The 72,089-nt window shown below is 40.0% G+C and overlaps 3 protein-coding genes and 2 pseudogenes across 3 annotated transcripts; 4 read left to right on the top strand and 1 right to left on the bottom strand.

Moving 5' to 3' along the window:
- Positions 1-21,432: 21,432 nt before the first annotated feature.
- LOC105726270 (zinc finger protein 99) lies at positions 21,433-71,823 on the bottom strand. The gene is given in 12 exon segments (XM_064381554.1): positions 21,433-23,012; positions 23,015-23,191; positions 23,257-23,456; positions 23,458-23,580; positions 23,582-23,646; positions 23,648-23,796; positions 23,799-24,033; positions 24,036-24,349; positions 24,428-26,452; positions 35,460-35,555; positions 36,057-36,183; positions 71,700-71,823. Coding segments are annotated over 12 exon segments (3,633 nt in total). The 5' UTR covers positions 71,703-71,823; the 3' UTR covers positions 21,433-22,893.
- On the top strand, positions 27,572-30,449 carry LOC105726258 (protein SET-like; annotated as a pseudogene).
- On the top strand, positions 40,802-41,600 carry LOC135276655 (small ribosomal subunit protein uS10-like). Its single transcript, XM_064380693.1, has 2 exons — positions 40,802-41,043; positions 41,355-41,600. Exons 1-2 carry the CDS (start codon positions 40,887-40,889, stop codon positions 41,564-41,566), a joined length of 369 nt encoding a protein of 122 aa, XP_064236763.1. The 5' UTR covers positions 40,802-40,886; the 3' UTR covers positions 41,567-41,600.
- On the top strand, positions 42,131-42,503 carry LOC110569458 (non-histone chromosomal protein HMG-14-like; annotated as a pseudogene).
- Positions 67,800-68,382, top strand: LOC105726294 (transcription elongation factor A protein-like 8). The gene is given in 1 exon segment (XM_064380692.1): positions 67,800-68,382. A coding segment is annotated over 1 exon segment (339 nt). The 5' UTR covers positions 67,800-67,915; the 3' UTR covers positions 68,255-68,382.
- Positions 71,824-72,089: the final 266 nt, after the last annotated feature.

Here is a 72,089-nt window from a genome sequence, read left to right as displayed (position 1 = left end):
GATATGCCACAATCTTTACGTGGGCAGGTCCAAGCAGAAACGAACAATTACATTACTTAAGTGATGAGCGCAGCAATATGTAACAATGCCCAATGTGGGCAGGGACCAGGCAAGAGAGCAGAGTCACATCACCTAGTTGCTGGTCCCACAATATGTTGCAATTCCTACTGTTTGCAGGATTTAGCAAAAGAAGTGAGTCACAAAATTTAGGTGCTGGATTAAGGAATAGTTCACAATCCCCACTGTTGGCAAAGATCAGGCAGCAGAGAAGACTCAAATCACTGAGGTGCTGGATCCAGCAGTATGTCACATGTTCTTCTGAAGCTGGGACCCAGGCAAGTGAGAAGAGTCACTTCATCTAGGTGATTGACCACAAAATAAGTCACAATGTTTTATGTGGGGAGAATTAAGGCAGAACAAGCACATCACCTAGGAGCTGGGCCCAGTGATATGTCACAATCTTCTCTGTGCTGAAAGCTTTGGCACAAGAGGAGAGGCACATCACCCAGGTGTTGAATTCAGAAATATGTAACAATCACTTATCTTAATGACAGGTTGAGGAAGATGAGGAGAGTCATATTAGCTTGGTGCTTGATCTTTACATATGTCACAATTTCATCAGTGGAATGGGTCCAGGAAGAAAACTAAAATCACTCATGATACGGGAAAAAGCATATGTCACAATCACACCTCAAGAAAAGTCCAGGGATGAGATAAACAATCCCAAACATGTCCAGTTCTAGGGATGACAGTCAACACCTCCTGTATGCAAATCAGAATCTCAGTATTGGACTAGATTTGTGCCCGAGAGTCTCAATTCAACTTTCAGAATGTGTCCTGGTAGTAGAGTCACAGCCTCAGAGGTGTAATAAATCTTGGTCCGAGAGTCATTATCTTATCTGTGAACCTGATCCATGAATGAGACTCACAATTCCAACTTTTATCTGCCTCCAAGTGTGAGATTCAGAACCTCAACAATGGGCTGTGACTATTTAAGAGGGTGAAAATCCTTACTGTAAACTGGGTTTGCATACGAGGCTCACTATCTCCCCTGTGCACTGGGCCCTCTTATCACACTCTTGGTGCCACCCGAGGGCTTTCTACGGCATGCCTGAAAGTCACAATCCACACTTAGATCTATGTGCTGGTATGAACTCATAATCTAACTCATTGTCCTAAGCCAGGAATGAGAGCTAACGTCTCTCTTATTGGCTAGGTTTAGATATGACAGTTCTGATTGTGCCTGTCCGTTCGGTGCAGAAAGAAGTCACCATTTCACCTGTGGCCAGGTCCACATATGACAGTCACAATTTCATCTGCAGGATGGCATCCACATGTGATACTCAGGACCTCACCAGTGGTCTCTGTCCATGTGTGGGGTTGACAATTCTCATTGTTGTCTGAGTACACCTATGAGAATCACAATTTTTACTTTGTGCTGGGATCTGTTATGACACTCTCTGTATCACTGGAAAGGATCATAAAATAGGCGTGAGTGTTGTAAACTTTTGTGACCTTCACACAAGTAGAAAGCCCAGGACCTTGACCATTGCTTTAAGGCTACCTATGAGAGTCAACATATCTCCTATTGTCTAGGTCCAGGTATGCAACTAATCACTGTGCCTCTGAGCTGGGTCCAGAAATCAGTGACTGTTCAACCTGTTTCTAGATGTAAACATGGCAGTCAGAATTTTAACTGTGGACTGCATCCGCATGTGAGGTTCAGAAGCTCACCAGTGTGCTCCTTTCATATTTGGAAGTGACAATCCTAATTGTTGGCTTATCGTACCTGTGAGAAACACAATCTCGCCTGTGTGCTGAGCCCTATTATTACATTCTCTGTAGCACACAAACTATTTATAGGATTTGTATACATTTTATACATCTCTGTAACCTTTCTAAAAGTAGGAAACCCAGGACTTTACCTACTGCCTAAAGTCTAGCTAAGAGCATCAAAATCATTCCTATTGTCTGGGTTCTCATATGAGTGTAATCGTAATGCCTGTGAGCTAGGGAAACTATATGTCAAAACAGCCTGTGTGAACAAACCAGAAAAGATGATCAGATCACCTGAATGCTGGACCAGAAACATGTCGATATCTACTCTATGGGTAGGGCTGCTACAGAAAAGTCACATAACCTGGGTACTGGACCCAGCAGTATGTCTCAATGCCTTCAGTGGACAGGGTTCATGCAGGAAACACACACTATCTGCATGCAGGGCACAGCAATATGTCACCGTGGGGACAGGGCTCAAGTAAGAGAAAAGGGTCACAATAGGCCCAGTTGATGGGCCTATTGATATGTCACAATGCCTCCTTTTGGAGAAACCAAGGCAGGAGAGTCATATCATTTATGCATAGGGCTCAGTGATATGTCACAACCCACACTGCAGCAAAACCCACACCAAAGAGTAAAGTCATATCACTTAGGTGATTGGCCCAATTATATGTTACAATTATGTCTGTTGGCAGGGCCCAGGCAGAAGAGGATGATTATATAACCTAGGTTATGGGCCCAGTGATATGTCACAATTTTCCCTGAGGACACAGCCTATGCAGGAAAGTAAAATAACAAATCCTTGGCCCAGGTGAAAAAAAAAAAAAAAAGATTTTTTTTTTTTTAATCACAATTTTATTTTTGGGCTTTACCCAGGCAGGATAGCCAAATCACTCAGGTGCTAGGCAAAGGTAGATGTTACAATCACACTAGCAAGAAGGCCGAGAAATGAGATTCAAAATTCCACACTCTTTTTTTCTTTTGAGATGGAGTTTCATTGTTGTTGCCCAGGCTGGAGTGCAATGTCACAATCTTGGCTCACTACAACCTCCCCCTCCTGGGTTCAAGCTATTCTCCTGCCTCAGCCTCCTGAGTAGCTGGGATTATAGGCATGCACCACAATGCCTGGATAATTTCGGATTTTTAGTAGAGATGGGGTTTCTCCAAGTTGGTCAGACTTGTCTTGAACTCTCAACCTCAGGTGATCCACCTGCCTTGGCCCCCCAAAGTGCCATGATTACAGGAGTAAGCCACCGTGCCCAGCCTCCACACATTTTTTGACTTCAGGTATGAGGGTCAAGAGATCTCATTTGAGTTGGGTTCAAGTACGTGGGTCACAACCTTAATGTTGGACTCTATCCCTGCAAGAGAGCCACAATTCCAAATGCAAACAATTTCTGAATTTATCAGTTACAGCCTCATAGGTGTCCTGAATTCTTCTCTTTGAGTCACTATTCTACCTGTTAAGCAGGTCCATGTATGAGTCACAATTCCAACTTTCAACTGCCTCCATGTGTGAGATCCACAGCCTCAACAGTGGACAGTTTCTATGTGTGAGAGTGACAATGTTTACTGTTGGCTGAGTGTGCACAGGAGAGGCACAATTTCACCTGTGTTCTTGGTTTTGTTATGACACCCTCTGTATTACCCATGGGCTTTATATGGTGTAAGTGGCAGTTGCAATCTGCTTTGAGACCTTCATGCTGGTATAAAGCAATGAAGCAATGATTGCACCCATTGCCCTATGCCCACATCTCTCTTACTGGCCAGATATAGGCATGACAATCATCAAATTGTCTAAGTTGGCTCCAAAAATGAGTCAGCATACCAACTGTCCTGGGACCCACATCTGACTGTCACAAATCTAATTGTGGAGAGTGCCTGTGAGATTCAGGACCTCAGCAGTGGACTCTTTTTATGTCTGAGAGTAACAATTCTAATTTTGACCTGGGTGTGCCTATGAGAGTTATAATTTCACCTGTATACTGGATTCTGTTATTATACTCTCAATGTAACACAAAAGCTTTATAGAATAAGCTTGTCATAATCTTATGTCACATTTCCTCACATAAGAGACCCAGTACTTTATCCATTGCCCTAAGTCTAAAATAAAAAGGCAAAATCTCCCCTATTGGAGGGGTCCATATATCAAATTAGCCAGTAAAAGATACTCTGTTCTAGCTAGGCTGAGAGAAACAGGTAAGATTCTAGGTCTTCTCTTTATACAAAGATGATTTAAAAAGTACCACTTCCGGAGGCCGGTCGAGATGGCTCACGTCTGTAATCCCAGCACTTTGGGAGGCCGAGGCAGGTGGATCACGAGGTTAAGAGATCGAGACCATCCTGGTCAACATGGTGAAACCCCGTCTCTACTAAAAATACAAAAAATTAGCTGGGCATGGTGGCACGTGCCTATAATCCCAGCTACTCAAGAGGCTGAGGCAGGAGAATTGCCTGAACCCAGGAGGCGGAGGTTGCGGTGAGCCGAGATCGCGCCATTGCACTCCAGCCTGGGTAACAAGAGCGAAACTCCATCTCAAAAAAAAAAAAAATTTTATTTAAAAAAAAAAAAGTACCACTTCCTCCTATGTTGTATAAAGCCTTTGGGTGATAAAGAGAGTATAAATTCAAGGCCCAGCACACAATAGAAATGTTCCTTATTGTATGCACACTCAGCCAACCATTGTGTCATCCTCACACATAAGCAGAGCCCACTGGTGAGGTCCTGAATCTAATTCATGGATGCAGTTCATAGTTGAAATTGAGACTGCATATGTGAACACCTGGCTATATGTGGAATAGTGACTCATTCATTTTTCTTTTCTTTCCTTTTCAAATTTATTTATTATACTTTAAGTTCTGAAGTACATGTGCAGATCATGCAGGTTTGTTACATAGGTATACAAGTGCCATGATGGTGGTTTGCTGTATCCATCACCCTGTCATCTACATTAGGTATTTCTCCTAATGCTATCCCTCCCCAAGTCCCCTACCCCCTGCTATTCCTCCCCTAACACCCCACCTTCCAGGCCCTGGTGTGTGATGTTCCCTTCCCTGTGTCCATGTGTTCTCATTCTTCAACACCCACTTATGAGCGAGAACATGTGATGTTTGGTTTTCTGTTCTTGTGAATAATGACTAATTTTTAAACCCAACTGATAGGCAGGTGGAGACCCTGCTATCTAAAGCCAGCCATTTTTTATTTTTACTTTAAACTCAACCATTCTTAAAGATGTTCACTCTCATATTTGTGCTTAGAGTCACAGGTAAAATTGTGGGTTCACACAAGCATAAAGGTTTCAGAATAAACTGCACCCCTCATGCATCCTGTATAATGCTCTCAGTAAGACAGAGAGGGTTCCTACAGGGCCACACACACAAATGAGATTGTGACACTCATAATGCACACCCAGCCAACAGTAAAGACTGTCATCCAACCATATGAACACAGCCAGTGTTAAGGTCCTGAATCTCATGCCCAGAGGCAGTCAAAAGCTAGAAAACTGACTTTGATATGTGTAGAGTCACTAACTCAAGTGACCAAGATTCAGCACACCTGTGAGGTTGTGACCCTTTGAAAATAATACAGTGCATAGATTGTGGCTGGCATGCAAAGATTCTGTTCACTGTTGAGATTGTAACTCAAGTACTGAAACCCAACATACAGAATATGTTGACTTTTATACCTAGAACTGGGACATGCACCTGATTGTTAACTTTATCCCTGGACTTTTCTGTAGGTGTGATTGTGACACATTTCTTTGTCCAGTACCTGAGTGATTTGACTCTCTTGCCTGGGACATCTCCTTACAGGGTATTGTGACATATTTCTGAACCCAGAACCTAAGTGATTTGACTTTCTCCTACCACTTGGGATCTGATCAAGAAGGGATTGGGATGTATTACTGGGCCCAGAACCAAGTTGATGTCACTCTTCTCTTTCATTAGGGCACTGCCAAAAAAAAAAAAAAATTGTGACATATCACTGGACCCTAATTCCAGATGATGTAACTAACCTCTTTTTGCTTTGCCCCACATGTGTTGGGTACCGTGACACATCACTAGGCCCAGAACCTAGGGGATGCACCATCCTGAGCCCTGCCTAGAGTGAGCCTGTAACATATGTCTGCATCCATCACCTAAGACTTGTGACTCTCTTTCTCTGCCTGAATTTGCCAACATGAAAAATTATGACGTATTTCTGCACCCAGCAACCAGTTGATGTATCTCTCCTGCCTGGGATTTTCCCACAGAGAGCATCATGATGTATTGCAAGGCCCAGCACCCAGGTAAGGTTCCTGTTGCATTGCTTTCAGGAGGGGATTTTGAAATATTCTTGGCTAAGCATGCTAATGATGTGACTTTCCAGCCTGGTCCTTGCTTTCAGAAAAGACTGTGACATATCCATGGCCTGGTGCCTAGGTGATGTGGCTCTCCTGCTCACTCCCAGGAGGTGTTATTGTGACTTATACCTTGGTTCAGCTCACAGGTGCAATAATGACTAGCATACCTTATGAGTTGAACCAGCCAATAGAAGAGATACTGCCTCTCATATTTAGGCTTAGAAAAATTAGTAAGGCCCCGTGTCTCCTCTTTGTATGAAGGTTATAGAAAGTCACCCCTCTTACATATCACACAAAGTATTTGGGTACTACAATGCCATCACCAATCTTCTCCTGCTTGTGTTGTTTCCACATGGGACATTGTGATATATTTCTGAATCCAACACCAGGGTAATGTTACTCTCTTGCCTGGAATATTGTGACACCTCTCTGCACCCATCACCCAGGTGATTTGACTTCTTTCTCCTGCCTGGTCCCTGCTCATAGAGGGCATTGTGACATATCACTCAGCTCAGCACCTACATCATGTGACTCTCCACTCATGCCTCAACCATGCTCACTAGGGTGATTGTGAAATATGACTTGGTCTATCCCACAGGCTTTGTGACTTTCTTCTTCCTGAGCCCTAACACAGAAAGTATTGGGATATACTTCAGGCTCTCTTGCCTAGGTGAGACTTTCTTTTCTGCCTAGGCCCTCTTCCTAGGGGATATTGTGACATATTGCTGGACCCAACACCTGGATGATGATGTGACTGTCTTATACTGCTTGGACTCTACCCAAGAAGGAATTGTGATGTATCACCGAGCCAAGAGCCTAGGTGTTATTACTCTCCTCTTCTGCCTGGGCCCTGCATACATTCTATGTTGTGACATATGACTGGAATCAAAACCTAGGTGTTGCAGTTCCTCTACCCGGGCTGTGTCAACAGGGTATTATGACATCTTTTTGTTCATCACTTAGGAGTTGTGACTCTTTTCTTCTGCCTGGGTCCTGACAAAAAAAGGGATTGGGCCATGTCCCTTTACCTAGCATTTAGGTGATGTGACTGTCTTATTTGCCTGGGCCTTGCATATTTGGGGTATTGAGACATATGGCTGAGCCCTACATCAATGGGATTTAAGGCTCCTGTCTTGGCCCTGCCAACAGAAAGTCTTTCTACATATCCCTGAATCCATCACCTAGGATATGTGACTTTCCTTTTCTGCCAGCATTCTGCCCACAGGAAAGACTGGGACACAATGCTGGGCCCACCATTGAGATGATGTGTCTTTCCTGCCTGGGTATTGCCCACAGGGAGCATTGTAACATATCGCTATGCATCCTGTGCCCTGCTTTCAGGAAGGGATTGTAAAATATCCCTGACTGAGCACCCAGGTAGTGTGACTTTTCTACATGGTCTTTGTCCTCAGGGAAGATTGTGATGTATGCTTTGCCCAGCTCCCAGCTGATGTGACTCTCCTGCTCACTCTCTACCCATAGGTATGATTATGACATATATTTTGGCCCAGTTTACAGGTAGGATGCTGACCCTCTTTCCTTGAACCAGTCAATATAAAAGATACTTTTGACCAGGTGCGGTGGCTCACGCCGATAAACCCAGCACTCTGGGAGGCCAAGGCAGGTGGATTACGAGGTCAGGATTTTAAGACCACCCTGGCCAACATGGTGAAACCCTGTTTCTACTAAAAATACAAAAAATTAGCCATGAGAGGTGGCAGGCCCCTTTAATCCCAGCTACTCAGGAAGCTAAGGCAGAGAATCACTTGAACCCAGAAAGCAGAGGTTGCAGTGAGCTGAAATTGCACCATTGCACTCCAGCGTGCGTGACAGACAGACTCTGTCTCAAACAAAACAAAACAAAACAAGAAAAACTTTAATAGCTAGGCTTAGTGAAATGGGTAAGATCTTGGGTCTCCTCTTTGTATGAAAGTTGTAGGGAACTGCCACTTTTTTATTTTATATAAAGCCCTCCAGTGGTACACAGGATGTCATCACAGGGCCCAGAACACAAGTGAGATTGTGTTTCTCATATGCATACCCAACCAACTGTTAGGATTGTCACCCTCACACCTAAACAGAGCATTCTGGGGAAATGCTGAATCTCCTATGCAGATGCAGTCTGCAGTTAAAATTCTGACTGTCATATGTGAACACCTGGCCATAGTTTAGATTGTGATTCATTCCTAAACCCAGCTCATAGAGAGGTCAGGCCTCTTCCATCTAGACTCAGCCAATAGGAGAGATGTTGACTCTCATACATGGACTAAGGACCACAGGTCCAATCATGGGTGCATACCGATATGAAGGTCTCAGCAGATGTTGAGTCTTGTACATACCTTGAATGGTAGAGAGACTGTCCTCACAGGGCCCAGCACACAGGTGAAATTGTGACACTGCTTTAGACAGGTGGCCAATAGTAAAGACTGTCATCCTTCCACATGAACACAGCCCACTGTTGAGGTTCTGAATCTCCCACTTGGAGGCAGTGGAAAGTTGGAGAATTAACTCTCATACATAAATCTGGTCCATAGGGGGGTTGATGAATCTCAGACCAAGATTCCCTACAGCTGTGAGGCTGTGCCTGCACTAAGGGGAAACAGTCATCAGAAGGAATTGAGTCTGTTTTGTGCAGATCTAGTTTATTTTTGAGATTGCAACTTGTACTTAGATGAAACCTACAACTGGGACATGTGTGGGATTGTGTCTCATCCCTGGACCTTCTTGTAGGTGTGATTCTGATGTAAGCCTCTGCCCAGAATCTGAATGATTTGACTCTCTTGCCTGGGTCTACCCTCTAGTAGAGATTATGACATGCCACTGTGCCCAGCACTTAGCTGATGTGATCTATTCTCCTGTCTTGGCTCTGCCCATAGAGGACACTGTGATGTATTTACTGGCCCTGCACCCAGATTATGTGACGTCTGCCTATTGCTAGGCCAAATAAGGTGACATTACTCTCTTGATTTGATCCTGCTCTCAAAAGTCATTGTGACATATTGCTGGGCTCAGCACAAAAGTGGTTTGAGTCTCATGCCTGGACTCTGCTTACAGGGGCATTGTGACATGTCTCTGGGCCTATCAACTATTTGATGTAACCCTCCTTTTTCACCTGGGCTTTGCCTATAGAAGACATTGTGACATATCACTCAGTTCTGCACCCAAGTGACTTGACTTCCCTCTTCTGCCTGGGCAATACTTACAGGAAACATTGATACATATCTGTGGCCCCAACATGTAGATGATGTGACTTTTTTTTTCTTGGACCCGTTTACAGTGGGAATTGTGATATATCACTTGCCTTAGCATTTGTGTGATGTGACTCTCCTCTCATGCCTAGGCCCTGCCCAATGGGGTGATTGTGACATGTATCTGGGTGTAGCCCCTGGGTTATATGATACTCCCCTTTTCCATGAGGAAAGAGGATGCATTGTGAAATCTCTGCTTTACTCACCTTGGTTATATGACTTTCTTTGATTTGCCTTTCCATCAGGGGGCATTGTGACATATTGTTGGGTCCATTATTTAGATGATGTGACCCTCCTCACCTGCCTGCATGACACCCAAAGGGGACATTGTGACATATCTCTGAACTAATTTTCTACATAATGTGCCTCTTCTCTGCTGCCCAAGACAAGCCTAAAGAAAAGATTCTGGCCGGGCACGGTGGCTCAAGCCTGTAATCCCAGCACTTTGGGAGGCCGAGGCGGGTGGATCACGAGGTCAAGAGATCGAGACCATCCTGGTCAACATGGTGAAACCCCGTCTCTACTAATACAAAAAAAAAAAAAAATTAGCTGGGCACGGTGGCGCGTGCCTGTAATCCCAGCTACTCAGGAGGCTGAGGCAGGAGAATTGCCTGAACCCAGGAGGCGGAGATTGCGGTGAGCCGAGATCGCGCCATTGCGCTCCAGCCTGGGTATCAAGAGTGAAACTCCGTCTCAAAAAAAAAAAAGAAAAGATTCTTTAGACCCCTGTGATATATCTCAGGGCCCGGCACCCAAATGTCATGACTCTCCTGTCTGGGCTCTGCCTAGAGAAAATATTATGATATGTTACTGGGCCCTGAACACAACTGATGTGTCTCTTCTGCCTGGGCCTTGCCCATAAAGGGGATTGAGACATACTCCAGGTGAAGAATCAAGGTAATGTTACTCTTATTTCTCAGCCTTTCCCAGAGGTAAGATTGTGACATATAACTCAGCCCAGCACACAGATGAGATTTTTACTCTTGTAGGCAAACCCAGCCAAAATTACTATTGTCATTATTACACATTAACAAAGACCACTGTTGAGGTCCTAAATCTCATATGTGAACACAGCCAACAGTTCTAATTGGGACTGTCATGTGTATCTTACCAGAAGTGAGATGGTGACTCACTCTGGATTCAGCTCATGGGAATGGTGATGAGTCTCATACCTGGACCCAGCTAATAAGAGATGTTGACTCTTATAACTAGGCTTTGGGGTCTGGGCTCTTTACTTGTAGGAAGGTTACAGAAGATTATGACACTCTTGTATGCTGTATAAAGCTCTTGGGAAATACAGAGTATCATTACAGGGCCCAGTCCACAGGTGATATTGTGACTCTTCTATGCACACCTAGCCAGTAGTTTGAATTGCCATGCTCATACATAGACCGAGCCTACTGGTAAGGTCCTAAATCTTACACATGAACCTATTCCACCACTGAAATTGTTACTATCATATGTGGATCTAGCCACAGGTTAGATGCTGAGAAATTTCTGAACCCAACTCACTTGTACCATGAACCCAGCTAACAGAAGATATATTGACTCTTGTACCTAGGCTTAGGTCAACAGTAAGGTTTTGGGTTTTCTAGTTGTATAAATGTCACAGAGGATTATCACACTTATTTATACTGTATAATGCCCTCAGGGTTATAAAGAAAGTGTCATTACATAACTCAGCACAAAGTGAAGATTGTTACTTTCAAATGCACACTCAGCCAACAGTAAGAACTGCCATTCACACACATGAATAGAACCCACTGGTGAGGTCCTGAATTTTACTCACAGATGCAATCCACGGTTGTCATTTTTAATGTGATGTGTGTATCTAACCACAGGTGGAATGGTGACTCATATCTGAGCCCAACTAAGAGGCACAGCAATGACTTTTATATCTGGATTCAGCCAATATGAGCGATGTTGACTCTCATAGTTGGGTGTGGGACAACAGTTTATAGAGCACTAATTTCTCACAGGGGATTGTGAGTCTCACCCCAACAATATAAAGCCCTCTGACGGTACATAAGAGGACCCAGAACACAGCTGAGATTGTGATTCTTATATGCACTTCCAGCCCACAGTAAAAATTGTCACCCTTCCACACCTGGACACAGTTGAAAGTTGGAATTACAATCCTTATATGTAGATTTTGTCTACAGGTAGATGGTGATTCTAGAACCAGAATTCATTACATCTGTGAGGTTTTGTCTCTGATACCAGGACACAGTCTACAGGTGAAATTGAGACTCTCATGCATGAGTCTAGCCCATCATTGAGATTGTGACTCACATACTTGAATGCAACTCACAGAAGGTGTTGACTTTCCTACCTGAAGCTGGAACATGTGTGGAATTGTGAATCTTATCCCTGGACCCTCCCACAAGTGTGATTGTGACATATACTTTTGCATAACATCTGAGTGATTTTACTTTCCTGCATGGGCACAGCCCTCAGAGCAGATTGTGACATATACCTGGGTCAAGCACCTAGGTAATGTGACTTGCTTGAGCCCTACACACAGAGGGTATTGTGAAATATCACTGGGCCTAGCACTTGGGTCATCTGACTCTTATCTTTAGCCTGAGCCCTGCCAACAAAGCCATTGTGAAATATCACTGAGCCCAGCACCTCAGTGATGTGACTGTACTGCCTGGGCCCTGCCCAGAGTAGGTATTGTGACATACTCTGAACTCGTTAGCTAAGTGATATAACACTCCTCTCTTGCTTGCATTCTGTGCCTTGAAAATGGAGTGACATACCACAGGTACTTAGGTGATATGATTCTCCTCTTTTGCCTGTGTCATGGCAACAGGAGATTGAATCATTTTAGCAAGCCCAGATTGCAAATGATGTAAACCTGTATCCTAGGCCTTGCCCACAGGAGGTTTTGTGATTTGTCTCTGTGGCCACAATATTAGGTGTTGTGACTCTTCTATTCTCTCTAAGCCATGCCAGCAGAGGGGGATTGTAACATGCCTTTGGGACAGCACAAATGTAATGTAAAATTCCTGCCTGGGCCGTACCCATAGCAGGTATTGTGACATGTCACTGGTAACAGCATGCAGATAATTTAACTCTTCTTTCTGGGCCCTGAACACAGGGGATATTGTAACGTATCTTTAGCCCAGCACTTAAAATGCATGGCTCCCTTGTTTTTTTTCCACAAATGGGATTTTGACATATAAGTGGACCCGGCACACAGATGAGATTGTGATTCTTGTATGCTCATTCAGCCAACAGTTATGAATGTCACCCTCACACATGAACAGAGACATTTGGTGTGATCTTGAGTCTTGTACGTGGACACAATCCACAGTTGCAACTTTGACTGTGATATGTAGATTCAGCCACAGGTGTGATGTTAGCTCACAGGCACAGTGATGACTCTCATAACTGGACCCAGCCAATAAAAACTACATTGACCTTTATAGTAGGCTTAAGAAAACTGGTAGGGTCCTGGGTCTCCTACCTGTATGAAAGTCATGACAGATTATGAAACTTATGCTTATTATATAATGCCCCTGGCAGTACAGAGTTTTATTACAGGGGCCAGCACACAGGTGAGATTATGACTTTGATATGCAGACAAAGCTAACAGTATTGTCACCTTGGTGCTAAGCCCAGCAGTACAACACAATCTTTTTTTTTTAGGCAGAACCCTAATAGCAGAAAAGAGTCACATCGCCTAGGTGGTGGGTCCAGCAATATGTCATCATACCCTCTGAGAAAAGAGCACAGGTAAGATAGTCACATCAACTAGGTGAAAGGCCCAGCAATATTTCACAGTCTTCTCTGGAGTCAGAAACTAGGTAATAGAGGAGTGACATCAGCTTGGTGGTGGGCCCAGTGAAACGTCATATTGGGCATAAGTCCATGAGTCACGATCTCAATGGTGTACTGGATCCATGCACGACAGCATCAATCTGTCCTGTGAACTGCCTTCTTAGTAGAGTGACAGCCTCACAGGTTTGCTGAATGTTGGTTGGCAAGTCAGAAACCCAAATGTAAACCAAAGCTGCATTGAGAGTCAATTTATAACTTTTTACTGGCTTTGGGTGTGAGATTCAGAACCTCAACAGTGGGCTGGGTTAATATGGGATGATTACAGTCTATACTGCTGGCTGGGTGTGCATATTAGTGTCACAATCTCAGCGGTGTGCAGTGCTCAGGCAGAAAAGTAGAGTCAAAGCACCTAGGTGAATAAGAATTTTTTTTCTCTTTTATTAACCTTTTCTATACTTCTATGGGCAAAGCCAATGGAGGAGAGTTGCATCCCTTATGTTTTAGATACAGCTGTATATCACAATGCACAATGTATGCAGGGCCCAGGTAGTAGAGGGAAGTCAAATAACCTAGGTGCTGGACCCAGTGATACATCACAATACCTCCTTGGAGAGAGCCCAAGTAGTAGAGAGTCACATCATCTCAGTGCTGTGTGCAAAAATGTGTCATAATACCCACTGAGTGGATGGCTCACTCATGAAAGTCACACAAGCTAGGTGAGGGACCCAAAAACATGTTGCAATGCCCACTGTGGGTAGGGCTCAGAAGGAAAAGAAAAGTCACATAATTTAGGGGCTGGCCCATCTTCATGTCACAATCACTCCAGTAGAAAGAGATAAAGCATGAGAGGTGTGATGCATCACATAGATGCTGTGCCCAGCAATATGTCATATTCCAGCTGGGCATGTTGGCTCACCCCTGTAATCCCAGCACATTGGGAGACTGAGGCGGGTGGATCACCTGAGGTCAGGAGTTCAAGACCGGCCTAGCCAACGCTGCAACACCCCATCTCTACTAAAAATACAAAAATTAGCCAGGCATGGTGGTATGTGCCTGTAACCTCAGCTACTAGAGGGGCTGAGGCAGGAGTATCACTTGAACCTGGGTGGTGGAGGTTGCAGTGAGCCGAGATTGTGCCACTGCACTCCAGCCTGGGCAACAGAGTGAGACTCTATCTTAAAAAAAAAAATTCACATTTCTCATGTGGACAGGTCCTGTGAAGAAATGAGTCATATCATCCAGGTGATGGGCCCAGAGATATGTCTCCATGACCCCTGTCACCTGTGTGCTGGGCCCAATAATAAGTAACTGCCTTCTGTGAGCATGGCCAGGCAAGAGAGGAGAGTCACATCACCTAAGTGCTGGTCCTAGAGATATGCCACAATCTATTCTATGGGCATAGTTCAGGTAAGAAAAGAGGAAAGTCGCATTATCTAGGTGATTGGCTCAGAGCTATGTTACAATCCCCTACAAGGTAGGATCCAGGCAGGAAACTCAAATCACCTTGGTGCTGAGCCTAGCAATATATCACAATCGTCCCTATAGGCAGAACCTGAGAAAAAGAGTCAAATCAATTAGATGTTGGCCCACTGATAGATCATAATCTTCCATTTGGGCAGAAACTAGGCAGTAGAAAGATTCACATCACCTGTGAGATCCACACATAGATATGTTAAAATTCTCCCTGTAGGCAGACCCCAGGCAGGGGTCAGTCCAAAAAATATGTCACAATGACCCATATGGGCTGGGCACAGGCAGAAGAGACATATAACCTGAGTGCTGAGTACGGGGCCTAGAAACATATGACAATGCTCCATGGAGGCAGGGCCAAGGCAAAAGAATAGAATAGCATCACCTAGGTTCTGGGTCCAGTGATATGTCACAATTTCATCTGTGGGCTGGTCCCAGGTGGGAGACTCAAATCATGCTGCGTGCTGGGCACATGATATGTCACAATCATACCTGCAGAAAGGCCCAGGGACGAGATTAACAATCCTGCACATATCCCAGTTTTAGGTATGAGAGTCAACACATCCTGAATCTTGGGTCCAGCTACATGAGGCACAATCTTATCAGTGAACAGGATCTATGCATCAGAGTCTCAATTCTTATGGCAGATTGTGTTGACTTAGTGGAATCTCAGCCTCCTTGGTGTGCTGAATCCTGCTGTGAGAGTCGCCAACCCACCTGTGGACCACATTTATGTATAAGAGCCTTTTTTTTTTTTTTTTTTAATCTTCTGGGTGTGAGATTCAGAACCTCAACAGTGCACTGTATTGATGTAGGAGGTTGACCATCTTTACTTTCAGCTGGGTGTTCATATGAGTCACAATTCCACTTGTCTGCTGGGCCCTGTAAATACAGGAGTCACAATCTCAATGGTGGACTGGAACCCTGCGTGAGAGCCTTAATCACTTTTGTGGACTGTGTCTCCTTGGTCACAGCCTTACAAGTGTGCTGAGTCATGATGTGAAAGTCACCAGACCTCCTTTTGACTGGATCCATGTGTGAAAATCACTTATCCACCCTTTGACTGCCTCTAGTTGTGAGATTCAATTCCTCAGCTGTGGACTGTGTTCATTTGGAAAGATGACGATCTTGACTGTTGGGTGAGTGTGCATATGAATGTCATATGTATATGAGTGTCATATTCTCATCTGTGTTCTTGGTCCTGTTAGGACACTCTCTGTACCAACTGTGGGCTTTACACATTATGTATGAGCGTCACAATCTGCTCTGACCAATCTGTGCTGATATGGACCCATGATTGTACCTGTGGCCCTAAGTCCAGCTATGAGAGTCAATATCTCTTCTATTGGGAGAGTCGATCTAGATCGGAAAGTTTCTGCCTGTCTACAAGCTGGGTTTATTAAAGGGCCACTAACCCAGCAGTGGCCAGATGTTCACATATGACAGTTACAATTTTAATTTGGATGGTGTTTACTTGTGAAATTAAGGACCTCAAAATTGGACCCTGTCCATGTGTGAGGGTGACAATTTTAATGATTGGCGGGTTGTGCATACAAAAAACACAATCTCATATTTGTGCTGTGTCCTGTATGACAGTTTGTACCACATGATGGTTTTATACTGTATATGAGGAAGTGATAATTCTCTATGACAATTGTATAAAGACCCATAATTTTACCCATTTCCCTAAGCCTAGCTATTTGAGACAGTGTATCTTCTATTAATTTTTTTTTTTTTTTGGTTTAAATTTTATCATTGTATCTGTGATCTGGGCAAATATATATATCAACGTTCCTCCTGTGTGTAGAAAATGAGTAAAAAAGTTACATCACCTTGTTGCTAGCTGAGGGACATGTCACAATCTTTTTGGAGGGCAAAAACCAGGCAGGAGAGTAGCACCACCTTGATGCTTAGCCAGGAACATGTTACAATCCCCTCCTGAAAGCAGAGCACAGTCGGCAGAGTTGCATCACCTGAATGCTGGGCCCAGTGTTATATCTCAATACTTTTTGTGGGCAAGGCCCGGGCAGGAGAGGCATGTCACCTGTTTTCTGGGCCGATTAATAGGTTACAGTCTTCCCAGTAGAAAGAAAAGAGTTACTACTTTTTGCTGATGAATACAAAAATATGTCACAATTTCCTTGTAGGTAGGGTCCAGACATAAGCCTCTAATTCCACTAATCCACACTAATTCCAACTCTGGCTCTGCTAGTTTCTTACGACTTACCATATACTTTGTCTACCTGCTTTAAATAAACATTGCCCTCTTGAATTCAAGGACTGACTGATGTTCTGTTGAGCATATGAAGGCTTCCCATAAGTATTCTTCCTGCTTCCAATCACTTTCTCCTGTAGCCTTCATTTTTCTAATTATGTTCCTGCTCTTCTCAATATGCATCAAGACCTTCAAGGTCATATATGAAAGGAGTGGGGAGCAATTATAGTCTCTTTTTGGCAGTTAGCTGAAAAACGGGTTTCACATCTACTGAAAGAACATGGGAAGTGGAAATCTGAGAAGTGGAAATCTCTTAGTGAGAGTTAGTAGATGTCAATGGAGTTGATGATATAGGCTGGCCTAAGGCCACAGATGCAAAGACCCATAAACAGAGATCAAAAGTTAGGTGTTTATGGTAAGACTTGTTTATTCCAGAATGCTAAGGATGAAGAGGGGCCCCACAGTTCAGTATCTCCTCTGTTCTCAAGTGGGTAACTAGTGGATCACCTACAACTAGGAATCAGCAGCTTCCCAGTAAGATCTCAGGAGTTGGGTGAGTGGGGGAAAGTAATGCAAGACCCTGGAAGCATGGCAACATAAAAAACCCCAAGTCAAAAGGTCACATGGTGCACTTGTCTTTTAAGTCACCCACTTGGCTCTCTTCCAAGTGTACTTTCTTCCTTTTGCTTCTGTTCTACAGCTTCTTACTACACTTTAACTGCTGCTCTAAAACTTGCCTCAGTCTCTCCTGCTTTATGCCCCTCAGTTGAGTTCTTTCTTCTGAGAAGGCAAGAATCGAGGTTCCTGCAGACTAATACCCATATGAATTCACTTCCAGTAACAGGTAGGAGAAAAGAGTAACATCACCTAGGTTCTGGTCCAGAAATATGTCACAATACTGTATTAGGGGACAGTCCAGGAAAAAGAGTCATATTACCTAGGTAAAGTGCTTAGAGGTATGTCACAATGCCCCCTGAGGTAGGACTCAGGAAGAAGAGAAGAGTTAAATAACCTAGAAGTTGTACCCAGCTATATGTCATAATCAGCTCAGTAAGAAAAGCCAAGGCATAAGATGAGAGGCACAACATGTAGGTGCTGGGTCAAGTGATATGTCACAATCTCCTCTGTGGACAGGTACCAGGAAGAAAAGGAGACACATTATCTAGCAGAAGAGCCCAAAAGTATGTAATGATTACTGTGTGCAAGAATCAAGACAGTAGAATCATTATCACCTGTGTGCTGGGTCCAGTGATAAATCACTCTTTCTTCTGTAGGCATAGCCCAGGGAGGAGGGCAGAGTTACATCACCTAGGTGCTGGGCCCAGAGACATGTCATGTTCTCTCCTATGAGCAAAGAGCAGGTATAACAAGATAAACACTTCAAACAGCTTAGCTTCCAGAGATATGTCACGACAGTCTCTATGGTCAGGGCACATGCAGGAGACTCACATCAAGTTGACTGTGGGTCCAACAATACATCACAATGTTTTCTGAGAAGGTGGTCAAGGTAAAAAAAAAAATGTCACTTTGGTATTGGGCCCAGTGATATGTCAGTGTCTCTCATGTGAGCAAGAGAAGAGAATCACACCAACTTAGTTATGAGCACAGACATATGTCACAAGGCCCCAATTCAGTAGTGCCACAGCAGGAGAATAGTATCACATCACCTAGGTGCTGAGTCCAGTGATACGCCACAATCCCATCTGTCAGCTGAGCCCTGACAAGAAAGTCAAATAACTCAGGTACTGGGAGAGACATATGTCACAATAACATCTGCAGGAAGGTCCAGGGGTGAGATTAACAATTTCATAAATGTCCCAGTTTTAGGTATAAGTGTAAAAACCTCCTGAATGTTGAGTCTAAGTATATGAGTCACAATCTCAACAGTGGACTGCATGAGAACCTTTATTCCTCCTGTAAACTTTATCTTCTTAGTAAAATCACCATTTCATGGGTGTGCTGAATCATGGTGTGGGAGTTACCAATCTACCTACGGACCAGATCTATGTGTGCAAGTCAATTTTCCAACTTTCGACTGCCTTTGGGTGTAGGATTCAGAAATTCCACAGTGGGCTGTGTGATGTCACCAGTTGAAGGGCTATTCATGCACAGAAGGGTTGTTATTGTAACCATCATGGTTTCTGTTGTTTTTGCCTTGCTAAGAATACATGTGTAGCTTATAATTGTGCTAGAAAACCATAAGGGTTTTGGTTAAATCACCTGCTGTTGTATGTTATAAAGTAGACAGAAAATTGGCCAAAATAAATTAAAATTCTACAAACTTGGAGTCAAGTTTTTCTTGGAGGCTTAGGAAAGACAAACCTGGAAATAACCCAATAAAAGGCAATTAGAAACTCAGAGAAATTTTAACTATTTGTCCTTTATCTACCTATAACCTGGAAGCTCCCATCTCACTTTGCATTGTCTTACCTTTCTGGACAATGTATATCTTGCATATAGTGATGAATGTCACCTGTCTCCCTAAAATGCATAAAAGAAACTTGTGCCCCAACAACCTTGGGCACACACTGTCACAACCTCCTGAGACTCTGTTGCAGATGTGTCCTTAGCCTTGGCGAAACAAACTTTCCAAATTGAGCCCTGTCTCAGATACTTTTGGGTTTAAATTAGTAATTTCTGGTAGAAATTAAAATTCTTCTTAAAATAGAAATAAACAAAAGAACTAGTTAAACAGAAAAATGAATAAAAGTCTGCTCAAGGCCATGCACAGTGGCTTACATCTGTAATCCCAGAGACACAAAAATTAGCCAGGCATGGTTGCACACACCTGTAATCCCAGCTACTCAGTAGGCTGAGGCAGGAGAATCACTTGAACCCATGAGGCGGAGGGTGCAGTGAGCTGAGATTGCACAATTGCACTCCAGCCTGGTGACAAGAGCAAAACTCGGTCTCAAAAAAAGAAAATAAAAAGTCTAAAATTTATTTGGTATGACAAAAGATCCTGAACAGCAAAAGCATTCAAGCAAAAACAGAAACAAAAAAATGTCTGAAGGTATCATCCTATCTGACTTTGAAATATACTGCAAAGCTATAGTGACAAAAATAGTGTGGTACTTGAACAAAAACAGTCATATAGGCCAATGGAGCAGAAAAGAGAAACAAAAAATATATTTATGTATTTACAACTAATGTATTTTTGATATAGGTGACAGTTTCTGAGGAAAAGGACAGTATCTTCAATAAATGATGTTGAGAAAACTTTATAGCCACATGCAGAGCAATAAGTCCCTCATCTTACTCCATATATAAAAATCAACTCAAAATATATTAAATACTTACATGTAAGGCCTGAAACTCTGAAACTACTATGAAAAATATAGACTGAAGGCCCTATAAGATTGGTTTGGGCAGTAAATTTTTTTTTGATTTAACCTCAAAAATCCCAGGAAACTAAAGAAAAAATAGATGAGTCAGATTACTTCAAATTAAAAAGTTGCTGCACGGAATCTGATACAATCAACAGGACAACCAATAAATCGGAGAACATTTTGCAAATCATACATGTGACAAGGGGTGAATATCAAGATTATGTAAGAAACTGACTATATAATAAAAAACAACTACTAAAAATGAGCAAAAAACTTAAATATTTTTTCACAAAGACATATATATGACCATAGATATTTTAAAATGCTCAGTGTCACTTATCAGAAAAAGGTAAGCCAAAAATATATGAGACATAAAATCACTCACATTGGAATGACTCTTATTAAAAAGAAAAAAAGTGTTGGTAAAAATGTGAAGAAAAGGGAATGCCTGCACACTCCTGGTTTGAGTGTAAATAAGGACAGCCATTATAAAAACTGAAACAAATGTCTCCATAAATCTAAAATCAAACTACCATATACCACAGCAATTTCACTATTGGATATATATATACACACACACACGCAAATTAGAATAAAAAAATTTGCACTTCTATGTTGTTTGCAATACTCTTCACAACAGCAAAAATACAAAATCAACATCTAATGAGTAAATACAGACAATGTAGTATATATAACCAATGAGATACTATTTATCTTTCAGAAAGAAAATTCTATTGGCCGGGCACGGTGGCTCACGCCTGTAATCCCAGCACTTTGGGAGACAGAGGCGGGCAGATTACGAGGTCAAGAGATCAAGCCCATCCTGGCCAACATGGTAAAACTCAGTCTCTACTAAAAATGCAAAAATTAGCCGGGCGTGGCAGCGTGCGCCTGTAGTCCCAGCTACTCGGGAGGCTGAGGCAGGAGAATTGCTTGAACCCGGGAGGTGGAGGTTGCAGTGAGCCAAGGTCGTGCCACTGCACTCCAGCCTGGTGACAGAGCAAGACTCCGTCTCAAAAAAAAAAAAAAAAAGAAAGAAAATTCTATTATGTTCAATCACATGGATTAACCTGGAAGACATTATATTAGTTTAAATAAACCAGGCACAGTAAGATTAAAATTTTATGATTTTACCTACACATGAATTATATAAAATTTAAACTCACTGAAGTAGAGAGTAAAATTGTGATCACCAGATGCCAAGGTATTTAGAAGGGGGCTCCAGAAAGATGTCTGTCAAAGAATACATAATTAGAGTTGCATAGAAGTAATACAGGCAAAAGATTTATTGTACAGCATGGTGTCTATAGTTAATATGTATTTTTGAAAAATGCTGGGACAATGTAATGTGCTGTCACCACAAAAATGTTAACTGTGAGGTAAAGCATTAATTACCTAAAATTAAGCATTTGACAATGCATATATATATACTTTAAAACATCATGTTTTACAGAACATGTTTTATCTGTCAAGTTGAAAATATATATTTAAAACATTATAGAAGGATACTAATTTTTTCAAATACTCTCATGTATTTGTCATTAACTTGGCTAAATAGTATCAAAAATAGTTCTATGCTGGTTTTGTCATTTAATTTTTTAGTCATAACCATAGGAGCTCTGACATTTAACATCATGTTCTGAACCCAATACCATGCATGGGAGGAGCCAATGTACATTAGAGTTTTATTTTAAGCTTGAGAAAGCAGGAGTTTCTGGTGCTGATTGCAATGGTATGAAAGACATTAACAGGGCAGGTGTTGCTTATGGTCTCAAGATTGGCCACTGTTTGAACATAGTAAGCAAGTTTGCATGCAAAATAACAGGAAATGTTTTAATACAAAAGCTGTTATAATTTCTTCTCCAAAATTTTTCCAGAGAAAGTGACCAAAGAGTTGCCTACAGTGAGGTGACTAAAAACAAAACAAAACAAAAAAACTGTAGACTGAACTTCACCCACTACAAAAATTATGAGTGAAAAATTTCTCCAAATTGTAATATGAAAAATGAAAAATTTCTCCAAATTGTAATATGAAAAATAAACATTATTTAAAATTTTTAATCCAAAGAGTATATTCTATTATTTTGCAACATTTAACATTTACACTTAAAAATAGTAGTCTGTATGAAAATGTAAGTTGTACTATATCATAGAAAATTAAATTTAGAATTATTTACCTACCATTAACTCTCATAAATTTAATTTCTAAGATATATTTTGTAACATATTTTATACTTGCCACACTTCGTGTAAGAATCCAGTAAGATTCTTCTTTTACAAATAAACAACAACAAAAAAAAATGCAAACATTTAATTCTTTCACATGTGGACAGTGTATGCCTCATATTTTAGTTAACTAATCTGGAAGTCATATTGGTAAGAAAATTCTCCACTTAAAACCAAATTTTTAGCACATTAAAAATGCCAAATTTCAGCTGAGCATGGTGGCTCATGCCTGTAATCCCAGCACTTTGGGATGCTGAGCTAGGTAGATCTTGGCTCACTGCAACCTCTGTCTCCCTGGTTCAAGTGATTATCCTGCCTCAGCCTCCCAAGTAGCTGGCACTACAGGCATGCGCCACCATGACCTGCTATTTTTTATTTTTTTATTTTTAGTAGAGATGGGGTATCACCATGTTGGCCAGGATGGTCTTGATCTCTTGACCTCATGATCTGCCCACCTTGGACTCCCAAAGTTCTGGAATTCAGGTGAGCAACAGTTTTCAAACCTTTGTGACAATGTTCATATTTGTAAGATTTATCTTCTGTATCAATTTTCTTATGTTTAGTAAGAGCTGAAGACCAGTTAAAGACTTTGTTACATTCTTCACATTTGTAGGATATGAATTATCTTATGTGTGATAAGGTGTGAGAAATGGTTACAGGCTTTGCCACATTCTTCACATTTGTAGGGCTAGTTTCCATTATGAATTATCTTATGTTCAGTAAGGTTTAAGAACCAGTTAAAAGCTTTGCAACATTCTTCACGTTTGCAAGGTTTCTCTCCAGTATAAATTGTTTATTAAGAATTGAAGAATGGTTATGACATTATTCACATTTCCAGTGTTTCTCTACCATTGAATTATCTTGTTTAGTAAGAGTTGAGGACTGGCTAAAAGTTTTGCCACGGTCTTCATATTTGTAAGGTTTTTCTCCAATATGAATTTTCTTATGTCTAGTAAGGTTTCAGAATTGGTTGAAAACATTGCCACATTCTTCACATTTCTAAAGTTTGTCTTCAGTATAAACTATCTTACGTTGAGTAAGGTCTGAAAATCGTTAAAAGCTTTGCCGTATTTTTATATTTGTTGGGCTTCTCTCCAGTATGAATAATGTTACGTTCAATAAGGTTTGAGGACCAGTTAAAAGCTTTGCCACATTCTTCACATTTGTAGAATTTGTCTCTAATATATCTTACATTCAGTAAGATTTGAGAACCCGTTAGAAGCTTTGCCACATTTTTCATATTTGTAAAGTTATCTCTCCAGTATGAATTATCTTATGTTCAGTAACTTTTGAGAAGTACTTAAAAGTTTTGCCAAATTCTTTGCATTTGTAGCATTTCTCTACAGTATAAATTATTTTATGTTGATTAAGGTTTGAGGACTGGTTAAAAGCTTTGCCCATTCTTCACATTTGTAGTGTTTGTCTCTAGTATGAATTATCTTACGTTTAGTAAAATTTGAAGAGTGATTAAAAGTTCTGCCACATTCCTCACATTTGTAGGGTTTCTCTTTAGTATGAATTATCTTACGTTCAGTAAGATATAAGAACTGGTTAAAAGTTTTGCCATATTATTCACATTTGTGGAGTTTATCTTTTTTGAGAATTCTCTCATTTTGTGTAAGGGCTGAGCAATGGCAATGGTTAGAAACTTTACACATTTATTACATTTGTAGGGTTTTTCTCCAGTATCAATTATTTTATGTGTATTAAGGTGTGAGGACTGGTTAAAGGCTTTGCCACGTTCTTCACATTTGTAAAGTTTCTCTCCAGTATGAATTATCTTATGTTTAGTAAGATTTGAGAAATGGTTAAAAGCTTTGTCACATTCTTTACATTTGTAGGGTTTCTCTCCAGTATGGATTGTTTTCTGTCTAGTAAGGTTTGAGGACTGGTTAAAAGTTTTGCCACATTTGTCACATATATAGGGTCTGTCTCTAGTATAAATTATCTTATGTGTATAAAGGTTTGTAAAATGGTTGAAAGCTATGCTACATTTTCAAATTTTTAGGTGTTCTCTGCAGTATGAATTATGCTTAGTAAGAGCTGAAGGATGGTTAAAAGCTTTGCCACATTCTTCACATTTGTAGAGATTTGTTCCAGTATGAATTGCTTTATGTCTAGTAAGGTGCGAGGATTGCTTAAAAGTTTTGCCACATTCTTCACATTTGTAAGGTTTCTCTCCAGTATGGATTGTTTTATGTGTAGTAAGGTGTGAGGACTGAATAAAAGCTTTGCCACATTCTTCACATTTGTAGGGTTTCTCTCCAGTATGAATTGCTTTATGTGTAGTAAGGTGTGAGGATTGCTTAAAAGCTTTGCCACATTCTTTACATTCGTAGGGTTTTTGTCCAGTATGAATTATCTCATGTGTTCTAAGGGTTGGGGCCTGGCTAAAAGCTTTGCCACATTCTTCACATTTGTAGGGTTTCTCTCCAGTATGAATTCTCTTGTGTTTCATAAAGGTTGAGAGATTGTTAAAAGCTTTGCCACATTCTTCACATTTATAGGGTTTCTCTCCAGTATGAATTATCTTATGTTTTCTAAGGGTTGGGGACTGTCTAAAAGCTTTGCCACATTCTTCACATTTGTAGGGTTTCTTTCCAGTATGAATTATCTTATGTTTTCTAACGCCTGAGAAATGATTAAAGGCTTTGCCACATTCTTCACATTTGTAGGGCTTCTCTCCGGTATGAATTACCTTATGTGCAGTAAATTTTGAGCACCACTTAAAAGCTCTGCCACATTCTTCACATTTGTAGGGTTTCTCTCCAGTATGAATTCTTTTATGTGTAGTAAGATTTGAGGACCGGCTAAAAGTTTTGCCACATTTTTCACATTTGTAGGGTTTCTCTCTAGTATGAATTATCTTATGTTTTCTAAGGGTTGAGGACAGGCTAAAAGCTTTGCCACATTCTTCACATTTGTAGGGTTTCTCTCCAGTATGAATTCTTATATGTCTAGTAAGGTGTGAGGACTGCTTAAAAGCTCTGTCACATTCTTTACATTTGTAGGGTTTCTCCCCAGTATGAATTCTCTTATGTTTTGTAAGGGTTGAGACATTGTTAAAAGCTTTGCCACATTCTTCACATTTGTAGGGTTTCTCTCCAGTATGAATTATCTTATGTTTTCTAACACCTGAGAAATGATTAAAAGCTTTACCACATTCTTCACATTTGTAGGGCTTCTCTCCGGTATGTATTACCTTATGTGCAGTAAGTTTTGAGCACCACTTAAAAGCTTTGCCACATTCTTCACATTTGTAGGGCTCCTTTCCAGTATGAATTCTCTTATGGTCAGTAAGATTTGAGGACTGGTTAAAAGCTTTGCCACATTCTTTACATTTGTAGGGTTTCTCTCCACTATGAATTATTTCATGTTTTCTAAGGGTTGAGGACTGGCTAAAAGCTTTGCCACATTCTTCACATTTGTAGGGTTTCTTTCCAGTATGAATTATCTTATGTTTTCTAATGCCTGAGAAATGGTTAAAAGCTTTGCCACATTCTTCACATTTGTAGGGTTTCTCTCCAGTATGAATTACCTTATGTGTAGTAAGTTTTGAGCACCACTTAAAAGCTTTGCCACACTCTTCACATTTGTAGGGTTTGCCTTCAGTATGAATTATCTTATGTTTAGTAAAGGTTGAGAACCATTTGAAGGCTTTGCCACATTCTTCACATTTGTAGAAATTCTCTCTAGTATGAATTGTCTTATGTTGAATTAAGTGTGAAAGCATGAAAAATAATTTGCCACATTTTATACATTTGAAAGTTTTCTTTTTAGTGTGTCTAATCTTATTTCTACTTGAATTTGAATACTTATGAAAAACTTTCATATGTTTATTACACTGAAATATTTTTCTTTGGGTAGTTGATGAACACTGGTTAAGTTTATTATAACCTCCTTTGGGCATCTTACCCTCATTCACACTTTTATAGTCTCTTCTTAACTGTAAATTCTTACGTCCACATCTCGCATATGTTCTCAGTATTACTTCTTGGAAAGAATCTTTAATGCTCTTCTCTGGCCAAACATCTTGTGTAAAATGAGAACACATAGCTGAAAGAAATGAAAATAAATTATTCCACTTGCTAGACTCAGATAAATATACTTGACAAATCTAACCTATAAAATTATACAAACCACATAAGCAAGATGGCGCAGCAAAATAAGAGGCCCTAATTTCTTCACAGACATATAAATGCAACAAAAGCATACTGACCAAAATACATTTGAGGAAAATTTATAAATGAGTTAAGTGTGTGCAGTACCCCAAGTAAGCACAATGCAAAGAACCACATAGAATGAAAGAGAAGTCTATTATAGTTTCCCAACCCAGCTGTTCCTGCTTCCCAAAATAACAGTGTCTTTCAAAGTAAATTGCTGGCTGGAAATGGCAGCGTACACCTGTAATCTCAGCACTTTTGGAGGCCAAGGCAAGTGGATTTAAACCTGGAGGCTGAAACAATGAATTTAAACTATACCTTAGAACAAATGGACTTTTTTATTTTAACCTGAGTTCAAGAGTCCAAGACCACTTGACTTCTTTCTTTTTTTTTAATACCTGAGATCAAGAGTTCAAGACCAGTCTGGTCAAAATGGAAAAATTTCATCTCCACTAAACATTCAAAAATTAGCCATGTGTGGTGGCACATGTCTATAGTCCCAGCTACTCAGGAGGCTGAGACAATCACTTGAATTTGGGATCTAGAGATTACAGTGAGATGAGATCTTGCTACTGCACTCCAGCCTGAGTGACAGAGCAAGACTCTGTCTCAAAAAAAAGAAAATAATAATAAATTGTCAACTCCTGGATAATGGTACATACATATTTATTTCTAGCTTCTATGGGCTTTTGCAGAAACTGGCTTTTGTCTCTCATGACATAAAGTGCTGGAAAAAATGATGGCATACTTAAAAATGACAACTTTAGTCTGCTGAGACCAAAGTTAAATGTTACAGCAGCAGAGACTGCAGTACCACAGGAAAAAAAAAAAAAAATAGATGTAGCAAGTGATTATTGAGAAGAAACATGAATAATGTTCTTTAGCTAAAATAAATAAATAAAAATAAAAACAAAATTTCAGATAAGATGCATTCTAAGAACACTTTTGAGAGACTCTCAGAATCTCTAGCCAAGACAGTTGGTTTCAGACTATCCCAGGACAAGGCTACGTTATGAAGACTGTAACAGGTAGCTTTCTTGATGTAAAAATTTTAATCAACGATTACAATGTGTATAAAATACTAGGGCAACATGGCCCAATAAAAAAATATATAAAAATTTTAGAAAGCAATCATAAAAATACGAAGGTAAAAAATTTAAAGATTTACAAATAAATTGAATAATAATTAATGAGAGAAATAGGAACTCAGACCATTATTAAAAAATTAGAAAATGTGGATACTTTTTCTCCTAATGGCCTGATGTAATTCATGAAAATGGCTTGCCACTCACCTAAGCCAGAGAACACCACAATATTATGCTAAACAAGAGGTTTATAAGAGCTATTCTTACATCAGACAAAATAAACTTTAAAGCAACAGCAGTTAAAAAAGACAAAGAAGAACATTGTACAATGGTAAAAGGCCTTGTTCAGCAGAAAGCTATCACAATCCTAAACAAATATGCACCTAACAGAAGATCCCAAATTTATAAAACAATTACTATAAGACCTAATAAATGAGATAGACAGCAACACAATAATAGTGGGGACTTCAATTCTCCATTGACAGCACTAGACAGGTCATCAAGACAGAAAGTCAACAAACAATGGATTTAAACTATACCTTGGAACAAACAGACTTAACAGATATATACAGAACATACCAGTCAACAACTGCAGAATACACATTCTATTCAACAGTGCATGAAACTTTCTCCAAATAGACCATATAATGGGCCATAAAACAAGCCTCGATAAATTTAAGAAAATTGAAATTACATCAAGCACTCTCTCAGACGACAGTGGAATAAAGTGGAATTCAGCTCCAAAAGGAAACTTCAAAATCGTGCAAATACATGTAAATTTAAAAACCTGCTCCTGAATAATTATTGCATCAAATACAAAATCAAGATGAAAGTTTAGAAATTCTTCAAACTCAACAACAAAAGTGACACAACCTATCGAAACCTCTGGGATAGAGCAAAGGTGGTGCTAAAAAGAAAATTCATAGCCCTAAACACCTACATCAAAAAAACGGAAAGAGCACACACTGACACTCTAAGGTCACACCTCAAGGAACTACAGAAACAAGAACAAACCAAACCCAAACCCAGAAGAAAAAAAAACAAAACAAAATCAGAGCAGAGTAAAATAAATTGAAACAAGCAAACAAAAAACCAAAAGATAAATAAAACAAAAATCTGGCTCTTTAAAAAGATAAATACTGTTGATGGACAATTAGCAAGATTAAACAAGAAAAAATGAGAAAATCCAAATAACCACAATAAGAAATGAAATGGGAGATATTACAACTGACACCACAGAAATACAAAAGATCATTCAAGGCTACTATGAACATCTTTAAGTACACCAACTAGAAAACCTAAAAGAAATGAATAAATTTCTAGAAAAATAAAACCCATTCAGCTTAAATCAGAAATAATTAACTACACTGAACAGACTAGTAACAAGTAGCAAGATTGAAATGGTAATTTAAAAATTACCAACAAGTGTTCTGCCTGCTTCCGGATGAGAAAAAGACTCGTGGTCTAGTTCTTGGACTTCCCTAGCAGCATGGCTTCCCAAATACCAGAAAGCACTCCCTCCTCAAAAGAAGAAATCAAGACCACCTCCTGCTCTGGGACTGGAGGAGACATTAGCCTCTGCAAGCTTGCCTAAGAAGGGAGAAAAAAAACTAGCAAGAAGCAATCGAACACATTGATGAAGTACAAAATAAAATAGACAGACTTAATGAACAAATCAGTGAGGAGATTTTGAAAGTAGAACAGAAATATAAGAAATTCTGGGGCCGGGCGCGGTGGCTCAAGCCTGTAATCCCAGCACTTTGGGAGGCCGAGGCGGGTGGATCACGAGGTCAAGAGATCGAGACCATCCTGGTCAACACGGTGAAACCCCGTCTCTACTAAAAATACGAAAAAAATTAGCTGGGCATGGTGGCGCGTGCCTGTAATCCCAGCTACTCAGGAGGCTGAGGCAGGAGAATTGCCTGAACCCAGGAGGCGGAGGTTGCGGTGAGCCGAGATCGCGCCATTGCACTCCAGCCTGGGTAACAAGAGTGAAACTCCGTCTCCATTTAAAAAAAAAAAAAGAAAGAAATTCTGCCAACCATTTTTCTCAGAATAAGTCAGGATTGATCACCATATCAGATCATCAGAATTCATAGCCCTAAACACCTACATCAAAAAAAACCTGAAAGAGCATGTGCATCAAGGAACTAGAGAAACAAGAACAAACCAAACCCAAACCCAGAAGAAGAAAAAAAATCAAATCCCAAAGTTTTGGGTAACAACATTTGCCAACCATCCACAAGTGTCTGCACTGCTTGGGGAGGAGGATGAAGAGGGACTGTGTTATTTGACCAGAGCTGAAGTGACAGAATTTGAAGATATTAAAACAGGATACAGAATAAATTTTTATTTTGATGGAAATCCTTACTTTGAAAATAAAGTTCTCTTCAAAGAATTTCATCTGAATGAGAGTGGTGACCCATCTTCAAAGCACCAAAATTAAATGGAAATTTGGAAAGGATTTGATGAAATGTTCATGTCAAATGCAGAATAAAGCCAGTACGAAGTGGTAGCATGAGGAACCAGAGAGCTTCTTTACCTGGTTTACTGACCATTCTGATCCAAGTGATGATGAGTTAGGAGAGGTCATCAAAGTTGCTATTTAGCCAAACCCATCACAGTACTACTCTTCTTTCTCGATATGGATGATGAAGAAGGAGGAGAAAAAGATGTTGATAATAGTAGACGAGGAAGGATTAGAAAATATTGATGAGAAAGGGGATGAGGGATGAGGATGAAAGTGAAAAAGAAGATAATGATGAAGAGGAAGAAGGAGAGAAGGATAAAAAAGATGATGACTAATAGAACACTGACAGATACCAACCTTCTCTACACCATGGTTCTCAACTTATTTTGGGTGAAATACCTTGAACAGAGTACAATGGGAAAAGAGTCTCTACCCCTTTCTGTTCAAAATTCATTTTAATCCCTGTCTGATCAAAATCTGTAGGGAATCATCACCACCAAGCTCTGTGGGAAAATAAGAACAGTTAGCATTTACCAACATGTATCTGTCTACTTTCTCTTGTTTAAAAAAAAACAAAAAACAAAAAACAAAAAAACCCTTCAAAAAATGGAGTTATAGAAGGTCAGCAAAGGGTGGTTTTGAGATGTTTGAGTAGGTTAAGTGGATATTCTGACAACATGGCTTCTCCTTTGGCATGTTTAATTGTGATATTTGACAGATCTTGTGGTGTTTAAGAGGACTTTTTTTTTTTTTCTTTGAGATGCAGTCTTGCTCTGACACCAGGCTGGAGTGCAGTGGCACAATCTTGGATCACTGCAACCTCTGCCTCCTGTTTCTAGTGATTCTTCTATCTCAGCCTCCCAAGTAGCTGGGACTACAGGTGTACGCCACCACCCCTGGCTAAATTTTGTATTTTTTTTTTTTTTTAGTAGAGATGGGGTTGCACCATGTTGGTCAGGATGGTCTCAATCTCTTGACCTCATGATCTGCCCACCTTGGCCTCCCAAAGTGTCAGAATTACAGGCATGAGCCACCGTGCCTGGCATAAGATGACATTCTTAAAATAAATTCTCTCCACATGATGACTTAAGCTCTGCCACTCAATGGGAGAAGCAGCAGAAACTGTAGAATCTTATTTGGAATTGGCATTCTCTATTGTAATTGTATTTCTGTTTATTTTTAAATTTTCTTTTTGTTTCACCAAAAGGAAAGATGATGCTCTGTTTTAAATGTTACAACTATACAAGCTGCTTTCTTACAATAAGGGTAAATGTGTACAAAAAAATTACCAACCAAAAACAGTCTAGGGCCAGAGAGATTTATAGCAGAATTCTACCAGACACTGAAAAAAGAATTTGTACCAATTCTATTGACACTATTCCAAAAGATAGAGAAAGAGGGGCCCTTTGTAATTCATTCTATGAAGCCAGCATCACCCTAATACCAAAACCACAAAAGGGCATTAACCAAAAAAAGAAAACCACAGACTGATGTCCCTGATGAAAATAGACGCTAAAATACTTAAGAAGATACTGGCTAACTGAATCCAAAAACATATCAAAAAGAGAATCCACCATTATCAGGTGGGTTTCATACCAGTGATGCAGGGATGGTTTAACATATGCAAGTCAGTAAACGTGATACACCACATAAAAAGAAATAAAAACAAAAATCACATGGTCATCTCAATAGATGCAGAAAAAGCATTCAACAAAATTCAGGATTCCATATAATAAAAGCCATCTATAACAAACCCAAAGCCAAAATAATATTGAATGAGGATAAGTTGAAAGCATTCCCTCTGAGAACTGGAACAAACAAGGATGCCCATTCTCACCGTGCCTCTTCAACACAGTATGGGAAGTCCTACACAGAGCAAGCAGAAAATAGAAATAAACAGCATTACTTTCAAAACCCTAGACTTTTCAATAAAGCTCCTAGAGGCAATGAAATAATTCAGCAAAGTTTTCAGATACAAAATTGATGTATGCAAATCAATATCACTTCTAGACACCAACAGTGACAAAGCAGACAGTCAAATCAAGAACTCAACCCCTTTTACAATAGCTGTGAAAACAAAACGCAAAACAAAAATAATCTTAGGAATATACCTAACCAAGGAGGTAAAAGACAAGGAAAACTACAATACACTGTTGAAAGAAATTATAGATAACACAAACAAATGGAAACACATTCCATGCTTATGGATGGGTAGAATCAATATTGTGAAAATGGCCATAGTGCCAAAAGCAATCTACAAATTCAATGCAATTCCCATCAAAATACTATAGCCAAAGCAAGACTAAGCAAAAAGAACAAATCTAAAGACATCACACTACCTGATATAAAAATATACTATAAAGCTATAGTCACAAAAACAGCATGGTACTGGTACAAAAATGGGAACATAAACCAATGAAACAGAATAGAGAACTCAGAAATAAATCCAAATACTTACAGCCAACTGAACTTTGACAAAGCAAACACATAAAGTGGAGAAAAGACGCTCTTTTCAACAAATGGTGCTGGTATAATTGACAAGCCACATTTAGAAGAATAAACCTGGATTCTCATCTTTTACCTTATACGAAAATCAACTAAAGATAGATTAAGGACCTAAATCTAAGACCTGAAGCTATAAAAATTCTAGAAGATAACATTGGAAAAACCCTTCTAGACATTGGCTTAGACAAGGATTTTATGATCAAGAACCAAAAAGCAAATGCAATGAAAACAAAGATAAATTAGGAAGAGTTCTCTATCTAGTGGAATAGTGTCAAAACTGAGACTTAATTAAATAAAAGAGCTTTTACATGGCAAAAAGAACAGCAGAGTGAAGAGAAGATCCACAAAATAGGAGAAAATCTTCACAATTTATACATCTGATGAAAGACAAATATACAGAATCAACAATGCACTCAAACAAATCAGCAAGAAAAAAACAAACAATCTCATCAAAACTGAGCTAAGGACACAAATAGACAATTTTCAACAGAAGATATACAAATGGCCAACAAACACATAAAAAAATACTCGACATCGTTAATGATCAGGAAAATGCAAATCAAAATCACAATACAATACCACCTTACCCCTGCAAGAATGGCCATAATAAAAAACAAACAAACCAACCAACAAACAAACAAATCCCATAGATGTTGGTGTGGTTGCAGTGATCAGAGAATACTTCTACACTGCTGGTGGGAATGTTAACTAGTACAAACACTATAGAAAAGAGTGTGGAGATTTCTAAAGACTAAAATTGTACTACCACTTGACTGAGCAATCCCACCACTGGGTATTTAACCAGAGGAAAACAACTAATTACACAAAAAAAGATACTTGCACACACATTTACAGCAGCAGAATTCACAATAGAAAAATCTGCAACCGGCCGGGCGCGGTGGCTCATGCCTGTAATCCCAGCACTTTGGGAGGCCGAGGCGGGTGGATCACGAGGTCAAGAGATCGAGACCATCCTGGTCAACATGGTGAAACCCCGTCTCTACTAAAGATACAAAAAATTAGCTGGGCGTGGTGGCGCATGCCTGTAATCCCAGCTACTCAGGAGGCTGAGGCAGGAGAATTGCCTGAACCCAGGAGGCGGAGGTTCCAGTGAGCCGAGATCGCGCCATTGCCCTCCAACCTGGGTAACAAGAGCGAAACTTCGTATCAAATAAAAAGAAAAAAGAAATAACTAACTGGAAGATATAGAAATATAGTTTTTGTATTCAATTAAAATTGTTATGAGATAAAAACATATTAATTTAATCTTAAGATGTTTTGCATAATGTCCATTTTTCAAGATAACTAAAAAATTTTGTAGAAACTATGCAAAATAAACTGAAAGAATAAGCAAAGCATGCCACTACGAAATTTTAAAAGTCAGTTAAACAAGAAAGCAAGGAAAAAAAAAAAAAACCATGTACAAAAAACACATAAAACATAACAATGAAGTGGTATGTAACTTTAAGAAATAAATTTAAATATAAATTGATTAAACTACTTAACAAAAGGAAATGTAATTCCAGGACTTTGGGAGGCCAAGGGGGGCTAATTATTTGATTCCAGGAGTTTGAGATCAGCCTGGGAACACAGCAAAACCCTGTTTCTACCAAAAAAAAAAAAAAAAAAAAAAAAAACCTAGTTGGGTTTTTAATGGCATGTGCCTGTAACCCAGCTAGTTGAGAGGCTGAAATGAGAGGATTATCTGAGTTTGAGAGGCTGAGGCTGCAGCTCACTGCCATAATCACACCATTGTAAATCAGCCTGGTTGACAGAGTGAGACCCTATTTTATTAATTTATTAATTAATTCAAAAGAAAAGAAATAAGTTGCCTGAGTGGCTTAAGAAAAGAAGCATACAATCTGTTCTCTACAAGAGAACAATTTTAGCAGTAAGTCAAATAGGCTGTAAGTAATAGAATTTAAAAAAAAATCTATATTTCATGCAAATAGCCACAACTGGGTGAGGTAATCATAATTATATTGGACATAATATGCTTTAAGTCAAGTACTAGTATGAGGCAAAGACTGCTATTATGTAATAGTAAAATGGGTTAATTTACCAAGATCTATAACTACTATATTTATATGTACAGGTATGTATAAAAACAGGGCTCCAAAATATATAAATATGGACAAAGGTGAAGCAAGAAATACATAGCAATATAATAGTTGTAGACACTGAGATCTCATTTTCAATAATATATAATAATAAACAGAAAATTCATATAAAAGAATAAGAAAATAGAAAATATAGATAACATAGACTGCATGATTTTGCATATAGAGAAATATCTGAGTAGATAATTCATAAAAAAATAATTTATATATAAAAAAGATTTATTTAGCTCACAGTTTGGCAGACTGTAGAAGAAGTATGTGCCAGCATCTGTTTTTGGTTACGGTCTCGGGAAGCTTACAATCATAGTAGAAGACAAAGAGTAACTAGACATATCACATGGTAAGAGACAAAGCAAATATAAAGTAAAAGAGCCAGGTTCTTTTAACATGGTTTTTCAGAACTATACAGATATTTGTCTGTCCCCAATGACAATGAAAAAGTAGTCAGATTGTGCAGTCCCTTATATGGCATGAACACAACTTTGGCTCTCATTGTAAACTTGAAAGGAGATCACCAAAAAGAAAATAGAATCCTTAGAGAATTTTAAAGCATAAAACAGAAGATGCCCCTATGTGAGAGTCAAATTTAAAAAAATCTCAGTCTTCCCAGAAACTACTTCCTTTGGAGCACAACTTCCCAGGTCACATTTTGAGAACTGGCTATTTTCTTGACTTCTGGACCTCTCATCTATGTTGTCTGTTGTATTTGCTCTCACATACCTGGAGGTTTAGTTACCATCTCATGTCTCCTCATATTCCAAGGCTCTTTTCCTTGCTTCAGACAAGCTATCAAGTCTGGCTTAGAGACAGCAATACCTGTTTTATTAAAAATAAACAACATAAATATTGCTCACATTACTCAAATAATGTGCTCATTAAAGAGAATATAATATTCTAATAAATTAATTCCCCAATACTAATTTACAACAAATTTCTAAATATTTAGAAAATATTTTAAATTTGTACAGGTCCTTAATTTTACTACCTAACACTACTGAATCAAAAATTGGTGGTGGCAATGAGATTTTAAGGTGTGGGCAACTATTTTTTGCACCACTAAACTTCTGGAATTTCCAATAATCTAGAGTGAAAAATACAGATCTGAAAAACACAGATCTACTCAGAAATGTGGAAAGTTCAGGTAAAAATAAAATATCTTTAAAAAAATTGTTTCTATACTTACAAATCCCTGTTTTCAGAAAAAAAGGATCTACAACTCATTTATCCTAAACATAAATCACCAAAACACATTCTACAGAAAAGAGAAATGAAACCTATAGAATATAATAGAAATTGTTTAAATAAAATTATCCTCACCCAGGAAGACCAGGTTTCTGTAGTTCTCTAACATAACATCTCTATATAAATTCCGCTGAGTCTTGTCCAGGCGTTGCCACTCCTCCAGAGAGAATTCTATGATCACATCATTAAATGTCAATTGTCCCTGAAAAACACAACAAAAGACACACATATTTCCTAAGTGGCCATGGGCAGAATTTTTAATTTGACTCAATTTAAAATGAGAGAGTAAAGAGAACAGTTTCTATTTTATAGAGATGACTGAATGTATCCAATAAAATAATTTTCAACACAGAAATATTCTCTAATGTATTCCCAAACTCAGAAAAAAGAATGGCATAAGAGCCACATTTTTATTTCTTCTGCTTCTCTGTCACTGATTTTTAAAAATGTATAGAATAAAAGCTAAATATAGGCAGATGAGAGGAATACAGAAGAGTTTAATACAATTTTTTTAAAAACCTCCGCCTCCCAGGTTCAAGCAATTCTCCTGCCTCAGCCTCCCATGTAGCTGGGACTACAGGTATGCACCACCACACCCAGCTAATTTTTGTATTTTGGACATGTTGGCCAGTATGGTCTCAGTTTCTTGACCTTGTGATCTGCCCACCTCAGCCTCCCAAAGTACTGGGATTACAGGCGTGAGCCACTGCATCCAGCCAATTTTTTTTTTTAATTCTAATTTTGTTTATATTTACTTGTTTGTGACTTGTGGAGAAACTATTGGATCTGCAGGGATAGGAAAAAAGTTGCTAAATGGAATGTCTCTGCAAGCACTGGTTTTAAAAAAATTAGAATCCTAAAAAACATACTTTATTTTTTTCATTTACCTGTTTTTTAGTTTCAAAAAATTGTGAGCACCAGCTCTAGAAATACAGCAGGATTCAGCAGCCAAAACTCTGATCTCTTTTAATCAGTTCTGTGAGGCAAGACTCCAGGGTGGGACCTGACCTAAATAAGGCCTCCAGAAATGATGGATCCAAACAGAACTGAGTCAGGGAGTGGACCCTATGTAGAATTTTGTTCTCAGTGCTACTGGATGTACTTCCAGTTCTGTTTTTTCTAAGTTTATTTAAGAGAAATTTAAATCTCAGAGTTTGTGTAATTTTAATATTTTTCTAGACACCTCCCTGTCAATTTTATGATATGTACTAATAAGCAATTTAAACAAGTTTTTTAAGGTTCCTAGGATAATTTTATTGAAATATATGTATATATTTGACCAAGGTAAAAGAAATAGAAATAACAATCCTTCTGTCCATAAACATTCCTTCAGGTAATGACATCAGAAGTCACAAGATTATAAAGAAAGTAGTCCAAATAAAGCCCAAGTGCTTCTGGACACATCTGTTTATTGTACCAACCATATGATGATGTTTAATTCCAAGCATTTATCCAGTTGCTTGTCTAGACTATAAGTTTCTGGGTGGTAGAGACCATGACTGCTTCATCTATTTTTTTTAATGGCCATATGAAATGGAAGCTATTAATTTATCTGTTTGAGTCTCAGGACCTCCCCCTTGTTTTTCAGTCAAGTACCAAGAAACTGGAGAAACTCTCTTCTGGGTACCAATCAAAGATATCTCTTGTATGAGGGGAGGAACACAGGATGACTCATTTCTCTTATATTGAGATAGAAGCAGAATGAACCACTCTTATCAGCCTGACACAATTCTGCTCTGGACATCCTGAAATGTCTCAAGGATGCCTAGGTGATTGCGAGAGGGTTTCCAGTGACTCTGGGCTAATGGCCCAATAATAAGCCAGGCAGAAGAGACTCAGGCTGATTCTAAATAGAAAATAAAACTGCCCTGGTGAAGCTCTAGAACCTAATTCACTGGTCCTGATTAATTAGCTCTTGAGTAAGAGAAATAAGAAGAATACTCTACACCAGTATCACACTTTACAGGTAGGTATAGTTGTGGTAATGGCTCTGGATACTTTGTGGCCTTGATGTCTCACTCCTAAGATGGCTGTTTATACTTACAGATTCTATCATCAGATTTTATTTATACCTGGAGTCTCTCACATACATGCAACAGGTTCACTGGAGAAGATCTGAAAAGCTCAAATAGCTATACTCTCAAAGGAAAGATTTAAGATGTCTATGTTGACATTTCGCAATACAGAAAATGTCTTCTGTTGCTTATCTGTACATTCTCAATTCAAAATCTGGCCCTGTCCTGTAAATCTTAGGCAGAGGCCAGACTTTACATGCAGATTCCAGGTGGGATCAACCTGGCTCTGCATCCTTGGGTGTTACAGCAAGCAGAGTACAATCAAAGGAGAGATACCCTCATAGAGGCTGCTCTGGCACATTCTAAATAATATGTCTATCTAAAAGGAAAAAGCTGAGGAAACATAGATATAAGTTGACAGTTTATTTGGGCCAAGCTTGAGGACTGTAACCGGGGAGAAAATATTCAAGTTGCCTGAAACACACTTGATTAGCAGTGTGATTACAAGTTGATCTGTAAAGGAGAAAAAAGATGGATAGAGAGTGGGTTGATTCAAAGTTGTTTGTTAGGAAGTTTTATTTATTTACAGGAATAACTGATTGTTAATTGGATATATATCAAGGTATAGATTATGAGTTATAGTGTCCAGTGTGGCATTATTGATATATAGCTACTTGTGGCAATAGCAAACAGCTTTGAAAGGTAAATACATAGTTCAAAAAACAAAAAGAGAAACAGAATTCTGCTCTCATTTTAATGTCTCTTTAAGTTTGACAACTAAAAGGACTTGCATCTCTCAGAAAAAAAGGTTTTCTTTTTTTCTCAAATCTGAAGACCTGGATTCAGAATTTGAAGTTGCAGATTTAGGTCTTGAATAGGTGGAGTAGCAGCAGGTGTTCCCTGCATATTTGTGGACATTTTAGCAAGAAGAAAAAGAAAGTAGATATGCCCATGTGTACATGTCTACACAATGCATGCATGTTACTGTGATTGGGTTTCTGGGCCCATAGTCTGTGAATTAGTTTCAGGTCTGAAGATAGAGTCATTGAAAAATGCAAAATCGTTGTTTGTTCCTCTGTGAAGTTTGTAGAATTCTGATCTAGCCTCTCTAAAAGTTACTGTGGAGGACTATAAATACCAAATTGGCAGAGAGACAATTCTGTCTGCAAAGTTAGGGGACAATATGCACTTTGCAGCACAATTGTGAGTTGACTGATAGCCTGAGAGGGAAAGTTTCCTCTAGAGTAAAGCTTGGTTAGTACCTAATATTTTAATATCATGTCTGGTACTTCTAGACAGTTTTTGTGAAACATGATTAAATGACAAATTTTCTTCAGCCCCAGAGAAACTCTACAATAGAACAGACATTTAATTGTGTTATATTACACAATTAAACCTGACTATGACATGCAACACGGTCAATCTGCTTAAGAGACTGCAAAGACAGTAATACAGTAACCATAATTAGAAAAATTTATAGAAAGTCAAAAAATTAGAGACAGTAGAAATACGGTCATGTAAGCTAATCAGTTATGTTTAATGACAAGATAAACTTTTCACATCTTCATGAAAGGAGGTAATTTTGCAACTTAAAGCCAGGTGCCCCCTAAAAGTAGGCTCTGAATCCTCTACAAAAATGGTTGAATAGGGTGATATCTTTTTGGCTATTTAGATTTTAAAGCAATGGCTCTCTACTCCCTGAGCACTGGTCTACAGCTCTCCTGCTTGCCCTCTCCTGTTAGCTGGTGTCCTCTCTTGACCCCTACCATCTGCCATTGAGACAGAGCCTACAGCACAGGGCTCACAGCTGAAAGCTCACATCTTACATAAACCACAACTGCCATGGCAGCACTTCAGTGTCACCTCAGAGGGTGAACCCTAAGCTGAAAGAAGACAGCCTGCAGGCCTTCAGGGGAGAACTACAGCTTCACAATAATGGAAATTGGAACAGTAATTCAGTCTCAGTTTTTATTTACAATGGTGACAGGGAAAAACTACTGCTGGGTTTCCAACATGAGTCCAGATAGAGACAGCTCCAAAAGTTTTCACTGAGACAGCCTGCCTCATTCATAGACACCATGGAATACTTATAGTGCAGACACCCAAAGTACTGGACAGAAAAAGAGCTCTCACTCAGAGTAAGATTATGCTCAGAGGAAAAAATAAGTTAAAAGCATCTTAAGTAAAAACTCAGTTTAAAGATTTATCAAGTCAGCCACAAAACATTGTCTTAAAAGGAATTTCTCTCTCAACAATCTAAGTACATAGCTACTCTCAGCACGAGAAACATTAGCATTATAAAGAAAAGGGGTGGGGGGTGTGAAGCAATCAAGCCTGGAGTGCCGGGGCATATTCTCAGCAAAATTTTATAAGGTTTATCTTCTATCTCTGCTGCTCTCTCATCTTCTAGCCATTGAATGGTGGTTCTATATTGAAATACATCTCACAATTTCCACCAGCACTTTTTGATGAAGATTTATAATCTGATTTTGTTTATATAGTGGAGTATATTTAAGCTTGCCACATAGCTAACTGAAGAGCTATTGTGGTTTTTGGCTGGCCACATCATCTGTGTTTATTGGTCCTGTAATAGCAACATTCCAATTTAGTGAAATAAAAGACACTATAAATAGGCCAGGCATGGTGGCTCAAGCCTGTAATCCCAGCACTTTGGAAGGCTGAGGTGGGTGGATCTCCTGAGGTCAGGAGTTCGAGACCAGCCTGGCAAACATGGTGAAACCCCGTCTCTAATAAAAATACAAAAATTAGTCTTTTTGAGGAAGACGCGGTCGTAGCTGTTGTGGATCGTTAGTCCGCACGCTCCTGCTCCTGACTCACCGCTGTTCGCTCTTGCCAAGGAACAAGTCTGTCAGGAAGCCGTGCAGCAGCCATGGCTTTTAAGGATACTGGAAAAACACCTGTGGAGCCAGAGGTGGCAATTCACCGAATTCGAATCACTCTAACAAGCCGCAACGTAAAATCGCTGGAGAAGGTATGTGCTGACTTGATCAGAGGAGCAAAGGAAAAGAATCTGAAAGCGAGGCCGGGCACGGTGGCTCACGCCTGTAATCCCAGCACTTTCGGAGGCAGAGGCGGGTGGATCACGAGGTCAAGAGAGTGAGACCATCCTGGTCAACATGGTGAAACCCCGTCTCTACTAAAAATACAAAAAATTAGCTGGGCGTGGTGGTGCGTGCCTATAATCACAGGTACTCAGGAGGCTGAGGCAGGAGAATTGCCTGAACCCAGGAGGCAGAGGTTGTGGTTAGCCGAGATCGCGCCATTGCACTCCAGCCTGGGTAACGAGTGAAACTCCATCTCAAAAAAAATAATAATAAAATAATAATGAATCTGAAAGTGAAAGGACCAGTTCGAATGCCTACGAAGACTTTGAGAATCACTATAAGAAAAACACCTTGTGGTGAAGGTTCTAAAACATGGGATCGTTTCCAGATGAGAATCCACAAGCGACTCATTGACTTTCACAGTCCTTCTGAGATTGTTAAGCAGATTACTTTCATCAGTATTGAGCCAGGAGTTGAGGTGGAAGTCACCATTGCAGATGCTTAAGTCAGTTATTTTAATAAATTGATTACCAGTTGTTAAAAAAAAAAAAATACAAAAATTAGCTGAGTGTGGTGATGGGTGCCTGTAATCCCAGCTACTTGGGAGACTGAGGCTGGAGAATTGCTTGAGCCCAGGAGGTGGAGGTTTCAGTGAGCCAAGACTACACCATTGCACTTCAGCCTGGGTGACAAAAGCAAAACTCCATTAAAAAAAATATATATAATTATGCTTACCTATAGTTATCCTACTGGATAAGTTAATAAACATGTCAGACTAGTATCTACTTTAACAATTTGGTAGTAAATTTTATTTGGATATTAGAAATAAATAACTATAAATAATTTTAATGTACTAGTCACAAGGCATGTAAGAATTTTTAAAATTGTAACCATAATTTAGTTAAAACACTATATTTCAAAAGTATGAATAGCAATATTAAAATGTCTATTTAGGTCTCGGCAGCTCGGGCGGCGGGAGGAGTGGCAGCGGCCAGGCAGCCCAGCTTCGCAAAGGCTTTCGGCGCGCCGCGGCCCGCAGGCACCAGGCACGCGCCTCCCAGTCGCCGGGATGCCCAAAAGGAAGGTCAGGTCCGCCAAACGGGTCGCCAAGGAAGAGCGCAAGAGGAGATCTGCGCGGTTGTCGGCGAACCCTCCTGCAAAAATGGAAGCAAAGCCGAAAAAGGCAGCAGCGAAGGATAAATCTTCAGACAAAAAAGTGCAAACAAAAGGGAAAAGGGGAGCAAAGGGAAAAAAGGCTGAAGTGGCTAACCAAGAAAAGATGATTTACCTGCAGAAAACGGGGAAACGAAAACTGAGGAGAGTCCAGCCTCTGATGAAGCAGGAGAGAAAGAAGCCAAGTCTGATTAATACCGTATACCATGTCTTATCAGTGGTCCCTGTCTCCCTTCTTGTACAATCCAGAGGAATATTTTTATCAACTATTTTGTAAATGCAAGTTTTTTAGTAGCTCTAGAAACATTTTTAAGAAGGAGGGAATCTCACCTCATCCCATTTTTTAAGTGTAAATGCTTTTTTTTAAGAAGTGAAATCATTTTCTGGTTGTTTATTTTTTGGTACAACCAGAAAATAGTGTGGGATATTGAATTATGGGAGGCTTTGACTGTCTCGGGTGTCAGCTTAACATTCCATAGATGGGGGGTTAGTTTTTATATCCTATAATACAAAGCATATTAAATGGCAATATGGAGTCAGTCCTGCATTTAATGTCTTGAACATTTTAAATTACTTCTATTCCCATGTTGTTTTCTAGTAGAATTGTTTCCTAAAGAAAACCACTCTGATCGTGGCTCTCCCTGTCAGAATTGTATGCACTCTGTAACATCTTTGGTGTGGTAGTCCTGTTTTCCTAATAACTTTGTTACTGTGCTGTGAACGATTAAAAATTTGAATATGTAGTATACATGCTATTCAGTTGTGAATTGTTGGGACATATGTAACAGCTTATCGACATGTGAAGATACAGGTACTTGATAGCCTCTTAAGGAAAATTTGCATCTAAATTTTAAGCTGGAAAGTCACTGGAATAACTTTAAAAAAGAATTACAATACATGGCTTTTTAGATTTTTGTTACGTATGTTAAGAATTGTGTACAAATTGAAATGTCTGTACTGATCCTCAAACAATAAAATCTCAACTATGAAACAAAAAAAAAATAAAAATGTCTATTTAATGAGTATTCAATCAAATTAAATATTTTGGCCTTATATTCACACTATTGAAAAAAATGCTGTTTAATTTATATAAATGCAGGTTGTCTACAAACACTACATGTACCTATGCTTGCTAGTTGTTCTAAAGTAAATTAAAATCAAAGTACAACTACGGAATCTACTGTTGAGTTTATACATTGAACTGTTCTTGCTTTTGCAGGGTAAATACTTCAGCCTGCAAATATTAGATAATTACCTTGGATAATCAGTTTTCTGTCAAAGAAATGTACTTAGTATCTTTTAGCCTTTATCATTCTGTATTGCTAAATTTCATCCGATCTTTGTGCTCAACTTTTTGTGTGTTCTTAATATGAGCTTTAATCTAAAGAAATCTATCTACTTTAAAAGACTAAATATATTTTAAAAACCTATATCAAAGCAAAAACAAAGCAATGAATCTAAATAAAAATAATCCCGAGTCACAAAGAATGAAAAGAGGTTCATTTTGCTTTCAATATTATACATACATACATATATATATGTATATACATCAAAAAAAGTAGAGAAATTATGTATAATCTAAATGCTTTAAAAAAAGACAGATAAGGAAAATATGTTTTCTTATTTTCAGGTAGGAGAATAAAGTCTCTTATTTCTAATTTATATTTTCTCCTTCAAAAGCCAGGTCTCATCATATTCTTAAACTCTTGGACATCTGAATTTCAGTAGACACTGGAAATCTAAGATGTATCCTTGGGCACACTGTGTGCACATGAAAAAATGCTATGGACCAAAAAAAAAAGCAGAAGAGAATGAGGTGTTATAAAAATTTTACTGGTGCATATAAATAACAAAAAGTTATTGGAGACCTATGAAGAGATGTAGATTCTGACACAATAACAGTGGGAGGCTATGAGACCTCACAGACATTCTTAGACAGACAATTGAGACAGAAAATAAACAAAAATGTTAAAACCCAAATTCAAGCCAGGTGCGGTGGCTCACACCTGTAATCCCACCACTTTGGGAGGCTGAGGCAGGTGGATCACCTGAGGTCGGGGGTTGGAGAACAACCTTACCAACATGGAGAAACCCTGTCTCTACTAAGAATACCAAAATTAGTTGGATGTCATGGTGCATGCCTGTAATACCAGCTACTCAGGAGGCTGAGGCAGAAAAATTGCTTGAACCTGGGAGGCTGAGGTTGTGGCAAACCAAGATCGCGCCACTGCACTCCAGCCTGGGCAACAAGAGTGAAACACTGTATCATAACAAAACAAAACAAAACAAAAACCTAAATTCAACACTTGACCAAAGAGTAATCTACCGAACTCTCCATCTAGATACATTATAATATACACTCTTCTCATTACCATGTGGCACATACTCTAAAACTGACCACACAATCAGAAATAAAACATTTCTCAGCAAATTAAAAAAATCCCCAAATCATACCAACCACAAAAAAAGACCAAAGCTTGATAAAAATACAATTCAATACAAAGAAAACCACTTGAAACCATATAATCACATGGAAATTAAATAACCTGCACTTGAATGACTTTTAGGTAAATAATAAAATTAAAGCAGAAATTTAAACATCTTTTTAAACAAAGATACAACATACCAGAATCTCTGCAATACAGCTAACGTGATGTTAACAGTGAAATTAATAGCATTAAATGATCACATCAAAAACATCTCAATTTAACAACCTAACATCATAAATAAAAGAATGAGAGAAGCAATAGTAAAACAACTTCTAAGCTAGCAACAGACAAATAAAATAACCAAAATAAGATCTGAACCAAAGGAGATTTAGACATGAAAAACACATACAAAAGAACAAGAAATCCAAGAGATAAATCTTTGAAAGAAATTAATAATGTAAATAACTAGCTAGATTAATGAAGAATAAAGAGAAGATTCAAATAAACACAGTTAATGACAAAAGAGAAATTACCACTGACCCCACAAAAATACAAATAACTACTGAAGTCTACCATGAACACCTATCTGCACAAAAACTAGAAAATCTAAAAGAAATAGACAAATATCTGGACAAATACATTCTCCAAAGACTGAACAAAAAAGAAATTCCTGAATAGACCACTAACAAGTTCCAAAATTGAGTAAGTAATAAATAGCCTACCGACCAAGACAAAGCCCAGGATTAGACAAATTCACAGGTGAATTCTACCAGATGTAAAAACGAGAGACAGTATCATTCCTACTAAAACTATTCCAAACATTGAGAAGAAGGCACTCCTCCTCAGCTCAAACAGCAACATTCTGGTACTAAAACCCGGCAGAGATAAAACAAGAAATAGAAAACTTCAGTCAAATATTCTTGATAAACATTGATGAAAAAATCCTCAAAAAAATGCTGGCAAACCAAATCCAGCAGCATATCAAGAAGCTACTCCACTATGATCAAGTAGGTTTTATCCCTGGGATGCAAGGTTGGTTGAACATGCAATAATTAATAAATGTTATTTATCACATAAAGAGAACTAAAGACAAAAATGAAAATATTATCTCAATAGATGCAGAAAAAGATTTTAATAAAATTTATCATGCTTTATGTTTAAAATCTTCAAAAAAAGTAGGCATTCAAGGTACAAACTTGAAAATAATGAGTTATCTATGACAAACTCAAAGCAAACATACTGAATGGAAACAAGCTGAAAGCATTTCTCCTTGAAAACTGGCATACCTTCTCTCACTACTTCTATTTAACATAAAATTGATAGTCCTGACCAGAGCAAATCAGACAAGAGATAAAATAACAGGCATTCAAACAGGAAGAAAGGAAGTCAAACCATTTCTGTTTGCAGATGGCATAATTCTGTATCTAGAAAACCCTACAGTTGGCCAGGTGCTGTGGCTCAGACCTGTAATCTCAGCACTTTGGGAGGCCTAGGTGGGTGGATCATGAGGTCAGGAGATCTAGACCAGCCTGACCAAGATGGTGAAACCCCAACTCTACTAAAATGAAGTAAAATTAAAAATTTGCAGGGCATGATGGCACGCGTCTGTAATCCCAGCTACTCAGGAAGCTGAGGCCGGAGAATCACTCAAACCCAGTAGGCAGAGGTTGCAATGAGTCGAGATTGCACCACTGCACTTCCAGCCTGGGCGACAGAGCAGACTCCATCTCAAAAAAAAAAAAAAAACAAAGGAAAAAAAAAGAAAACCCTATAGTCTCTGCAGGAAAGCTCTTTAAACTGAGAAATGACTTCAACAAAATTTCAGATTACAAAGTATATAAAATTGGTAGAATCTCTGTATATTAACATCAAGCCAAAACCAAATAAAAAACACAATCCCCTTCACAATTGACAGACACACAGAAACATACAAATATTTAGGAGTACAGCTAACCAGAGAGGTGAAAGATCTCTATGACAAGAATCATGAAATACTGCTTCAAGAAGTCAGAGATGGCTGGGTGTGGTGAGTTATGCCTGTAATCCTGGCACTTTGGGAGGCTGAGGCAGGTGGATCATGAAGTCAAGAGTTCGAGAGCAGCCTGTCCAATATGGTGAAATCCCATCTTTACACAAATACAACAATTAGCTGGGCATGGTGGTGGGTGCCTGTTATCTCAGCTATTCAGGAGGCTGAGGCAAGAGAATCACTTGAACCCAGGAGGCAGAGGTTGTGGTGATCTGAGATTGTGCCATTACACTCCAGCCTGGGTTACAGAGCAAGACTCTGACTCAAAAAAGAAAAAAAAAAATGTCAGAGATAACACAAATAAATGGAAAACCATTTTATGTTCACAGGTAGAAAAGATCGATATCATTAAAATGGACACATTGCACAAAAAAAGAACAGATTTAATGCTAGTCTTATCAAACTAACAAAAACATTCTTAAGAGAACTATAAAAAACTATTTTAAAATTCACATGGAACAAAAAAAGAACATGAGTAGCCAAGACAATCCTAAGCAAAAAGAACAAAGCTGGAGGCATTACATTACCTGACTGCAAACTATACAACAGGGCTACAGTAACCAAAGCCGCATAATACTGGTACAAGAAAGAGACTCATAGATCAGTGCAACAGAACACAGAGCCCAGAAATAATGCCACACACCTACAACCATCCAATCTTTGACAATACTAACAAGAGGAATGTGGGATGAATTCCCTATTTAATAAATGGTGCTGGGATAACCACCTAGCACTACGTAGAAAATTGAAACTTGACCCCTTCGTTACATCATATACAAAAATCAACTCAAGATAAATTAAAGCCTTAAATGTAAAACGTAAAATTATAAAAATCCCTTGAAGGTATCCTAGAAAATACCATTCTAGACATGGGAACTAACAAAGATTTTGTGATGAAAATACCAAAAGCAATTGTAACAACAGCAAAAATTGACAAATGGGACCCAATTAAACTAAATATCTTCTTCACAGCAAAGAAAACCGTCAACAAAGTAAACACACAACCTACAGAATAAAAGAAAATATTCACAAATCATACTTTTGTCAAAGGTCTAACATCCAGAATCCATTAAAAAAAACTTAAGTTCACAAAAAACAAATGACCTTCTTAGACACGGATCCAAGATGGCCAATTAGGAGCAGCTCAGGATTGCAGCTTCCAGTGAAAGGAGGGTGTGTTGATGCTGCATTTCCAGACAGATTTTTATTGCCCACAGACCAGGAGATTCCCAGGCGGAGGAGCCCCACGGGTCACCAGTGTGGCTGTTCTGGTCGGTGTGGCTGTTTTGGCCAGCGTGGCGGTTCTCCGCACAAAATACACAGGTCTGGGTGCTGTTTTAGCTGGCGATTGGAGCTCCTGGGAGACAGAGTCGCCTATTCAACTGATAAAAAAGGGGACTGAAACACAGAGCCAGGCCAGGAGATTCCCAGGCAAAAAAAGTGCCACGAATCTCAGCATGGCTATTTCAGCCAGCACAGTGGGTTGCTGCATGGGAAATCACACAGATCCCAGTGCTTTTTCAACAGGCGACTGGAACACCTGGGAAACACAGTCGCCCGTTCAACTGAAAAAAAAAAAAAAAAAAAAAAGGGCTCTGAGGCAGGGAGCAAGGTGATCAGGCTCGGCTGGTCCCACCCCCACAAAAAAACAGCAATCTGAAACGCTCTGGATTGAGAGTTTCACAGCAAGCACAGCTGAACCCGGGACAGTCCAGCTCTGTGGGGGAGGGGCGTCCACCATTACCAAGGCAGTCCACCACTACAGAGGTAGTCCACCATTGCCGAGGCAACCCACCATTGCCGAGGCAGTCCGCCATTACTGAGGCAGCCCGCCATTACCAAAGCAGCCCACCATTACAGAGAGAGTCCGCCATTACAGAGGTGGGCCGCCATTGCTGAGGCAGTTCTAACTATACCCGTATAAACAAGACTGCAGAGAAGTTCACACGGCAGCTGGGCGGAGCCCACAGCAGCTCAGCAAAGCCTCTGCAGGCAGACAGTGACTAGGTTGCCTCCTTGCTGGGCAGGGCAGACCTGAAAAAAGGTAGTAGCACAACAGAAACTCATAAATAAAGCCCTAACTCCCCGGGACAGAGCACCTGGGGAAAAAAAGGGGGGCGTTTATGAGTTCTGCTGCAGCAGACTTAAATGTACCTGCCCAGCAGCTCTGAATTAACAATGGAGCTCACAGCTCAGCACTTGAGCTCCTATAAAGGACAGACTGTCTCCTCAAGCAGCTCCCTGACCCCTGTATATCCAAAGAGTCACCTCATAAAGGAGAGCTCAGACTGACATCTGGTGGGTGTCCTTCTGGGACAAAGATAGCAGAAGAAGGAACTGGCAGCACTGTTCTGCAGCTGCTGCAGATGATCCCAAAGGCAAGCAGGGCCTGGAGTGGACCTCAGCAGTCCTACAGCAGAGGGGCCTGAATATTAGAATGAAAACTAAGAAACAGAAAGAAATAACTTCATCATCAACAAACTGGACATCCACTCAGAGACCCAATCTGAAAGTCAACAACTACAAAGACGACAGGTGGATAAATCCACAAAGATGGGAAGAAACCAGTGCAAAAAGGATGAAAACACCCAAAACTAGAGCACCTCTCCTCCTACAAGGGATCACAACTCCTCACCAGCAAGGGAACAAGGCTGGATGGAGAATGAGTGTGATGAATTGACAGAAGCTGGGTAATAAGAAACTTCTCTGAGCTAAAAGAACATGTTCTAACCCAATGCAAAGAAACTAAGAACTTTGAAAAAAGATTTGATGAAATGCTAACAAGAATACACAACTTAGAGAGAGGAATATAAGTGAATTGATGGAGCTGAAAAACGTAACACAAGAACTTCGTGAAGCATACACAAGTTTCAACAGCCGAACTGACCAAGCAGAAGAAAGGATATAAGAGGTCGAAGATCAACTCAATGAAATAAAATGAGAAGGCAAGATTAGAGAAAAAAGGATAAAAAGAAATGAACAAAGTCTCCAAGAAATATGGGACTATGTGAAAAGACCTAATCTACATTTGATAGGTGTATCTGAATGTGACGGAGAATGAATCCAAGCTGGAAAATACTCTTCAGGATACTATCCAGGAAAACTTCCCCAACCTAGCAAGGCAGGCCAATATTCAAGTCCAGAAAATACAGAGAACACCACAAAGATATTCTTCAAGAAGAGCAACCCCAAGGCACATAATCGTCAGATTCACCAGGGTTGAAATGAAGGAGAAAATGCTAAGGGCAACCAGAGAGAAAGGTCGGGTTACCCACAAAGGGAAGCCCATCAGACTCACAGCAGACCTCTCAGCAGAAACCCTACAAACCCTACAAGCCAGAAGAGAGTGGGGGCCGATATTCAACATCCTTAAAGAAAATAACTTTCAACCCAGAATTTCATATCCAGCCAAACAAGCAAGTACTCAGAGATTTCATCACCACCAGGCCTGCTTTATAAGAGTTCCTGAAGGAAGCAGTAAACATAGAAAGGAACAACCAGTACCAGTCACTCCAAAAACATACCAAATGGTAAAGAGCATCAACACAATGAAGAAACTGCATCAACTAATGGGCAAAAACAGCCAGCTAGCATCAAAATGGCAGGATCAAATTCACACATAACAATATTAACCCTAAATGTAAATGGGCTAAACGCTCCAATCAAAAGACACAGCCTGGCAAATTGGATAAAAAGCCAAAACCCATAGGTGTGCTGTATCTAGAAAACCCATCTCACATGCAAGGATACACAAAGGCTCAAAATAAAGGGATGGAGGAAGATTTACCAAGCAAATGGAAAGCAAAAAAAAGCAGGAGTTGCAATTCTTGTCTCTGATAAAATAGACTTTAAACCAATAAAGATCAAAAGAGACAAAAAAGGACATTACATAATGGTAAAAGGATCAATACAACAAGAAGAGCTAACGATCCTAAATATATACTCACCCAATACAGGAGCACCCAGATACATAAAGCAAGTTCTTAATGACTTACAAAGAGACTTAGACTCCCACACAATAATAGTGGGAGACTTTTAACACCCCATTGTCAATATTAGACAGATCAATGAGACAGAATATTAACAAGGATATCCAGGACTTGAACCTTGATATCTGACCTGGACCAAGCAAACCTAATAGACATTTACAGAACTCTTCACCCCAAATCCACAGAATATACATTCTTCTCAGTACCATATCACACCTACTCTAAAATTGACCACATAATTGGAAGTCAATCACTCCTCAGGAAATGCAAAAGAACGGAAATCATAACAAACAGTCTCTCAGACCACAGTGCAATCAAGTTAGAACTCAGAATTTGGAAACTAACTCAGAACTGCACAGCTTCATGGAAACTGAACAACTGGCTCTTGAATGTTGACTGGATAAACAATGAAACAAAGGCAGAAATAAAGATGTTCTTCAAAACCAATGAATCTCTGGACACATTTAAAGCAGGGTCTAGAGGAAAATATATAGCAATAAATGCTGACATGAGAAGGAAGGAAAGATCTAATATCAACACCCTATCATCAAAATTGAAAGAGCTAGAGGAGCAAGATCAAAAAAACTCAAAACCTAGCAGAAGACAAGAAATAACTAAGATCAGAGCAGAACTGAAAGAGATAGAGACACAAAAAACCCTTCAAAAAAATCAATAAGTCCAGGAGCTGGTTTTTCAAAAAGATCAACAAAATAGACAGACCACTAGCCAGATTAATAAAAAAGAAAAAAGAATAATCAAATAGATGCAATAAAAAATGATAAAGGGGATATCACCACAGATTCCAAGAAATATAAACCATAATCAGAGATTATTACAAACAACTCTATGCACATAAACTAGGAAACCTGGAAGAAATGGGTAAATTCCAGGACACCTCCATCCTCCCAAGCCTAAACCAGGAAGAAGTCGAAACCTTGAATAGACCAATAACAAGGTCTGAAGCTGAGGCAGCAATTAAGAGCTTACCACCCAAAAAAAGTTCAGGTCCAGATGGGTTCACAGCCGAATTCTACCAGACATACAAAGAGAAGCTGGTACCATTCCTTCTGAAACTATTCCAAAAAATCCAAAAAGAGGGAATCCTTCCCAGATCGTTTTATGAGACCAACATCATCCTTATACCAAAACCCAGCAGAGACTCAGCAAGAAAAGAAAACTTCAGCCGGGCGCGGTGGCTCAAGCCTGTAATCCCAGCACTTTGGGAGGCCGAGGCGGGTGGATCACGAGGTCAAGAGATCGAGACCATCCTGGTCAACATGGTGAAACCCCGTCTCTACTAATATAAAAAAAAAATAGCTGGGCATGGTGGCGTGTGCCTGTAATCCCAGCTACTCAGGAGGCTGAGGCAGGAGAATTGCCTGAACCCAGGAGGCGGAGATTGCGGTGAGCCGAGATCGCGCCATTGCGCTCCAGCCTGGGTATCAAGAGCGAAACTCCGTCTCAAAAAAAAAAAAAAAAAAGAAAACTTCAGGCCAATATCCATGATGAACATAGATGCAAAAATCTTCAATAAAATACTGGCAAACCGATTGCAACAGCACATCAAAAAGCTTATCCACCATGATCAAGTAGGCTTCATCCCAGGGATGCAAGGCCGGTTCAACATATGCAAGTCTATAAATGTAATTCACCACATGAACAGAACCAAAGACAAAAACCATATGATTATCTCAATTGATGCAGAAAAGGCCTTTGACAAAATTCAACAGCCCTTTATGCTAAAAACCCTCAATAAACTAGGTATTGACGGGACGTACCTCAAAATAATAAAAGCTATTTACGACAAACCAACAGCCAACTTCATACTGAATGGGCAAAAACTGGAAGCATTCCCTTTGAAATCTGGCACTAGACAAGGATGCCCTCTTTCACTACTCTTATTCAATATAGTATTGGAAGTTCTAGCCAGAGCAATCAGGCAAGAAAAAGAAATAAAGGGTATTCAAATAGAAAAGGAGGAAGTAAAATTGTCTCTATTCTCAGGTCACATGACTGTACATCTAGAAGACCCCATCGTCTCAGCCCAAAATCTCCTGAAACTGATGAGCAACTTCAGTAAAGTCTCAGGATACAAAATCAATGTGCAAAAATCACAAGCATTCCTATACACCAATAACAGACTTAAAGAGAGCCAAATCAAGAATGAACTGTCATTCACAATTGCTACAAAGAGAATAAAATACCTAGGAATACAACTAACAAGGAGTGTAAAGGACCTCTTCAAAGAAAACTACAAACCACTGCTCAAAGAAATAAGAGAGGACACAAACAGATGGAGAAACATTCCATGTTCATGGTTAGGAAGAATCAATATTGTGAAAATGGCCATACTGCCCAAAGTAATTTACAGATTCAATGCTATCCATATCAAGTTACCAATGACCTTCCTCACAGAACTGGAAAAAAACATCTTAAACTTCATATGGAACCAAAAGAGAGCCCGAATAGCCAAGTCAATTCTAAGCAAAAAAAGAACAAAGCAGGAGGCATCACACGACCAGACATCAAACTATACTACAAGGCTACTGTAATCAAAACAGTATGGTACTGTACCAAAACAGAGATATAGACTAAGGGAACAGAACAGAGGCCTCAGAGGCAACACCACACATCTACAACCATCCAATCTTTGACACACCTGACAAAAACAAGCAATGGGGAAAGGAGTCCCTGTTTAATAGTTGGTGTTGGGAAAACTGTCTAGCCATGTGCAGAAAGCAGAAACTGGACCCCTTCCTGATACCTTACACTAAAATTAACTCCAGATGGATTAAAGACTTAAACATAAGACCTAACACCATAAAAACCCTAGAAGATAAACCTAGGCAAAACCATTCAGGACACAGGCGTGGGCAAGGACTTCATGACCAAAACACCAAAAGCACTGGCAACAAAAGCCAAAATAGACAAACGGGACCTAATCAAACTCCAGAGCTTCTGCACAGCAAAAGAAACAGTCATTAGAATGAATCGGCAACCAAGAAAATGGGAAAAAATTTTTGCAATCTACCCATCTGACAAATGGCTAATATCCAGAATCTACAAAGAACTAAAACAGATTTACAAGAAAAAATACAAATAAGCCCATTCAAAAGTAGGTGAAGGATATGAAGAGACACTTTACAAAAGAAGATATACATGAGGCCAACAAACATATGAAAAAATGCTCATCATCACTGGTCATTAGAGAAATGCAAATCAGTCCGGGCGCGGTGGCTCAAGCCTGTAATCCCAGCACTTTGGGATTACCCGCCGAGGCGGGTGGATCACGAGGTCACGAGATCAAGACCATCCTGGTCAACATGGTGACACCCCGTCTCTACTAATACAAAAAAAAAAAAAAAATAGCTGGGCATGGTGGCACGTGCCTGTAATCCCAGCTACTCAGGAGGCTGAGGCAGGAGAATTGCCTGAACCCAGGAGGCGGAGGTTGCGGTGAGCCGAGATCGCGCCATTGCACTCCAGCCTGGGTAACGAGCGACACTCCGTCTCAAAAAAAAAAAAAAAGAGAAATGCAAATCAAAACTACTTGAGACACTATCTCATGCCAGTTAGAGTGGTGATCATTAAAAAATCGGGAAACACCATCCTGGCCAACATAGTGAAACCCTGTCTCTACTAAAATATAAAAATTAGCTGGGCGTGGTGGCATGCGCCTGTAGTCCCAGCTACTTGGGAGGCTGAGGCAGGAGAATTGCTTGAACCTGGGATGCGGAGGTTGCAGTGAGCCAAGATCATGCCACTGCACTCCAGCCTGGCGCCTGGCGACAGAGCGAGACTCTGTCTCAAAAAAAAAAAAAAAAAATCAGGAGACAACATATGCTGGAGAGGATGTGGAGAAATAGGAACACTTTTACACTGTTGGTGGGACTGTAAATTAGTTAAACCATTGTGTAAGACAGTGTGGCGATTCCTCAAGGACCTAGAAATAGAAATTCCATTTGACCCAGCAATCCCATTACTGGGTATATATCCAAAGGATTATAAATCATTCTAAGGACACATGCACACAAATGTTCACTGCAGCACTGTTTACAATAGCAAAGACCTGGAACCAACCCAAATGCCCATTGATGATAGACTGGACAGAGAAAATGTGGCACATATACACCATGGAATATTATACAGCCATAAAAAATGATGAGTTCGTGTCCTTTGTAGGGACATGGATGAACCTGGAAACCATCATTCTCAGCAAACTGACACAAGAACAGAAAATCAAACACTGCATGTTCTCACTCATAAGTGGGTGTTGAACAATGAGAACACATGGACACAGGGAGCGGAGCATCACACACTGGGGTCTGTCGGGGGGAAACAGGGGAGGAACAGTGGGTGTGGGGAGTTGCGGAGAGATAGGATGAGGAGAAATGCCAGATATAGGTGATGGGGAGGAAGACAGCAAATCACACTGCCATGTGTGTACCTATGCAACAATCTTGCATGTTCTTCACAAGTACCCCAAAACCTAAAATGCAATTAAAAAAAAAAAAAAGACCTCCTTACAAAGTATAGACAAGCCGGGTGCAGTGGCTCATGCTTGTAATCCCAGCATTTTGGAAGGCTGAGGCAGGTGGCACATGAGGTCAAGCGTTCAAGACCAGCCTGTCCAATATGGCGAAACCCCATTTCTACTAAAATATAAAAATTAGTCAGGCATGGTAGAGCACACCTGCAGGCCCAGCTACTCGGACGGCTGAGGCAGGAGAATTGCTTGTACCCAGGAGGCGGAGGTCACAGTGAGCCGAGATTGTGCCACTGCATTCCAGCCTGGGTGAAAGAGTGAGATTCCATCTCAAGATGGATTAACTCCAGATGGATTAAAGATTTAAACATAAGACCTAACACCGGAGAGAGATCCAAGATGGCTGATCACTAGCAGCTCGGGCTAGTAGCTCCCAGTGAAGGCGCAGAGAACGAGAGTACGCCACACTTTTAGATGAATTTTTGTTGCTCACAGACTAAGAGATTCCCAGCGGAGGAGCCCAACGGGTCACCAGGGCGACTCTTGTGGCTGGCGTGGCGGTTTTGCTGGCGCCTCAGGGCGGCAGTTCTTGGTGCAGAGTCCGGAGATTCCCAGGCAGAAAAGCACCATCAAACTTAACACCACTGTTTTGGCCGGCGCAATGGATTGCTCAGATTTTGGCACTGGGAATTAACAAGTTGGACGTCCACTCAGAGACCTACTTAGAAAGTTGGTAATTACAAAGAGGACAGAGGGATAAATATATAATGAAGGGAAGAAACCAGCCTAAAAAGGCAGAGAATACTCAAAATCAGAATGCCTCTCCCTCTACAGGGGATCGCAGTTCTTCATCAGCAACAGAACAAGGCTTAATGGAGAGCGAGTGTGTTCCATTATCAGAAGCAGGTTTTAAAAGGTGGGTGATAAGAAACTTCTGGGAATGAAAAGAACTTGTTCTAACCCAATGCAAAGAAACTAAGAACCTTGAAAAAAGGTTTGACAAAATGCTAACGAGAATGGACAATTTAGAGAGGAATATAAGTCAATTGATGGAGCTGAAAAACACAACACAAGAACTTCGCAAAGTATGCACAAGTTTAAATAGTCGAATTGATCAAGCAGAAGAAAGGATATCAGATCTCGAGGAACAGCTTAGTGAAATGAAACGAGAAGACAAGATTGGAGAAAAAAGGATGAAAAGGAATGAGGAAAGTCTCCAGGAAATATGGGACTATGTGAAAAGACCTAATTTACCTTTGATAGGTGTACCTGAATGTGACGAAGAGAATGAATCCAAGTTGGAAACTACTCTTCAGGATATCATTCAGGAAAACTTTCCCAACCTAGCAAGGCAGGGTAATATTCAACTCAAGGTAATACAGAGAACACCACAAAGATATTCTTCAAGAAGACCAACCCCAAGGCACATAATCACCAGATTTATTAGGGTTGAAATGAAGGAGAAAATACTAAGGGCAACCAGAGAGAAAGTTCAGGTTACCCATAAAGGGAAACCTATCAGACTTACAGCAGATCTCTCAGCAGAAACCCTACAAGCTAGAAAAGAGTGGGGACCAATATTTAACATACTTAAAGAAAAGAACTTTCAACCCAGAATTTCCTATCCAGCCAAACTAAGCTTTATGAGCGAAGGAAAAATTAAATCTTTTGCGAACAAACAAGTACTTAGAGACTTCACCACCACCAGGCCTGCTTTACAAGAGCTTCTGAAAGAAGCACTATACATATAAAGGAACAACCAATATCAGCCTTTCCAAAAATATATCAAAAAGCAAAGAGCATCAACACAATGAAAAATTTACACCAACTAATGGACAAAACAGCTAGCTAGCATCAAATGGCAGTATTAAACTCATATATATTCAAATTGGATAAAAAGCCAAAACCCATTGGTATGCTGCATCCAGATCCATCTCACATGCAACGATACACAAAGACTCAAAACAAAGAGAAGGAGGAAGATTTACCCACCAAACAGAGAGTAAAAATAAACAAATAAATAAAGAGCAGGAGATGCAATTCTCGCTTCTGATAAAATAGACTTTAAAGCAACAAAGATCAAAAGAGGCAAAGAAGGACATTGCATAATGGCGAGGGGATCAATGTAACAAGAAGAGTTAACGATTCTATAGATCAACGAAACAGAAAATTAACAGGGACATCCAGGACTTGAATTCAGACCTGGAACAAGTAAACTTAATGGACATTTATAGAACTCTCCACTTACATTACCACCTCATACCTATTCCAAAAGTGACTACATAATTGGAAGTAAATCACTCCTCAATAATCGCATAGCATTTCATAGGTTTAAATGAAATATTGGTTGGCTGCTTGTTTGTTATTTTCTTCCCTTATTCTTTCCTGTCGACATTAAGTATGATTATTGGTATAAAAGAGGTTTTCAATAGCCATTACTAAACTGCATTCTAGCCTGGGCAAGAAAGCAATACCCCCATTCTCTCTCTCTTTTTCTCTTCCTTTTTCTTCCTCTTCTTCATCCTTTCTTTTTCTTTCTTTCTTTCTTCCTTTAAAAAAAAAAAAAAGAAAAAAAAGGCAAGGAAGGAAGGAGAGAGGGAGGGAGGCAGGGAGGGGAGCTGGTCTATAAAAAAAAAAAAAAAAAGACCTAACACCACAAAATCCCTAGAAGAAAACCTAGACAATACCATGCAGGATACAGGCATAGGTAAGGACTTCACTACTAAAACCAATGGTGACAAAAGCCAAAATAGACAAATGAGATCTAATTAAACTTAAGAGCTTCTACACAGCAAAAGAAACAATCATTTGAGTGAACCGGCAACCGACAGAATGGGAAAAAAATTTTACAAGCTACCCATCAGACAAAGGGCTAATATCCACAATCTACAAAGAACTAAAATTTACAAGAAAAAAACAGACAACCCCATCAAAAAGTGGGTGAAAGATATGAACCGACACATTTCAAAAGAAGACATTTATGTAGCCAACAAACATGAAAAAAATGCTCATCATCACTGGTCATTAGAGAAATGCAAATCAAAACCACATTGAGATACCATTTCACACCAGTTAGAATGGTGAGCATTAAAAAAATCTGGAGACAACAGATGCTGGAAAGGATGTGGAGAAATAGGAACGCTTTTACACTGTTGGTGGGAGTGTAAATTAGTTCAACCATTGTGGTGATTCCTCAAGGATCTAGAAATAGAAACACCATTTGACCCACCAATCCCATTACTGGGTGTATACCCAAAAGATTATAAATTAATCTATTATAAAGACACATGCACACGTATGTTTATTGTGGCGCTGTTTATGATAGCAAAGACCTGGAACCAACCTAAATGCCCATCAAAGATAGACTGGATAAAGAAAATATGGCAGGCATACTCCATGGAATAGTACACAGCCATAAAAAAGGATAAGTTTATGTCTTTTCCAGGCAAATGGATGAATCTGAAAACCATCATTCTCAACAAACTGACACAAGATCAGAAAAACAAACATCGCAGGTTCTCACTGATAAGTGGGTGTTGAACAATGAGAACACATGGACACAGTGAGGGGAACATCACATACTGGGGTCTGTTGGGGGATGGGGGGCTAGGAGAGGGATAGCAGGGAGTGGGGAGATTGGGGAGGGATAACATTAGGAGAAATACCTAATGTAGGTGACGGGGGGATGGAGGCAGCAAACCACCAAACCACCATGGCATGTGTATACCTATGTAACAATCCTGCAAGATTTGCACATGTACCCCAGAACTTAAAGTAAAATAATAAATAAATAAATACATAAACTTGATAAACTTAAAAAAAAAGTATAGACAAAAGGCAGCTGGGTATGGTGGCTCACGCCTGTAATCCCAGCACTCTGGGAGGCTGAGGTAGGTGGCTCATCTGAGGTCAGGAGTTCAAGGTCAGCCTGGCCAACATAATGAAACCCCATTTCTACTAAAAATACAAAAAAAAAAAAAAATTAGTGGTTGTGGTGGTGGATGCCTGTATTTCCAGCTACTTGGGAGGCTGAGGCAGGATAATCTTTTGAACCCATGAGGCAGAGGTTGCAGTGAGCTGAGATCATGCCATTGCACTTCAGCATAGGCAACAAGAGCAAAACTCCATTGCACTCCAGCATGGGCAACAAAGTAAAACTCTGTCTCAAAAAAAAAAAAAAAAAAAAAGTAGACAAAATACTAGGCGTGGTGGCTCACACCTGTAATTCCAGCACTTTGAGAGTCCAAGGAGGGAAGATTACTTGAGGTCAGGAGTTTGAGACTAGCCTGGCCAACATGGTTAAACCTTGTCTTTACTAAAAATACAAAAATTAGCTGAGCTTGGTGGATCAAATCACAGGATGAAACCTGTAATTTCATCCACTCAGGAGGCTGAGGCAGAAGAATTACTTGAACCCAGGAGGCAAAGGTTCCAGTGTGCTGAGATTATGCCACTGCACTCCAGCCTGGGTGACAGAGTGAGACTTCATCTCAAATTAAAAAAAAAAAAAAAAAAGTAAACCAAAACATAAATGTTTTTAAAAATAATATATGTGCTGTTTTTCAAAATAAGACACATATGTGGTTAAAAAGCATATAAAAAATACTCATCACTAGAGAAATGCAAAGAAAAATTGCAATGAGATACCACCTCACACCAGAAAAAAATGACTATTATTACAAAGTCAAAAAATAACAAAATGCTGGCAAAGTTGCAGGAAAAAAGGGTATGTGCTGCTGGCAGGAGTGTAAATTAGTTCAACCATTGTGAAAAGCAGTGTGGAGATTCTTCACAGAACTAAAAATAGATTTACCATTTGACCCAGCAACCTCATAATTGTGTATATACCCAGTGAAATGTAAATTATTTTATTATAAGGACACATGCACATGCATGTTCACTGCAGCACTATTCACAATAGCAAAGGCATGAAATCAACCTAAATGCCTATCAATGGTACACTGGATAAAGAAAATATGGTATGGTAAGGTGGAGTGGCTCATGCCTGTAGTTCCGGCACTCTGGGAGACTGAGGCAGGTGAATTGCCTGAGCTCAGGAGTTCAAGACCAGCCTAAACAACATGGCAAAACCACATCTTGAACAAAAAATACAAGAAAAAAAATTAGCTGGGCTTGGCGGCACACACCTGTAGTACCAGCTACTTGGAAGGCTGAGGTAGAATTTCTTGAGCCTGGGAGGTTGAGGCTGCAGTTAAGCCGAGATCATGCCACTGTACTCCAGCCTGGGTGACAGAGTGAAACCCAGTCTCTTCAAATAAAAAAGAAATGAAATAAAAGATTTAATAAAAACAAAATATGGAACATAAACATCATGAAATACTGTGTTGCCATAAAAAGCAAACAAGATTATGTCATTTGCAAGCAACATGGATGGAAGCAGAGACCATTATCCTTAGAAAACTAATGCAGAAAGAGAAAAGCAAATGCATGTTATCATGTTAGTAAGAGCTAAATAATAACACATGGACACAAAGAAAGGAACAACAGACACTGAGGCCTAGTTAAGGATGGAGGGTGGGAGGACAAAAAGGATCAGAAAAATAATACCTGTGTGGTGCTGTGCTTAATACCTCAGTGACAAAATAATCTACACACCAACCCCGACACAATTGTACCTATATTACAAACTTGCACATGTACTCCTAAATCAAAATTAAAAATTAAAACAAAAAAATCTATGGGTTAAAGAGAGTGCAATGCAGGTGGAAGGACTGGTTTGTGAGACAGATAGTGGTCCAGGTGTGACTACTCTGATTAATTTCTGGGTCCATTCAGGCAGATGAGATTATGAACAGGTTGTCCAGAATCCCAGGCTGGTGGAGAAAACGTTGCTGCTGCAGATTCAGTGTCTGGGGATGGGGATATGCCAGGAGACTTGTAGACACTTTGTGAGTTTTTGGCACAAAACACTAGAATCAAAAATGCTGTGGTGAAATTCCTGAAGGTGGTACCTAGTCCCAAGAGGAGTGTTGACAAGTAAATATCTACAGGTTATATTTTCAAGAAGGTAGAAATCCTGTGATGGCTGCAGTGAAAAAAGGGAGTCTGTTATCAGAACTTTTATCCTCTTTTACCCTGGGAGGAAACCTGAAATCACAGGGTAATGGGCAGTTTAACAGCCTGTGTACAGAAAAGCAGAGCCTCCCATTCCCAGACACCCATAGATCCATTCCAGACCAGGCCTCTGTTATATCTCTCATCTGAAACCAAATTTGTAGAGTTCGCTAAACACCAAGCAATTCTCCAACACCAACTTATTGTCTAACATTTGAATTCTGACACCACCCAGAGTCAGCAGAAACTCTGATTCAGGGCTCAGTCTCACGACTTTGTTCTTACTACAGATGCCAATCACAAACCCCACAGGCCCATCTCTGCTTCTGAGCTACCGTGTCAAAACTGGGGACTCCCGTAATCTTCCTCAAGTTCAATAATTTTATAGAGCTACTCACAGAACTCAGAAAAACACTGTAGTTACATTTATCAGTTTATTAGAAAAGATACAATCCAAGAAAAGTCAAGTGGAAGAAATGTACAGAAGAAAAAAAGAGGTGGGGAAAGATAAAGCACAAAGATAATTCTGGTAAATAGCTGTGATTAATAAAATTCTCCATCCTTTGTGCGCTTCAGGAACAGTTTCTGGAAAGAAGCACCCTTCCCATTATGACTTAGATAGTGCTCTCTTTTCTTATCTATCACACAGCCAGACATAGACTCTGCACTTTGTCTCCTTTTACTCAAAAACAAAAACAAACAAAACAAAAAAACTCAGCTGAATTTGTTTTCAGTGACCAACCTAAAATATTTCTTAATCAAATATTACTTAAGTTTATTTTCTTTCAATAGGCTTCTAAACTTTGAGATACCCCCAGTCTGAGTCAACATACAACCCCATTTTATGTAGTTTCTAAGAACATGTTGACTTCAGGCTAAAACATTCTCTGATCTAAAATCTGATTCTTTCAGCCTCCATTTGCCATCCCCTCCCACCTCCTCTCTTAATACTGTTTGCTCTTTCATACGAAACACGGCCCTTGTCTGCCTGAAGTTTGCAATCCTTAAAGATCTTATAGTTGGTACTTCCTCCTGTTGCAATACTCTTTGGAAATTCAATTTTTTTCAACATAAATCTAACTTTGTTTTATTTTACAAAGTCTAAAAATTACCTCAAAACAATAACAATTTCATCTTCAGTAAGACCCTCCCAATCACCTTCCAGCTTAACCTTAACTGCATCTGCCTTTGGGTCCCCAGCTTTCCAGGGCTCTGTAGCTTCTCTCAGGATAAAGGCTTCTTTCATGACTGGGGTGAGCAGGCTGGGATATCTGCAGAGAAGGCTCCCCAGAAAAAAATTAGTGATCCTTTAATAACCTCCTTTTGCAGGCTCAGTATTAGCCTTAGCTTAGAGTCACTGGGCTGAGGCTTTAAGTTTCATGTCAGAATTATTTACTTGGTTTTTGATAGTAAGTATTTGAAAAATTCAGCAAAATTACTCTAACACAGTGTTTATATAAGAGAAGGAAATTTTAAGGTGCTTACATTTTATATCTCAATAAGAGAAGCAAAAATAGCTATTCTCTTCAGAGAGTAAATGTATTATTTTACTATTTCCATTAAAAATCATGTAGAAAACAATTAGTCATATGGGAACATTTCTAGAAGGTACAAAGTTTCAGTTCATACAGCTTAACATAAACTCAAAAAGCAATATATAGGATACAGAATAGAGATACTCATTATCACAAATTTACCCTGCAAAAAGAGGAACTGATGTTTTCATGAATCCACATAACTCACCAATTATCTACCACATTTTCTTGTGGAAATGTGAGCATTTTCTACAGTCAAAATGGAAGAAAGATTTTTCCTATTTTTTTCCTTGGTAGCATTCTAAAAGTTAAGCCTTGAAATTCTGTTTAAAATCACTGATTGGGCATGGTGGCTCAGCCTGTAATCCCAGAACTTTTGGAGGCGGAGGTGGGTGAATTACCTGAGATCAGGAGTTTGCATGGTGAAACCCCATCTCTACTAAAAATATAAAAACTTAGCCAGGCATCATGGCACATGCCTGTGATCCCAGCTACTCAGGAGGCTGAGGCAGAAAAACCACTTGAACCCTGGAGGTGGAGGTTGCAGTGAGCAAAGATTATGCCATCGCACTCCAGCCTGGATGACAGAGTAAGACTCCATAAAAAACAAAAACAAAAACAAACAACCAAAAACAGCCATAAAAAACATACCAGAGAAAATTCCTAAACTCATTCTCTGAAAAGGATAAATAAAAAATTTTAACAAATGGAATATATAGTTAAATATTATTCTGAAACCCGCCTCTTTTCTGCCCTTGGTAAATATTTTCTTACCTTTCAATTCCCACTAATAAAATGTAATTTACAGTTTAAAACTGAGGTCAAAATAAGTGAACAAATCTTTTCAAGGTACAGATGTGTCAAGTCAGGCCATCCAATTACTTGAGAGATCTTCCCACTCCATCCTGTTCACTTAAGTGCTCAATAACTGCTTTTCAGGAGACTCTGGACTATGCTCCAGTGAGTGCCTCAGCTGCATTTTACTTTGCAAGTTCTTACACCATCTCACTGTGATCACTTTTTTTTTTGGTCTTTTGTGATACCATTTTTTATTTCACAGATTCTATTTTTCTTTCACTTTTTAAAAATTATATTTCTTTCACTATTCTTCTGTCCCCTTAGAGAATGCAGGAGACAGAAATTATTTCAGTGTTTACCCTGCAATATCAGCATCTGATTGGCTGGCCAGCAATATGCCTTCAAGAAATGGAGGCTGGGTTGGGTGAAGACAATCTTAATGTCTCAAGGGTTAGCTTTCCAAATAAAGACTACGCCAGTAGATTTCTCTCAAACCCAGGGCATCCACTTGCTTCGTTGAAAGGCTACACTCCATACCTAAGGTTGTCCTATGGGAGAAAATGACCTGGAGCTGATATTCACTAGACACTCTAGCAGACATAGCAATGGGTGGTATTTTAGTTAATTCCCAGACAGTACTGAAGTCCAGGACCAGGAAAAAAAAAACAAAACTGAAGAATGGCTGAAAACACATCACTCCATAAAGTTTCCAAAGAAAAACCTTTACCCCAAAACATTCTGATAAGATTGCTAGGCCTAGGAGAAAAGAAAAAGGTACAGCCGGGTGCAGTGGCTCATGCCTGTAATCCTAGCACTTTGAAAGGCTGAGGTGGGCAGATCACGAGGTCAGGAGTTCAAGACCAGCCTGACCAACATGGTGAAACCCTATCTCTAAGAAAAATACAAAAATTAGCTGGGTGGGGTGGTGCATGCCTATAATCCCAGCTACGCAGAAGGCTGAGGCAGTAGAATTGCGTGAACCTGAGAGGCAGAGGTTGCAATGAGCCAAGATCATGCCACTGCACTCCAGCCTGGGTGACAGAGTGAGATTTTGTCTCAAAAAAAAAAAAAAAAAAAAAGGCACAAAGATTTTTTTACAACACAATGTCAGGGGATTATTTTTTGCTTTCTTCTCATGGGAAATATTTACAAACAGAAAACAAATATTATTAAAAGTTCTACCCAATGCTTTGTTAAAATAATTAAAATACGATATCAAAAATGTACACTAAAAGACAAATAGTAATGTGAATCAGAGAGGAAAAACTGACATTGGGAAGGTAAGAATGAACTGGAAATTTAGTATTTTACTGCAAGCCAAATTTAGGCTGAATGAATGGGGGTTTAGGAGTAGACATAATACTCTGCCCGGGATACCTGTAAAAAATGCAGGGGAGAGATCAGACTCCCTCCTTGCCAGGCAGGGCATCTCTGAAAAAAGGCAGTAGCCCATCAGGGACTTATAAATAAAGCCCCACCTTCCCAGGAGAGAGCACAGAAAAAGGGGGAAATGGGTGGTTGTGAGTTTCACTTCAGCAGACTTAAACGTCCCTGCCCAGAAGCTGTGAAGGAAGTAACGGAGCTCCCAGCACACCTCTTGAGTTCTGATAAAGGACAGACTGCCTCCTCAAGTGGCTCCCTGACCCCCATATATCCAAAGAGACACCTTATACAGGAGGGCTATGGCTGACATCTGTGGATACCCCTCTGGGACAGAGGAGTACCAGAGGAAGAAATACACAGCAATCCTTGCTGTTCTGCAGCCCCCGTGGGTGATTCCCAGGCAAGCAGGGTCTGGAGTGAACCTCCAGCAGTCCTGCAGTAGAGGGCCCTGACTGTTAGAAGGAAAACTAAAAAACAGAAAGAAATAGCTTCAACATCAACAAAAAGGACATCGACTCAGAGACCCCATCTGAAAGTCACCAACTTCAAAGATAAATCCAACTTCATAGATAAATCCATGGAGATGGAAAGAAACCAGCACAAAAAGGCTGAAATCACCAAAAACCAGAATGCCTCTTCTCCTCCAAGGGATCACAACTCCTCACCAGCAAGGGAGTAAAACCGGATGGAGAATGAGTTTGATAAATTGACAGAAGCAGGCTTCGGAGGGTGGGTAATAACAAACTTCTCCTAGCTAAAAAGGCATGTTCTAACCCAATGCAAAGAAACTAAGAACCTTGAAAAACGGTTAGACAAAATGCTAACTAGAATAACCAGCTTAGAGAAGAACATAAATAACTTGATGGAGCTGAAAAACACAGTATGAGAACTTTGGGAAGCATACACAAGTTTCAATAGCAGAGTCGATCAAGCAGAAAAAAGGATACCAGAGATTGAAATCAACTCAATGAAATAAAATGAGAAGGCAAGATTAGAGAAAAAAGAGTGAAAAGAAATGAACAAAACATCCAAGAAATATGGGACTATGTGAAAAGGCCTAACCTACGTTTGATTGGCGTACCTGAATGTGACAGGAAGAATGAAACCAAGCTGGAAAACACTCTTAAGAATATTATCCAGGAGAACTTTCCCAACCTAGCAAGGTAGGCCAACATTCAAATCCAGGAAATACAGAAAAAACTACAAAGATATTCCTCAAGAAGAGCAACCCCAAAGCACATAATCATCAGATTCACTAGGGTTGAAATGAAGGAAAAAAAATGCTAAGGGCAGCCAGAGAGAAAGGTCAGGTTACTCACAAAAGGAAGCCCATCAGACTCAAAGAAGATCTCCTGGCAGAAACCCTACAAGCCAGAAGAGAGTGAGAGCCAATATTCAACTCCTTAAAGTAAAGAACTTTCAACCCAGAATTTCATATCATCAAACTAAGCTTCATAAGTGAAGGAGAAATAAAATCCTTTACAGACAAGCAATTGCTGAGAGATTTTGTCACCACCAGGCCTGCCTTACAAGAGTTCCTGAAGGAAGCACTAAATATGGAAAGGAACAACTAGCACCAGCCACTGCAAAACTATACCAAATAGTAAAGACCACCGACACAATGAAGAAACTGCATCAACTAACGGGCAAAACAACCAGGTAGTATCAAAGTGGCAGGATCAAATTCACACATAACAATATTAACCTTAAATATAAATGGACTCGCCCCAGTCAAAAGACACAGACTGGCAAATTGGATAAAGAGTCAAGACCCATCAGTATGCTGTATTGAGGAGACACATCTCACGTGCAAAGACACACATAGACTCAAAATAAAGGGATGAAGATTTACCAAGCAAATGAAGAGCAAAAAACAAAAAACAAAAAAAAAAAAGCAGGGGTTGCAATCCCAGTCTCTGATAAAATGGACTTTAAACCAACCAAGATCAAAAGAGACAAAGAAGGGCATTACATAATGGTAAAAGGATCACTGCAACAAGAAGAGCTAATTATCCTAAATATATATGCACCCAATACAGAAGCACCCAGATACATAAAGCAAGTTCTTAATGACCTACAAAAAGACTTAGACTCCCACACAATAATAGTGGGAGACTTTAACACTCCACTGTCAATATTAGACAAATCAATGAGACAGAAAATTAACAAGGATATCCAGGACTGAACTAATATCTGGACCAAGCAGACCTAATGGACATCTACAGAACTCTCTACCCCAAATCCACAGATTTAAATTCTTCTCAGCACCACATCACACTTACTCTAAAACTGACCACATAATTGGAAGTAAATCACTCCTCAGCAAATGCAAATGAACAGAAACCATAACAACCAGTCTCTCAGACCACAGTGCAATCAAATTAGAACACAGGATTAAGAAACTCACTCAAAGCTGCACAGCTACATGGAAACTGAACAACCTGCTCCTGAATGACTGCTGGATAAATAATGAAACAAAGGTAGAAATAAAGATCTTCTTTGAAACCAATAAGAATGAAGGTACAACGTACCAGAATCTCTGGGACATATTTAAAGCAGTGTCTAGAGGGAAGTTTATAGCACTAAATGCCCACATAAGAAGTTAGAAAAGATCTAAAATTGTCACCTTATCATCACAATTAAAAGAACTAATGGAGCAAGAGCAAATAAATTCAAAAGCTAGCAGAAGACAAGAAATAACTAAGATCAGAGCAGAACTGAAGGAGACAGAGACATAAAAAACCCTTCAAAAAAATCAATGAATCCAGGAGCTGGTTTTTTGAAAAGATCAACAAAATAGGAGCTCCCTATTGCTGGAGAAGAAGAAAAGTGCCCAAGATCCTTTCAGGATATTTGGTTTTTTGGGCACGACACGAATTGAGGTGAGGGAAGAGAGGAAAATCCCCTGAATCCCTGCAGGGTTACTTTATTCAAAAACGAAATAAAAAATACTCAATATGCAAAAGTCTTGTGAAGAAAATGACATGCCAAAGGGCGAGGAAGATCGCCCTTTGTAAGATGTACCACGGGAGGCAGAATGAAATCCTCAACCTTCTGAAGAAGGTGTAAGCCAGGAAGCAGAAGGAAACCCCAGAGGAGGGCCGACTCAGCCTGGCCAGGGATTTAAAGAGGACACACCCATTAGGCATTTGGACCCTGAAGAAATGATAAGAGGAGTAGATGAGCTTCAAAGGCTTAGGGAAGAGATAAGAAGAGTGAGAAACAAGTTTCTGATGATGCATTGGAAGCAAAGACATTCATGCAGCCGTCCTTACCCTGTGTGCTTTAGGCCTTGAGTTCATTTTTGCCTAATATTAAAATCTGGCCCCAGCTTTCTTTCTGTTAGCATTTTTTGATGTACCTTTGACCTCCATCTTACTTTTAATCATCTGATGAAACTTTCTTTTAGGTAGTTTCCTTAGTTCCAGCATCTCATTGGATTTTGGATTTTGACCCATTTTCCAGGTCTATTTTTCAATTAGAAACTTTCACACATTTGCGTGGAAGTATGTTTATTCCATATTGTAAAGTAAAGCATAACAGGTTATGGCAAAGCAGCATATTTATTTTTATTTATTTATTATTATTTTTTTTTTGGGACGGAGTTTTGCTCGTTACCCAGGCTGGAGTGCAATGGCGCAATCTCGGCTCACCGCAGCCTCCGCCTCCTGGGTTCAGGCAATTCTCCTGCCTCAGCCTCCCGAGTAGCTGGGATTACAGGCACGCGCCACCGTGCCCAGCTAATTTTTTGTATTTTTCGTAGAGACGGTGTTTCACCATGTTGACCAGGATGTTCTCGATCTCTTGACCTCGTGATCCACCCGCCTCGGCCTCCCAAAGTGCTGGGATTACAGGCGTGAGCCACCGCGCCTGGCCCAAAGCAGCATATTTAATATCAGCTCACATATGTAGGATAAAATTCCAAACTTTGGGCCGGGCGCGGTGGCTCACGCCTGCAATCCCAGCACTTTGGGAGGCCGAGGCGGGTGGATCACGAGGTCGGTCAACATGGTGAAACCCCGTCCTACTAAAAATACAAAAAATTAGCTGGGCACGGTGGCGCGTGCCTGTAATCCCAGCTACTCGGGAGGCTGAGGCAGGAGAATTGCCTGAACCCAGGAGGCGGAGGTTCCGGTGAGCCGAGATTGCACCGTTGCACTCCAGCCTGGGTAACAAGAGTAAAACTCCATCTCAAAAAAAAAAGAAAAAAGAAAAAAGTGCTCATCATCACGGGTCATTAGAGAAATGCAAATCAAAACCACATTGAGATACCATCTCACACCAGTTAGAATGGTGAGCATTAAAAAAATCTGGAGTCAGCATATGCTTGAAAGGATGTGGAGAAATAGGAACGCTTTTACATTGTTGGTGGGAGTGTAAATTAGTTCAACCGTTGTGCAAGACAGTGTGGCAATTCCTCAAGGATCTAGAAATAGAAATACCATTTGACCCAGCAATCCCATTACTGGGTATATACCCAAAGGATTATAAATCGATCTATTATAAAGACACATGCACACGTATGTTCATTGTGGCGCTGTTTACAATAGCAAGACCTGGAACCAACCCAAATGCCCATCGATGATAGACTGGACAAAAAAATGTGGCATATATACACTATGGAATACTAGGCAGCCATAAAAAAGATGAGTTCATGTCCTTTGTAGGGACACGGATGAAGCTGGAAACCATCATCCTCAGCAAACTGACACAAGAACAGAAAAACAACCACCACATGTTCTCACTGATAAGTGGGTGTTGAACAATGAGAATACATGGACACAGGGTGGGGAACATCACACGCTGGGGCCTGTTGGGGGGTGAGGGGGCTGGAGGAGGGATGGCAGGAGGTGGGGGGATTGGGGAGGGATAACATTAAGAGAAATACCTAATGAAGGTGATGGGGAGATGGATGCAGCAAACCACCATGGCATGTGTATACCTATGTAACAATCCTGCAAGATCTGCACATGTACCCCAGAACTTAAAGTATAATAAAAATAAAAATAAAAAATAAAAATAAATTTAAAAAAACTAGCTGAGTGTGGTGGCACATGCTTGTAATCCCAGCTACTGGGAAGGTTGAGGCACGAGAATCACCTGAGCCCAGGAGGCAGAGGCTGCAGTGAGATCATGTCATGGTGCTCCAGCCTGGCCGACAGAGCAAGACTCTTGTCTTAATAACAGACTGAAAAACTGCCTCTTCATCCTCAACCTCTTCACTTCTGGTTCACTTTCCCGTTATACATATTTGATTCAAAAGCTTCTTGCTTTCAAGATGAGTCCATGTAGAAATGTTTGCTTTTTTATAATGTTAAAAAAAAAGCGCCGGACGCGGTGGCTCACGCCTGTAATCCCAGCACTTTGGGAGGCCGAGGCGGGTGGATCACGAGGTCAAGAGATCGAGACCATCGTGGTCAACATGGTGAAACCCCGTCTCTACTAATACAAAAAATTAGCTGGGCATGGTGGCGCGTGCCTGTAATCCCAGCTACTCAGGAGGCTGAGGCAGGAGAATTGCCTGAACCTAGGAGGCGGAGGTTGCGGTGAGCCGAGATCGCGCCATTGCACTCCAGTCTGGGTAACAAGAACGAAACTCCGTCTCAAAAAAAAAAAAAAAAAAAAAAAAAAGCAGGCCGGGCGCGGTGGCTCACGCCTATAATCCCAGCACTTTGGGAGGCCGAGGCGGGTGGATCACGAGGTCAAGACATCGAGACCATCCTGGTCTACATGGTGAAACACCGTCTCTACTAAAAATACAAAAATTAGCTGGGCATGGTGGCGCGCCTGTAATCCCAGCTACTCAGGAGGCTGAGGCAGGAGAATTGCTTCAACCCAGGAGGCGGAGGTTGCGGTGAGCCGAGATCGCGCCATTGCACTCCAGCCTGGGTAACAATAGCGAAACTCCGTCTCAAAAAAAAAAGCAGGGGAAAATCAGTCCTCTTAGGAGTGTAAACATAATTAAGAATAATTAAGTGGCAGGCAATTAGATTGAGGTGGCTCTAGTCCCTGATTTCTACTTTAAAAAAAAATCTAATTCAAGTGCATTTTTGTTTGTTGTTTGTTTTTTGGTAAATTAGTACATTGGGGGAAACAAAATTCAGGGTTAACTAAGTATAAACAGCCAATTAACCTTTGATTACATAACCAGGAAATTTCCATCTTGATTGTACTAATTAAGAAACTACGTAACCGTACCTAACCAATTACTGAATTTGGTTTTCTTCATTACACACCTTATAAAACTCTTTCCTTCCATAGACCGTAAAGTACAAACCATAGCTGGGTGTTCTACAATTTTTGAATTCAATTAAATTCTTTATTATTTTAGTGGTGACTGCCGTAAATTTTTAATAGGAGAAAAGAAAAACTGAAAACCTCACGGACCATGTACGAACCCTCACCCATTCACGAACCCTGTTCCCATTCACGAACCTGCACCCCAGTCAGGATTCTCCCCGATAACCCTTCCGTGGTCCCTGCATAATCTGGGACAGATGTGGCGCTGAGGGTGCAGAGCTGCTTAGAGAGGGCTTCAGGCCAGGGCACAGTTACTGCTCAGGGAAGAGACAGGACGCCTGGGTCCCAGCTGTAAGCGCAGCCGCCATCTTATTGCTGAAGGGCACTGAGGTTCAGCTGGGCAAGGAGAACTCCACGTGCAGATTGTGGCGCTAACTGCGCGGAGGCCTGAGTCCCGCCACAGCCCCTTTCCCTTTCTCGGGGTGTTGGACTGGCACTCACCATTTCTAGGCTTCCAGGGGGTCCTAGCGTCTTAGGTGCGGATCTCCCAATACCTGTAGGTCACAGGGCCACAGAGGCTGAGGTCACAAAGCAGTGAAGACGAGACCTGGAACTCGCTGCAACGAGAAACAATGGTCCCGCCCACATCCCGGAAGCCGCCCCTTCCGCTCCAGCTGCGTGCCTGATTGGACGGTTCCAACCCAGCGTTCCTGATTGAATAGTGCTTACATCCCCGCCCCCTCAGGCCCTGAGTGACGGAAGATGTGATCAGATGCTGGGCTGGATGTAGAGTGATAGGCCGGGGGCCGTGGCTTAAGCCTGTAATCTCAGCACTATGGGAGGCCGAGGAGGGTGGATCACCAGAGGTCAGGAGCTGGAGACCAGCCTGGC

The sequence above is a fragment of the Aotus nancymaae genome, unplaced genomic scaffold (genome assembly GCF_030222135.1).
Source record: "Aotus nancymaae isolate 86718 unplaced genomic scaffold, 86718_ANA_hifiasm-v0.15.2.pri h1tg000028l, whole genome shotgun sequence".
Lineage (NCBI taxonomy): Eukaryota > Metazoa > Chordata > Mammalia > Primates > Aotidae > Aotus > Aotus nancymaae.
The sequence above is the reverse complement of the archived record's forward strand: the minus strand, read 5'-3'. Positions and strand labels throughout refer to the sequence as shown.

What these genes read in the sequence shown, in the direction of transcription:
- LOC135276655 (XM_064380693.1), top strand. Translation starts at nt 40,887, where the DNA reads ATGGCTTTTAAGGATACTGGAAAAACACCTGTGGAGCCAGAGGTGGCA. An exon ending in GAATCTGAAAGCGAGGCCGG is followed by an intron (nt 41,044 to 41,354) that starts GCACGGTGGCTC and finishes TGAATCTGAAAG; the next exon opens with TGAAAGGACCAGTTCGAATG.